General features: G+C 43.0%; 3 protein-coding genes and 1 long non-coding RNA gene across 6 annotated transcripts in view; 3 read left to right on the top strand and 1 right to left on the bottom strand.

The window, feature by feature from the left end:
• The first annotated feature begins 3,000 nt into the window (after nt 1–3,000).
• NUP133 (nucleoporin 133) lies at nt 3,001–30,269 on the top strand. 2 transcript variants are annotated; one of them, XM_083433888.1, is made up of 26 exons: nt 3,001–3,354; nt 4,419–4,537; nt 5,939–6,042; nt 6,782–6,889; nt 7,593–7,724; nt 7,983–8,153; nt 8,538–8,693; nt 8,772–8,842; nt 9,317–9,464; nt 9,873–10,017; nt 10,541–10,698; nt 10,877–10,968; nt 13,179–13,342; nt 13,461–13,549; nt 13,634–13,858; nt 14,406–14,528; nt 15,025–15,124; nt 16,434–16,676; nt 17,728–17,861; nt 18,747–18,905; nt 20,367–20,502; nt 21,514–21,632; nt 24,105–24,185; nt 25,683–25,747; nt 29,629–29,717; nt 30,044–30,269. In XM_083433888.1, exons 1-26 carry the CDS (start codon nt 3,182–3,184, stop codon nt 30,178–30,180), a joined length of 3,441 nt encoding a protein of 1,146 aa, XP_083290014.1. In that variant the 5' UTR covers nt 3,001–3,181; the 3' UTR covers nt 30,181–30,269. The 2 variants fall into 2 exon arrangements, with proteins under 2 accessions (XP_083290014.1, XP_083290013.1); XM_083433887.1 differs by having other exon boundaries at nt 3,043–3,354; nt 13,458–13,549.
• Nucleotides 29,544–31,759, bottom strand: LOC310674587. The gene is made up of 2 exons (XR_014509658.1): nt 30,600–31,759; nt 29,544–30,471 (listed from the first exon to the last, which is right to left on the bottom strand). It is a non-coding gene; the product is annotated as an uncharacterized lncRNA (long non-coding RNA).
• Nucleotides 31,760–38,276: 6,517 nt separating this feature from the next.
• Nucleotides 38,277–44,421, top strand: ACTA1 (actin alpha 1, skeletal muscle). Its single transcript, XM_083433927.1, has 7 exons — nt 38,277–38,621; nt 40,494–40,634; nt 41,351–41,675; nt 42,326–42,487; nt 42,953–43,144; nt 43,268–43,449; nt 43,973–44,421. The coding sequence occupies exons 2-7, from the start codon at nt 40,506–40,508 to the stop codon at nt 44,114–44,116; spliced, it is 1,134 nt and encodes a 377-aa protein (XP_083290053.1). The 5' UTR covers nt 38,277–38,621; nt 40,494–40,505; the 3' UTR covers nt 44,117–44,421.
• Nucleotides 44,422–57,282: 12,861 nt separating this feature from the next.
• Nucleotides 57,283–63,654, top strand: part of CCSAP (centriole, cilia and spindle associated protein) — a 14,309-nt gene continuing 7,937 nt past the window's right edge. The window contains exons 1-2 of one of the 2 annotated variants that reach the window (XR_014509653.1): nt 57,283–58,594; nt 63,377–63,654. The exon at nt 63,377–63,654 is cut by the window's right edge and continues 9 nt beyond it. Coding sequence is in view for 1 of the 2 variants with exons in the window: in XM_083433935.1 (XP_083290061.1) it covers nt 58,252–58,594; nt 63,377–63,654 (621 nt within the window). In the remaining variant the exon portion in view is untranslated. The remainder of the gene's footprint in view (nt 58,595–63,376) is intronic. The other variant, XM_083433935.1, reaches the window with a different exon arrangement.

Below are 63,654 nucleotides of genomic sequence, written 5' to 3'. Positions count from 1 at the left end.
AAAGGAGCATTTTTAACAAACCTTTAGTCTAATGTAAGAGCCTTTGACAAAGTTCAACGTAATACTGAAAGTGAATTCCACTGCAGCTTTGTAGAATAGCTTGTAAGTAAATGTATTTGGAACTGCTGCCTTTCTGATCAGCTACACAATATTTTCAAGCTTCTTCAAGATGAGAGATTTATTTATTCTTGTTAGAGCATTTCGTAACATACATCTGTAACGTGACAACAGGGAAGTTTTTCAATAATTTCTCATGGATTTAATGCTACAGGTTACCATGTTGCAATGCTTCTCTTTTAACTGCTGATAAGTGAGCTGTGTCCAGCTTTCATGCCAAATATTGTCCCCATTCTTACTGATACTACAGTAATGGTTTGCTTCTTTCATAGGAATTGTCTTGTTTGTTTCAAAAAATCTTATGGGAACCAAATTGTTGGTCTCACCTGAAAGGTGATTTAGATCATGGGTAGGCAAACTAAGGCCCAGGGGCTGGATCTGGCCCAATCGCCTTCTAAATCCGGAATCAGCGTGTTTTTATATGAGTAGAATGTGTCCTTTTATTTAAAATGCATCTCTGGGTTATGTGTGGGGCCTGCCTGGTGTTTTTACATGAGTAGAATGTGTGCTTTTATTTAAAATGCATCTCATTTGTGGGGCATAGGAATTCATTAATCCCCCCCAAAAAAAAATATAGTTCAGCCCCCCACAAGTTCTAAGGGACAGTGGATTGGCCCCCTGCTGGAAAAGTTTGCTGACCACTGATTTAGATGGATGTCAAGTCATCACATGAGTTCATTGTCACCTAGTGTCCAAGGCAGGAAATGTTCAGAGTTGAGAACTATGCAGCTACTTCATGTCCTCACTCAGTCCATTTTCTTCCTTGATCCGAAGTGGACCTCTCAGAACTGTACATATGAACAAAGCAAATTTAAAATCGAAAAGTCCTCTTTCTATATTAAACAGATGCCATTTCATTTCCATGTTGGGAACAGACATGGTAGGGGAGATAATGAAGGGCACCCAGGACTAGCTCAGCACCTATAAAAGTTTCCATCTCCATATATTTTTGCACCTTATTCAGCTTTATTGGAAACATTATTCCCTCAGAACAGCACTTGTGGTGCCTTCTCCAGGGCCTGTGCCACACACTTGCTGTGGGTTAATTTTGTTATAACCCATTAGTTGGGATTGTCATCTACAGCAGTGTGTGCCTGTCTAATAGTTTTTCACATGTATCTACTGTACAAACGTACAGTGCCTTCTACTGTCTGTAATAGGAAAATGAGATGATCTAGAAGCATTTTGGCCTATGTGAAAGGAATGCGGAAATCAAACCATATTTAGAAGCCATGGTTATCTGCTTTTGAACATGGATACATATTGATCAAAGTACTTCACATAACATGCATTTGCACAGGTATCTCTGAGACAAGCCCTGACCTTTTTCTGTATTTGAGTTCTTGAGATGATTTTATATTGCAGTTTGCAAATAACACTATAAAATCCAACAGTGCTTATTAGGACAATATAGAAGTCTCACAATGTCTTTATTACATTGGCACATAAATAGCAATTAATTCTCACAAACTGAAATACTGCAAGGAGCGAATAATGATGTCAATTTCAAATCAGCAAACTACAAATTATTTAATTTTTTATGGGTGCAAATCTTACTATTATTACTATATTCAAAATCAGGGGGATCTAAATGACAAGCTATTGTACATAGGCTGCTGCAATGTTTCATAATGACTATACCAACTTCTAAATGGTTTACCTTCAAATGTCCTTAACCTAGGAGTAGTGTGCATTGTATGATGTTGCTTACTAGTTTTGTAACTTCAAAGTTCCTTTCATGCAGGTTTTAACAATGGAGTACAAGAGCACAGACTCCTACAATTGCAAACAACTATATAGCTATTACTATCTGTAATTCAGGGGTCTCTGGATGTAACAGTTTTATAATTAAGTAAAGCATTTGACAGTTTAGAGTCTAAAACATGTTTGTCTATCTTCTGTATACCTGACTTCAAGTAAAAAAAAGTTTTTTTCTACATTGATATTTATTTTTCAACACTATCTGCTTGTCAGTAATATTTTCTATTATGGATTAAAATTCATTGATAAACCATGAGCTGTGGTTTTATGTAACTTACCTTGCTTTTTAATGATACCATGCATTTTTGGATCATTATTTTTATTGCTTATTTATATCCTCCTCTCAGAGCAGAACTACACATTTCCAAGGGGCTGCCAAAGATTTGTGTGGCTCCACCCCAGCTCCACATCACTTAACTTTCTTCCATTAAGCAAACCCAGTTTATGACATTACAGGGTACAGGATGTGATATAACATGCCACGGGAGTGAACCCAATAGAGAAATGCCATTTTTTTTTGTAACATCACAATGTCTTCCATAATTTGTAGTTTTATCCAGAATGTCAAATTAGGAGTGCTTTTATTTTAAAAAGAAAACACAGAGGCACTAGCACAGGCCCTTACAATGCTATTCTAGAGTGAATCTGCTACCTCTAAGTCACCAACTTTTCTTCACCCCTTCTTCCTTGATTCTTTGTCTTCCCTCTTCTGCAATCTTTTAACTTTTCCTTATTATTTATTTATTTAATAAATTCTGTACAAGGCTTGATTGTAAAATAAATACAGTAAAATCAAGGGGGGGGGAATCATAACTATAAAACATACACAAGTAAAAATGCTAAAATAGTTTAAAATTACCCGTTTCAACCCCCACCCGCTAAATGCACCCACATTCCTCTGATTTGCCTTGCTACTTGCCATGCAAACTTAAGTCTTAGAATGAAGATGTGGGGCATAAAACTTTTAAATAAAGTGATAAGCACAGCACTGAGAGAACGGGCGTTTAAAAATATTCTCGAGTCCCCGCCCGCGAATAAACGCTTTTCATACTACCCACGTGATTCCTCCCTCCGCTCTCTCCCATACGTGAATAACGGAACTTCCCGCCTTTCTGACGCGACAGAAAAAAAGGGCTCTTCAGCCAATCCCCTTCGTGGTGGGGCATGGGTGACGCAAATCCGACGCGCCAGCAAGCCGGCACGTCAAACGGGGGCGCCCGCAGCGCGCGAGTTTCCTGAGTGCCGCTGCCGCCGCCGCTGCTGTGTTTTGCGAAGCCTTCGGGCTCTTCTTGCTGAGCTCGCGATGTTCCCTTCAACCCCCGGCTCGCCTCACACGGCGGCGGGCGGCGGGTCGGGCCGGAGAGGCCTCCGGAGTGGAAGCCGGAAGGGCCAACAGGCCTTCGCGACCTCGTCCCTCAGTTCCCCGGCTTTATTCTCGCCGGTGGCCAGGAGGAGCGTCAGTTCTCTGTCTGCGCGGTGAGTGAGGAGGCCGGGCCCGCCCTGCTCAGCCCGGCCGCGGTAGGGAGCCTTCCCTTCCCTGGTCAGGACATCGGCTGCCCGTCTCGCGCGTTGGTTTTCCTCTTGAAGGGCGCCTCGCTCGTTTTGTGGGAGGGATTTAAGCGCACCCCGGGACTATGTTTGCTGAGCTGGAGGTGGAATAAAAGGCTGTGTCGCCCTAGGGCAGCAAATCCACTGTTAAAAAAGAACTTGACTTTGTACCAGTGAAGAGGAAATTCACTGCAAATTATGGGATGAACAAATGACTTGATGGGAAGAGATATAAACAAATTGGGATGGAAGCAAGACGAATGCTTAAGTGTCATATAACTGCCGTCTATTAAATTGCATTGCATAAACTGCAGTACACCCTACCGTAACTGCCAAAGGGCTGAAAAGCCCTCTCCCAATCATATTCATGGTCCAGAAAGTAGGAGAAGAACTGCTGTGGCATAGTGCCCCTGGTTCCCATGCCACGGAGCCAGTTCAGGAGGCTGCCATGGTCAGTGGTATCAGATGCCACAGAGAGGGCAGGAAGTAGGTTGCACTCTTGCTGTTCCGCTCTCTGTGAAAGTTATCTATCGGTGGGGGGTGTAACCAAGGCCAGCTCTTGTGTCATGACCATGCCTGGAAACAGACTGGACTGGATCTAAATAATCTGTCATCCAAGAATGCCTGCAGGTGCGCCACCACAGCTTTCTACATCACCTGCCCCAAGGAGCCGGCTTTTGTGATTGTTTAGTAGTTATTCCAATCCACGGGGTCCAAGGCCAGTTTCTTTAGGAGTGGTTGTGCCACCATCTTTTTTAAGGCAGCAGGCACCACTCCCTTGCACAACAGAAACAATGCAGAAGTGAAGTAAAATGTGGAAGCTTCTATAAACTGAAGAAACATTTGGTTGAATAGCTTAAAAAAGGTACACATTTGTTCAAACAATTACAAGAAAATTAAAAACATAACATGGTATTGGATTAATGCAATTTACTCAATTGAAACTGAAATATTGAGAATGTTTATGGCATTACATACATCTTTTTGCTTAGAGGTACACCCACAAAAGTTGTACATCATCCATCAGGAAGTGAAACCATCAACTATGACGTGAAAAGCTTTGGTTCACCTCTGCCAGTAAAGGTTATGGAGGCATTGAGAATGGCTGATGGTAAGTAGTTTAATTCCGTCTAATGTTCCTAGACTAGATAAATGTTTCAGTCAGCATGCAGTTAAGTTTGAAATATAAATATGCAAATTAGCCCTTGTACTCATACATGAGATATTGCTTATTCCAGACAAGGAATTGATGGTATGGGGTAATGGCTTAACAAACCAAAGATGTGAAATTTAGCCTGCCTTAAATGGGTTTACACTCCCACTTAATGGGAGGGGAATCAAAGTTTGAGGTTGTTCTTAGATCCATCATTGTGCAGATGGCTTCAGAAATATGTCATGCCTTTTCTAACTTCAGTCAGTGTGCAAGCTTCATTCTGCCTGGAGAGAAATAGTCTGCCCAAAGTTGTCCATGTTCTGATAACATCTATGTCAGGTTAATGTAATGCACTGAACATGGGGCTGCCTTTTAAAAACATCCAGAAGCAATGGGTTCAGAATACAGTTGCCAGAGTGGTAACTGACTGATTACCATGACCATAATAGACCAATGTTGGAAGATCTTCACTGATTGCCAGTGTGATTCCAGGCTAAATTCAGTTCCTGGTTTTGACCATCGAACCCCTAAATGGTCTGGATAGTCAGAATAATAACTTCTCCCACACAGTTAAGATCTTTCACATAAGTCTATATTCAGATGCCCCTACTTTAGAGTTTAGGCCACCAAAGAGAGGGTCCTCGCCACACCCTGGTGTGGTGATGTCCAGGTCATGGAACTCCCTTCCCAGGCATATTTATCTGGTGCACAGTCATCATCAAACCCCCCCCCCCCAATTCTGATTTTCAGGCTGTGAAAGCTGTTGCTTCTGTTGCCAAAATGGCATCACCCACACATAAGGGAAGAACAGACTCAGGGAAACCCCGAGGTTTGTAGATATTAAAAATTTAGAAAGAAAGGGGGGAACCCCAAAAAGAGAACTTCTCAATGGCCATGAAATGCAAGTTCTGTGGGGATGGAACAGAAACCAGGTGATGTGTGAGAGGAAGCATTCATTGAGTTGGAAAACTGAAAATCAGCTGTTTTATTTTTATTTCAGCTGCTGATTTAATTAGCCTTGTTTATTGTTTTATATGCTGATGTTTTTATTTATTATTAGTTTTTATTGTAAAGTTCTTTGGAACTGCTTTGCAAAAGGTGGGGTAAAAATCACCTAAATGCATGTAGGTCATCTGCTAGCATTGTTGCTTTTTATTTAACGTTACCCACAAACTGTAAAGGGCCTATTCTAGCAAGTCATCATAATGGTAATGGTTTTAAGTAGGCTATGTCCCCAAACAACACTGGGTAAAGTAGGTGCCATTCAATAAAATGTATAGGGCTTCAAATGTACACTTGGGTATCTTATTCTGCTATGCGTCAGGTATGATAAATTTAAAACTTTGTTCATTCTTGTAGCTGAGGACCATTTGAATGTGCATCTAGATGAAAGTGGATGGGCTTGGCTAGTCTACAGAGACAGACTGATTATTTGGAAGATTGGCCAGTCTCCGGTTGCTAAGGTAAGATAATAGTACATCAAATATAGAATTGTAGATTTTTGTTGTAATGTACATCTTCAAAATAAAGTGTCGTAGCAAATGAGCAACCTCAAAACAGTGACATTGCTATGAGCCTCATCAACTTAGGGTACTTCTGTGTTGCCACATTCAAAGTCCTCTCTGCAAAAAGTTAAGACCTTACATGAGTTGGTATCTCTGCTAAAGTAAAAACTAGTGTTCACCTTAATAAGTTTCTTATTTTCTGTTGTCTCATTGAGTCTTTAAGTAGCCTCAAAAGACTGTTTTGAGTTCAGTGGAGCTTCCAGGTAAGTGTGGTTAGGATTGGAGCCCTAATGTTTTGTCAGAAACTAGCGATATACTCTAATGGTGGTATTTCCTGCTTTCAACCATTTACCCATGAGTACAGTCAAATCTACATTTCATATGCCATCTCATATGCTGTATACGAGAACTAGGCCTTAGTGCAACTTTAATGTGTTGGTGATGCAGAAGGAAGTACAAAGCACGTGGCTTCTTTTTCGCATGCTTTTCCATTGCATCCAAAACAGAACATTTGTGCTAGCTCATAAATGCAAAAACTGCATTTCAGCTGTGGCAGAAATTTCCACTTCCTGTTACTTCTGCACCATTGCTGTTTCCAAAGTGCCTTTAGTAGACACTGAACTGTTAATATAGACCATTATTCATTTTGTTCAAGAAACTCATAAAAGAAGCATCATAAAATGTGTGTTTTTTGCAGTTGTCTGCGTGTAAGGAACTTCAGTTACCACCTAGCGACTATCTGTGGAATTCAAGCTTAGTGGCAATATCGTCTCTTAATGCCTCTGGTGAAGCACCTTCTTTACAGGTGAGAAACTTAACATTTATTTTGGGAATATCATTTAGGAAAGTAATGAATCCCATCTTTTGTTACAGGATCACAAGTGATGTGGAGCATATTTTAAGTTCATTTGTAACAATCAATGGATGCCAATTTCAAGTACAATATTAGGCAAACTTTGCAGTTTCAAGCTTTTTAAAAAAGCTTTAAAAAATGAAATACAAGTAAAATGAACATGGTAAATTAAATTATTGTCTTCGGCATGCAATGCAAACTGAAAAATTTCCTATGCAAATTAGACTAATTTACAGAAGAAAGTTTTTCAATTCAGTATTTCCAGAAAACCGACATAGCTGGAGATCATGTAGAAATTACACTCATGATGTAATCCAATGTTCAGTTTGCTAGAGCTGATAGTATTACTTTTACAAATGGATCTTGTTTACAATTTACTTATGAATGAATAAATAGAAAATTAGCCTGTAGCTTGTACTGCATAAATTGTATCAGCCTGTTTATCTTACTACACTGCACTACAGATTTTAAAAAAGCTTGAAATAACTTTACATTCTTCAACAGCCTCACAAATGAGTTTTTGTTCCTTCACACAATTAGTTTCTAGAGCTGCTTGTCTAGAAACCATGACACGAGAAGCTTGAAACTGGTGTAAATTTGTTGCTCAGATTCTGAATAAATACTTAACCATTTTTTTATTTGCTGTGTTTGCAAGTCTCTGTCAATCATGGTTGCCACCTGTGAAGGATTAATACGCTATTGGCCCAGCTTTGTTCATGAAAGCTCTTTTACTGAGACCCATACGGACTTTGGAGGTGCTCTCTGCAGTTTTCTAACAGCTGTAAAGGTAAAATAGAAACTTAAGTATGAGCATGCATTTTATGGGGCATTGTTAACAACTCTGGGAAATCTGGATTGTGTCCTGTCACTGACCATTGTCCATAAGTGATGAAATGCCTTTTTTTCTCACAGTGTATATGTAAAACAGAATAAAATGTTGCTGTGAGTTGGATTAGCAAGTCTGTATTCTCTTTTTAAAAACTGAATAATAATGCAGTAGCAACAAAAAGCTGGCAGGATTAAATTGGGGTTTCTTTTCTTTTAGGGTGGAAGCTTTATTTTATCATCTTCAAGGAGCCATTTTATTCGACTGACACCAGACAGTAGTGGCAAGATTTATCAGCATGGCCTACCACAAGGACAAGGCATGTTTTCTGGAATAGGCCGAAGAGTTTCTTCTCTGCTGGGAATCTTGTCTCCCAGCAATGATATAGCAGTAAGTCTTTAAAATAGTTTAAACTTAATTATGATGCTGTATTTGGATTTTTTAGTTTCTTTCGTATGAGGGAAGCATCTTACAACATCAGCTTTAAAAAGTAGTAGAATTACAAAAAGTATCGAATATCTGACCATGATACTGATGGACTTTAGTCTTATCAGTTAGTGCTTGTGTCTTCCAGAACTGGTTCTTGATCTAGCTTGAAATTCTCACATTTGTGAAACACTAAAGCCAATCTGACCAATCTCAGCAAAGTGCAGAGAAACTTGTTTTTAGTTTTTGAGATGTGGCGTTAAACAGTTCTGTTTTATTCTTTAAAACTTTAAATAGAGAACTTTATTGTATCAAACACTAATCCCCTATAATTTATGTTTAATGCAGCTTTCTAGTGTTCTTTGGGACAAAAACGGTTCACGTTTTTATGCTTTGACCAGCTTAAATCTTTACAAATGGGAAATAGATGATACTACAGAGCGTCAAGTTGTCAGCTGGGATGTAAACAGAATACTTAAAGAAAACATCATGGAATCAATATGGGTAAGAGGCAGTACATTTGGAATGTAAAACAAGTGTTTGCTTTCTTGCTAGCATATTTAATAACTATTATTTACACAGGGTTCTGAAAGCAACTATGAAGAAATTAAAGGAGATGTCAATGTGCAGTATTTGGATTTGCAGCAAAATCGGTGAGTTTCTATGAGAAAGTGAGGAACCTATTATGAACTAGCGTATACATTGTCCTTTTGTGTCAGGGTCAGTTATTTCAAGCTGCAGAACTGTTACGAGAATTGACATTTTAGAAAATACTTAATTTCTTCTTGGTTTTTAAGTCTAGCATGAGTTTTCCTTGTTTTAGAAGTTCTCCACCCAGAATAAGATGCCAATTTCTGTAATTTAATCACGGATCTTCTGTGAAATGCTGTGGTTTCTCCTCCCTTCAAAAGCCAAGGAATATGCAAAGGCTTAGCATATAAATGTAATGAATTTGCTTACATGCAGCATGTAAAAAGATGCATGTGTACATATTCTTAAGATACTATTTTCTAAGAAGAGCAAAGTGAATGCTGTCAGATAATTAGTAAACTTTGTTTTGCTTCTTGGTATTTCTGATCACAGTTTTGCAAGGCAAATGCTTATCTCTTTTGTCTTCCAATAAATAGTGATGGATTGGTGATTTTAGCTGCAGCCTGGCATCTTGGTGACAGTCCATGCCTCATCTACTATACTTTAATAACAGTAGAGGATAATGGTTACCCCACATGTGATAATGTTATTGTGGAAGTCACCCAGTATAATCCACCATTTCAGGTAACTGACCTTATGCATTACAGGGGTTTTTTGTGCCTTATTAGCTATTAGGGCTTGATCCTAAACACACTGTTGGAAATACATCATGCTGACTGTGTTCACCTGTTGCATTAAGGGGGGAAAGGTGGGTATAAAATAAGAGCAACAACAACAACCATTTATTTTATACATGAACACTTATGTTAGCAGCCTAGAGGCGGATATCAGCCTAAACATATTATACTATTATGGAAAACTATGTGGAGTTGGCAACACCAACCACAAATGTGTCACTTTCAGCCTGTTTTCCCTGCCCCTTTGGGATCAAGCCGTTAGGCTTCATACAAACGCATAGGTGTCATGCTAACAGGTTGAGGGTAATATGCTTTTATAAATGTCGGTGTTAACCCTTAATGAAACACATTTCAGCCTGAAGAACTGATGTGTCGTTTAGTAGTCCCAAATTTCTCCAGCCATGCTGCCTGTCTTTACACAGAAGAGGAGGTATTTGCTTGCTCAACAGGAACAGGAAGAATTTCTTTGCCCCAGGAGAAAATGATATTCAGTATTCAAGGTCAGAACCTAAAGAAGCCGGAGCTCTTAATAAGCCAATGAGGGTGTTTATAGTGTCTCTCCAGAACGATTATGCTTTTAAAATTTACTGTATTTACTTTTTATGGAAATGGTCATAGGTATAGCAGTGGTACAGATATAGCAGTGATTATTCATCTTGCCATTGACTCACAGTACAATCCTATACATGTCTACTCGGAAATAAGTCCCATTGAGATCAATTGGCCTTACTTCCAGGTAAGTGTGTATAGAATTGAAGTCTCAATGACTTAAGCAGTTACAGGCCTAACAGTGAAATCTCAGATTTAAGAACAATCCCAATTATGTTATGTAGAGTTATTATTGTAGGCATAGGAAATAAACTCTGTCTTGTTACTTTTTCACTTGATAACTCTGAAAACCAGGCCTTACAGCCTTTTAACTTGTGCTTATAACATAGCTTAGCAAATCAAACTTAAGCCCACAGTTTGACATTCATTAATGGTGTTGAAGTTGTATTGTGTTGTGTTTATTTCCTACCTTAGGTGATAGAATTTTAGGAGCAGGTTCCTGTGCTGGACTTCCAATTTTTTTCACTAGAAAAAGTGGGCTCGTGGCCATACATTCCAGGGAAAACATTACTGTGCTTCCTGAAGATATTGAGGAATCTTTAGCCTCATCTGTAGCTGAGACAAATGATGAGGTAAGGAGGGAAAGCATTGTCTTAATTGTCTTAACAGTAAAGGCGTATATTCCTGCACGGGATTTTCTTAGATAATTTAGTTATTTCAAAGTTAGCATTTTTACTATTTCAAACTACTTTTTTGTGGAAGCATTATTCCTCCCTTTACATTTTTCTCTCTTTTTCAATTTTATTTTAGAGCATTGCATTTGATGCTGCTTCCAGGATGGATATTATAGCGCAAGAGGATAAGACCAAAATGTTAAAATCTGCTTTCTTACAGTTTTGCAGGTATAAAATTATGTCATGTTTAATATACAGTATATTTCATTCTGGGAGCATTGTGGGTTTGTAAAACTGAAGAGAAATATTAAAATTTTAGCATTACCTTTTATAGAGGATGAAAGCCAACATAATACAAATAGGTATGCCCTGGGTTTTCTTCCTCTCTTCCCTGCAGCCATTTGTGCACTTCCAAAATCTGTAAAAATAGATGGCTTTATGTTCTATCAGTTAACAAACAATTGGGTTCTGCAGACTATCAAAAGATCTTGTTCTCCTTTCTATCCAAGTAGTCTATAATCCCTCCTGTTGCTTGTAAGCCCTCTCCCTTTGCTGGGACCTTCAGTCTGTTTCTTATCTTCCTTCATTTGGAGCAGAATCCATTTGTTCCTCCTTCAGTGTGCTAATCTCCTTTTAAACCACCTCCCAGCATTAAGCATATCACGGTGGTTAGATGATTACTGCCCACCCCTGCTTCAACCACAAGACAAATTACACCACTGTCCTCCTCTTCCATCACGGCACAAGTTCACAGGAAGCAGATAGAGCACTACCAGGTGAAGCTGTGACTGGGGTTAATCTCCTTTCATGCACCCCTCCAGTAAAGACAGTCACAGCTCCTCTCCTTACAGCACCTATGGCAGCTTCTGCCTGTTCCCCATCTGATGTCAACATCATTCTCCCACAGTAGTTCTGCAGTACCAGATGTGGTCCCCCAGAGGGCAGAAGATAACCATGAAATACTTAGAGAACTTGAAGAAAGAGGCAATATTTTGAATACAGCATCAGCATCTACAACCTGCTGCTGTGGATCCAGTTGATTGGTCTTAGGTACCTCTCATCTAGTGCTCTGCCCAGCAGTTTTTCCTGTTTTGTATTGAGGACCCAATTTGTCCTCAAGATTGAAGAGGCTGTTGTGGCAGATACAGCTAAAAAGCTAGTTCCCAATAAGCAGTTTTAAGAGTCTCTAGCACCCTCTCTTGCTCTTGAGGGCCATCCTTTAAGTGAAACCCAGAAGTGTTTGGTTTTTTAAAAAAACAAGTCAGTCCACCCTAGATTCTGTGATTTCTCAGCACCATTTGCAGAGGAATCTCCTGACCCTGTTAGCTCACTAGTAAGCACTTTCATAGAAGAACACTATTGCATGTACCTACCCTCAGCCTGTGCAAAGTTGACAGCGTGATAGATTACCCCTTTGCCTTAGAGACCAGCCACCAGACCAAGAGAACGTCAAAAGGTTCCTGATACAGAGGGCAAAAGCTGTGAATGCCCTCATAGCATCATGGCCTCCAGGCCTCCTGTACACATGCCCTCCAACTCCCCTACTGTCACACGTCCTTCATAAAATTCAGTTGGACAGGGTTTAGGTAGTCCTAGTGGCTCTCTGCTGGCGCAGCCAGCCTTGGTTTTCCAAAATTCTCTAGCTGGTAGAGTATCCACCGTAGTTCCTGCCACTCAAGCCAGACCTACTCTCACAGAGACCCCTATTGCAGCCAGGCCTGACCCGCCTCTAGCTGACTGTTTGAAAACTGAACAGAGCGTTCTCCTGAGGGCAGGTTTCCCACCAGAAGTGGCTGCATGGTCCTCAGCAAGCACTTTTGTACACCGTTTCGTACAACTTAGACCTGCTTGCATCAATAGTAGCTGCTTTAGGGAAGATGAGTGCTGCGGCACATGCTCCCATTTCACCATGCAGCCACCTGATCGCACCCACAAGACAGCAGTTTTGATGCATTCCTCTTGACTCACACCCCATGCCCAAGGTAGCCCAGAACCATGGTCTTTATTATGAATGTGGCTTCCAGTTGAGCATTGGCAGGTGCCAATGCCACCCACTTAGCTGTCTGCCACGTATGCACATACCAATCACCTGAAGGTTTTTTTGGTCTTGAGCATCCAGTTTCAGTGCACACACAGCTAGCCTTGGCTATGTTCCTTTTGCCCCTCCCCAGCCCCAGTCCTTTTATGGATTTTCTTCCTGATTCCTGATGTCGTCGTACAGTAGCCTAGCCACAGAACAGAACTGAAGGGCAAGCAGAAGGGGCTTTCTTGAATATGGGCAGGAGGGATGCAATCACAAGCTTCTTGTCTTCCAAGCAGTTGGAGGGATTATGACCCACTTGGACACCCTCAGATGTGCAGTTAAAAGCAACATTCCCAGTGAGGACCAGTGTTCCATTCTAAGAGTCGACTCACCAAGTGTTTCCCCTTCATTTCAGTAACAACATGAAAGGTGCACAAATCATCGTTGCTGAGCTCTTTCCACAGCATGGAGATGCATACCCTGATGCAGACCTAGACAGAGCTGTTTTTCAAATTAGTGAGAATTTGGTGGATGATTATCCTACATCTGACCCACGATGGGCTGAATCAGTACCTGAAGGTGAGAAGTCTCATGTGTAAAATGGACATTCTGGCTGTACAGCCTTAAGAAAGTAAGACTGTAAGTTATACAAACTTTTAAACCCCTTTCCTTGTCACTTTTTTTTGTACCAAAGCAGCTAGTTTTCCAAATTCTTCCATCATTCTTCTTCATCAGCTGGAAAATAAGACAAAGGCCCATTCTCTATTCATTGACTTTCTTCGTCAGGTAGGTTCCTAATGTTCTTGTGTAAATGTGGCAATATAGGATGTGGCACAAGAGTGTTTTTATGTACGATTATCTCTATCCAAGGTGGGTCTGTTTGGTCGCCTGGGCAATTTCCCAGTACGAGGCATACCAATGGCAACTCGGTGGTTACTCTGTGAACATGCAGAAAAGTTAGCGGCAGCCATTGCTCTCAAGAACCATCACTACAGATTGCCAGATGTGGTCAATGCTGCAATAGAGACTGCTTTGATGAAAAGAGAAGACGACGTTCCGTCAAGTCTAACTCCTGCAGATGTTTTCTTCAGAGAGGTGATATAAAGAAATAATTTATCTACAACCACATCTATCGTTTTCTGTGTGAATAGCATTTCCTAGTAAAATGCATGAGAATCCATGTAACATTCTAGATTTCTTCTTTTAGATCCATACTTTGGGACGGGGGTGGGAACATGAATAGTTTTCCTTTAGGAAAGTGCCTGATGAAAATCTCCCATGCTTATGGGTCCATTTTAAGAATGAAAATTAAATGGCAGATAAGCCATTTATGAGATTTGCAGAGCAATCTAAGCTCCCAGCTGAGAGCAGATGCTCTACCACCACACCTGAAGCCTTGCTGCTCACACATGGCAGGAGGAGAGGTTTTGCTTTTCCAGCTCCAGGCTAGTGCTTCTAGTGGCTGTGGTAGCTAGTAGATCATCATATCCCCAGCCTTCAGCTGGGTGTACGATTGCGCTCTTAATGTGCTAAGTGAAACACTTAAACTGCTCAGTGCATAAAATATCAGGCTGAATCATTGCTTTTATACCTGATCAGCAGTGTTAACTGTCAGTGTTCCGTCGTCTTTTCTGTTTTTCAGGTGTCACAGATAGATACTATTTTTGAATGCTTACTGGAAAAGGAAAAGCAAGTCTTGAGGGATATGTCAGTTCAATCTGAGGAATGGTCTGAAATAGTCGTCAATGTAAACAATATCATAAAGGTATTACATTTCAAAAATTAAGTAACAGTAAAAAGTCCCCGACCTAGGAAACTGGACGTAATGCACCCAGCTAAATGTTTTAAAGCCCCATTTGATTTCATAGCTTAAATCCTCCCAGTTCCAATAAATGAAATTTGAAAAGGGGATCATACACTAATTTAGGGTTTTAATAAGTGGGAGGTTGGACAGTTTTAGATTACATGTTGCAGTAAAACGAAAAAGAATGACAATATTGTTGATTTCCCAAAATATCTTCCCATTAGATGAAAACAGAAAATTTCAGTAGCAGTAAAATAACTGGTTATTCTCACTACCTGTTGGAAACTACCCAGAATAAAGGAGGGGAAGATACAGTGTGACTTGGAATCATAATACGGGATACAGAAATGTAAAATGTAATAATACTAAAAAATGATGAGTGCTAATATATAGATGACACTCCCCCAAAATCCTATGTTTGGTAACGTCCTATGTTTTCTGTGTCAATATTCTCTAGGATATGCTGCAAGCTGCTATCCAAGACCGCCAGTCCAAAGCTGTCTTATATAAAATAAGAGAGCCTCCCGAAATGGAACCAGAATATGTTCCATGGACAGGTGAGAATAGAGAAAATCTTATATAAATGGTTTTGTAACACAGTATTTCTCTTTCTACATAAAATCCACTGAAGAGTACTTTATTAGCCTTTCAAATTGTTGCCCTTGCTCTTAAATTTCTAACTCAATAGTGCCATGTTTCATAAATACCTCACTGGCTTTCTTGAACATAAATGTTACATTTTTAGTGTTTAAATATTTCTGTTTATTATATCCTCATCCTGAAGGTCTGGGCTAACATGCTTGCCTGCTTATCATCATTATGGCTTATGTAAGGCCATTACTGCTGTCTGTGCATTCAAACATAAGCATTTATTTACTGGTGCAGATAACATTAGGAGGCTAGTAGTGCTGTTAACTTTTAAGATGGTTACCCTGGAAACTGATGTCAAAACTTACTTGAATTAAATTGTGATTTTTTTTTAATGGCATTTCGAAATAAATGTGATTTCTCAGCCACAATTTAAATTTGCACCTTGTTTTCTTCCTGGAGAGATCAGACAGGAAAGGACAGATGAGAGCTGAGTTAACCTGAGGCACAGTCTCTCTCCTACTGGGTACAACACTTGTTCCTGTGAACAAGCCCTAAGCTTATTATAGACTTACATTCCTGCCTGCAATAACTTGAAATCTACACTTTCGTAAAAATTGCAAGCAACATCACAGTACAGGTGGCTTTGCAGGGGAAATATCTGATACATTCCCTTGTGCTTTTAAGTTGTTTTGCGCATCATAGAATTAAGAGCCTACATGGAAGTTATAACAAATGCTTTCCAATGCATGTGCACATGTATCTTCAAGTAAATCTATGTACCGGATGGCTGTAACATTTTGCTTGGAAATCCCTTCCATGTAGAATTTTGTAATGCAGGCAGTGACCCTGAGAGACTTTTAGAAACCATGGTTTTAAAGCTGTAAAGGAAAGAAGCCTGTGTATTAGGTTTTGGTGTAAAGAACAGGATTTTATCCTATTGTTTCAAAAGTTTTCAGATTATTTCATGAGGGGAAAGGTAGGCATGAGGGCATACTTGACACTGAGCTCAAGCAGTTGTCTTTTCTTCTCAGCCATAGCCTTGGCTCTGCTAGGATTGTTAATATGGACGGTTTTCTTTTTCTGCTGTGCAGTGCTGCTGTTCCACTAAAAGACTTAGGCTGGGGGTTGCTGCTTTGCTATGGAAAGTAGATAGGGTTACTTTTTAACGGCCTCTTGTGTCTAACTTCCCCTTGGTATACTATCATATGTCATTTTTCAAATTCCATATGCCAAATATAATAATGCCTTCATATTTCATTTTCCGGTCTTCTCAAGCATCCGTTGGTGTGCGAACGACTATAATACAGCAACATGAAATCATTCTGAAGAAGGTCTATCCTCAGGTTAATAGTAAGCTTCGTAGCATAGTGACAGAACAGCTGGTGGCACTTCTAGATTGCTTTCTGGATGGTTACGTTTCTCAGCTTAAATCTGTGGACCGGCCAGAGTACCAAGAACGCTATAACAGTCTGGAAATGGAATACATGCAGAAAAGATCTGAACTGTTGTCACCACTACGTAAGTGCTGCGGTTATTATACAGGGTGCCTTTTTAGTCTCTGCCATGGGTATAGGAAAGCAGGGGAAGAAGGAATTGCTCTTCTCGTTTCTTTTCTTCTTTTCAATAATGTTTGCCTATTTTTAGCTTTCAGAGCAGAGTTTTCTTTTTAGACTTGTAATGTCAAATCAAAAATGGATGAGAATATTTCAACAACATTTCACATTGTGCAGTTTGGTTCTTCGTTTTTCGATTCTAGGCAATGTTGAGTTGCTTTTTCTCAAGGGGAAGATAATTTGCAAGGAATTATTAATGAACGAACGAATGAACGAACGTGTGCTTGTATTATTGTCAGAACCTAATCCTTTGCTTAGGAGTTCCTCCCTGGCACCTTCTCCATGCTAGAGTTTGGCTTGATAGGAATTACAGTCAGGCCCCCTCTGCCCTAACATTAACTTTTCCCTTACTCCTCAGTTATAAGGAACTTTGAAGCCCCCCTGCCAACAGCTGTGTCTCCCCAGGTTGTTCCTTGTCTGTCTTATCAGGCTCCACTGCAGGCAGGAGAAATGGTGTGTTTTCTCTAACTGCAGGCTTGCTTCCCAGCCATTCTCCAGCAGCAAGCTCTGCTTACTGAGGACTTGATCCTGCATCCATGCAGGTGGGAAACACAGCGGGCAACACGGTGGTCCCTGGTGGTTCACAGCTCTTCTGTAGGAGAAAAATTGTATTGTCCTACTACTCCATTATTTGTTGCTGGGGAGAATGCAGTACCCACCTTCACTCACGGGAACCAAATCCTATTGGTTGAATCAAATTGTCCCCCCACTGACTCATTGATGTAGCATAGTCTTTCAACTTAATAATATAGAGCCTATGATCTTTCTAATGGCATGTGGAGTATACCCCTTGCAAATTGCTCTAACTTCTTTATAGTTTTTGAAAATAATTATCTAGAGGCAAAATGCCCTTGAAAGCCACACTCATTGATCTTTTTTTTTAAAAAAAAAAAAAAGTCTTCACAAAATGGGCATGTTTTTATTGTGGGCGTTTTTCCTTGTTTGTTTTTGTTCAGTTTCTCTTGGACAGTACCAGCTGGCTGCCGCTCTAGCAGAAAAGTACTGTGACTTTGACATATTGGTACAGTTGTGTGAGCAGACTGATAACCAGACCAGATTGCAACGTTACATGACACAGTTTGCTGATCAGGTAATGTTCTTTATTTACTCCAAACAACAGGCTGTTAAGTAAATGTATATTGTAGGAGAAACCTCAGACTTGCTGTCGGCTTATTTTTCAGAATTATGTCAGTACAGATTTCTTTTTCTGTTAAGCAGCTATCTTATTACACATACAGATAGTGACTATCCAAGAGCCTCATAAGTTACAGAGAAAATAACCAAGCTTAGCCATTAGGTGGCTGCATCATGTAACAGATGCTAGGGGAGAATTGAGTTGTTGGAGAACAGAACTCTGGGTGCTCCATGACATGTGTTGCAGTGAGTTTCATCTGTCAATCTGCTCAACTTTGGTACAGTGGTGCCCCGCAAGACGAATGCCTTGCAAGACGGAAAACCCGCAAGACGAAAGGGTTTTCCGTTTTCAGAGGTGCTTCGCAGGACGAATTTCTCTATGGGCTTGCTTCGCAAGACGAAAATGTCTTGCGATTTTTGAGGGTTTTTTTCGCTCCCCAACCCCTTTTTCTAAAGCGCTAAGCTGCTAATAGCCTTTTAGCAGCTAATCCGCTAATCCCTTAAGCCTTTAATAGCCGTTAATAGCCCTTAAACTGCTAATAGCGCTAATCCACTAATGGGCTTGCTTCGCAAGACGAAAAACCGCTAGACGAAGAGACTCGCGGAACGGATTCTTTTCGTCTTGCGAGGCACCACTGTATATGGAATGGTGAAGGGGACCCCATTGTAAACAGCTATTTCTTCACTGATGTGCGAAACAAGTGATAGAACTTTTATAAACCTTTCCTATGCTGGAATGTTAAAACTTGTCCCATTTGGTAAAAATGTTTACATTTTTAGATTATTATTTTTAACACAAGTTGCAGTCTTGCAAGCTTGACCACATTCTTGCTACTTTTAGAATTTTTCAGATTTCCTCTTCCGTTGGTATTTGGAAAAAGGAAAACGGGGAAAGCTGTTATCACAGCCCATTGCTCAGCATGGCCAGTTGGCCAGCTTCTTACAAGCTCATGAGCAACTCAGCTGGCTACACGACATCAACAGCAATGATTTTGAAAAGGTAAGGCTTCATAAAAAAAGCAAAGTATTTGTAATGGGTAGTTGCTCTGTCTTCGGTAGAGACCCCTTGCAGAGCTAGAGAATGTGACTGACTGTACACAGGTACCCCACTTTGTTAATCTAAGGAACAAGTGGAGACCTCTGTGTATTTGCACCGACCATTTTAGTGGGATTCTGCAAGCAGAACAGCTTTTCCTGACTTGGCGCAAGTTACATGCACAACAAAAGAAAACTGAAAACCAGCAGTGTGCCTCTGATAGTGCATAGCTTTGTTCAGCATCTCTTACGAAGACCTGCACCGCTTCCCACAATGTGTGCTAGCACAATGCATTGCATATCCTTTTGCCTTCTGCTGTGTTGTGCTGAGTTTTCCAATAGTTTTTCCACAACAGTTTGTAGAACAACACTGTTATCAGAGTTTTATTCTCTTCCTGTGTATCTCTGGCTCTTACCCCATGTAAAGTAAAAATAATATGCATAGGAGGCAATTCTGTTCTTTGAAATCTTGACACAGAGGTAATTTGTAATCTCATCAAATATTTCTAGAACTTAATTGACCTAGCATTCTGTAGTTTTCTTTCTTCACTGAGGTTATTCTGATAGCTTTGTAAATATTAAGCTGTTGGGTCCAAGTTAGACAAATGAATGTCTTTGTTTTGTTTTATTTGTTAAAAAGTGCAAAATATAACTTAACTTTTTTTAAAAAAAAGCTTCCCAGCCTAAATACTGGACAAGTTATAAAATCATATATTTTAGCAAGCAACTGTTTTTGTAATATCTTTCCTCTTTTCCTTTTTCTTATTCTGGTAGATCCAGTCACTATTTTAGTGAGTTTCTCTTCTTTCTTAGCATTATAATTTCAGGAGGCGACCATTTCGTACAGGGTTTCTACTCCTGGCCCCCATGAGAGCCAGTGGAATGAGCATCAACCTGCCCCATTACACCCCCATTCTGCCTTCTTCCTGGTCCAAAAGGACTCACACATTGGTGATTGCATGTCAATTGGATGTGCCTAAAATGGTCACCACCATTCACAATACTGGGGTGTGAATTCTCTTTAGAGCTTTGTTTGAAGAAACATAATAGAAATATTTACCTGAAATCAATGTATTCCTAAAATACCATTTCTTCATAATAGACTTGCTTTGATACCATTTCTATTTTCAGTGACTTTTAACGTGTGTCCTGTAGTGCAGCTGTTTAACATCTTCCCTATCTTGCCTTTTGCATGTTGTTATTCTCAGAGTTATATAAAATTGTTCACTGTAGAAGAAAATTCTCCTTGGCCATATCAGAATTTGAACATGTTTATGAAATAATAACAATATATAATCACCATGCAAATTACTAATGTCCCTGTTATGTGTGTGTGTGTGTGTGTGTGTGTGTGTGTGTGTAAATAAACTTACATGTTGAGCTTTATGTCACTTGAAATATTAAAAGTATTTTTTGTCAATGTTAGGCTAACCGAACACTGCAGAATTTAGCAAATACAGAAACTCGGTACTTTGCAAAGAAGAAAACTCTTCTTGGCCTGTGTAAACTGTCTCTACTGGCTTCTGATGTATCAGAAGTGATGCAGAATGAGAAAATTGAAGGTACTATTTTTTCCATTGTAAAGTTTAAAGTAAGTTTTCTTTATATGGAGATACCCCTTAATTTTTGAAGACAGGAGTGCCTGGCGTGCTCTGGTCCATGGGGTCACGAAGAGTCGGACACGACTGAACGACTAAACAACAACAACACCCCTTAATTTATTAGATCTACAAGGTCAGTTGTGATCCCAACAGTATGGTGGTTGAGACACCAATGACAGAGCTTTAGTTTCCAAAGCAGTTTGTCAGTTCCCCACTGAAATTCTTGGCTGCCACACGCAACAAATTAATACAGGTATCTATGAACAATTACTGTTGTGGTTGGAATGTAAAAGTTTTCCATCTTTCTGATGTTGCTCTAGTAAGGTGTGCAGCACTTGAAGTAAGGGGTTAATTCAGTGGGTGATGATTCTTAGCTAGTAGATGACACCACCTTGTAATGTAACTATAATGTGTATATTTGCTTTTTAAACAACATTGAGAATGATCACTAGGATATTAAGGAATTTTCCATAGAACTTTGGTGCAGAAATGTGGGGGGGAAGCAGGTCCGCTATCATGAAAACGTGTCATTTTTGCTGCCTGCTTTCAACATGATTATCAATAACTTGGGAGGTAGCACATGGCAAGGGCTGTCATTTACAAGTCTTTCTGAATACATGGACAGAATTGCCTCCCTTGGGATCTTGTAGGTAGACTTCCCACCACTTTTAGGGGTGGTGGTGGTGGCCTTTGTGTTCTATGCTAGAGGTCAGAAAATAAAAGCTTCTTGTCAAAATCCTCCCTCCAACCAGCCATCCAGTTGATTGCCAAGAAACGAAGGGAATTTGTAGCAAGTGGTCTGTCTGGCTACTAAACATACTGGCAGGTTACAGGTGGAGGTAGAGTTACTGGTCTTCAGGCTCACTAAAAACCTTGAGCGTGATGGAATATTCATAATTAGGTAAATAATACTTTCTTTGTACTCGGGAATTATAGTCATTTGTGCTATGCTTTTTATTTCATGTATACAAGAAATTACTGAACAAGAGCGTTTTCTGCTACACCAAGAGACTTTACCTGAGCAGCTGCTGGATGAGAAAAAATTTAATCTCAATGAAATGCCAGTGTTAAGTGCTCCACAGCTGATTGAGGTATGTACTGTTAAGTGTCCTACCGGTATTGAATTTCTGAGCTACTCTGTTGAAAGACTCTTCTCTAATGTGGTTTTGTGTTCCTGAATAATATTGGGTAAAATGACTGGATGAAAATGGGTCATGCCTTGATCCCCTGACCCCAGCAGACAACTCGGTAGCCCCATGGCATCACTGTGGCATCACAATTGACGGGTGAATTGCCACGCTCACCGGTCAAAATCACTTGTGCTTACAGTGCTCTTTGCAGCAGTCTTTCTTCATCGCTGTGTGATGGAGCAGTCTTTCAGAGCCGATGTCTCCATAAAGCAGACATCAGCTGTGGCAGGGACTGCTCCATTGTGCAGCAGTGAAGGAAAAAAACTTGTCTGGAGCTTTCACTGCCTGCTCAAGGCTGAGCTTTTTTTAGAGATTGAAGGAATCAGTGGAGGTGGGCTGTCCAAGAAGGTCCTGTCTATCACCTGACATCACCAGTGATGGCAGTTGATGGGCATGGTTTGGAGAAAATGGGCTCTTGGCTCAAATTGGACCCCCTGGCAGGCCCAGATTGGCCCATGTGCTGGAACTTCCACACCCCAGGGAAGGAGGGATGGCTAGAAAATTTGTGTGATAGATACCGAGTGCCCTGCCTTGCTTGAGTAGAAGTGCTTTCTGCTGCCACAGAGTCACTTGGATACAACCCAGTGAAGCTGCCCTGAGTCTGTCCTGACTGCTTTCTATTACAAATCTTAGTGACCTTGCCAACACAATCAAAATAAATTCAGGAAATTTTGGCAGGGAGTCTGCTGTGCAGTTTGAGTCAAAAGAGTTAATCTTCAGGGCCAACATACCTCATAGGTTTGCTGTGATGAAATGGGGAGCAAACCATGTATAATGCTCTCAGCTCCTTGGATGAATGGTGGTGTTTGCGTTAAATTATTTTGTGCCTCAAATACCAGGAACGTATCCTGTTTCAGATGAGTTGGCTATACCCTTACATAGACATTGTCCTCTGCCACTATATCCAGATGCCTTATGCAGTGGGTTTTGATTATACACACAGTTCATGGGTTATTAGAGCACTAATCTGTGCTTGCTTTGTGACAAGATCTGTGACTAGGAATGTTCATCAAATCCACTTACACTTTCTTGATGATAGTCGGAGATTGGGACGCCATTGAGCCAAGCTTATAAACAGTTTCTTGGTAAATACACTTTTTAGTCCTTTGAATGAAAGAAACCAGAAGGATAGACAGGTGTGGCAAATTGTGTGCATGTTTTTATGAATGAAAACCCCTAGTAAAAGCATTACATATATAAGGGCTTTTTTCCTTTTCTGCCTCTGCATTCTTCGAAGTCCATCCTGGGAGGCAAACAGGAGTCCAAATGTTTTGGTGTTTAGGCATTACAATGGTATTACAGAAGAAGTCTCTGTAAGCAGAAAGGGGGGAGGAGTTTCTTTAACAGCTGTGCTAAAGCCAGGCAGCTCTGATGCCCCCTAATAATCTTCCAGCCTGGAACACTGCCAGACCCTGCTTTTAATTTCTTCTATCAGCAAGGCCTTTCCTTTCTGACCCTGGTGTCATTCAAGTTTAGGAAATTTTTTTTTAAAAAAGAAACAGCTATAATCTGAACAAAGCTGCTCATTGTGCTGAACCAAAGCTTAACTTGTGTGACTGCAACCATACTTCTGGATCTTAATTCAAACAGTCCCACAACTTACAGACATTTAGCTTGTGTACATCCAAGCTAAATGTTTATGTTATTTATGTTCTTGGCAAATAATAAATAGAAAGGGGACAGGTCTGGGGGGGGGGGGAGTCTTTGGCAATCCCACCCACCATTGCACCCAATGTTTTGTGATTATAAGCAATTTTGGCTTTAGGTGTGATCCCCACAACGTAATCCCCATGTCAGTTGAGGGTTTACTCTATTAAAATAAATATGCATGTCTTCTTTGCAGGTATTTCCAGAATATTGCAGATGATTTTTTTATTTTTATTTTTTGCACATAGGAAGCTGTCTTTTCCTGAATTAGACCCTCGGTCCATCTAGCTCAGTGTTGCTTTCAGACAGAGGTCTTTCCCAGCCCTGCCTGGAAATGCTGGGACTGGACCTTGAGCCTCCTGCAGCCCAGACAGATGCTTTGCCACTGAGCTGTTCTATAACAGAGTACTTATTTGTGGAACTATGTTCCTACCACAATAGGCTAGGAATGCCGAAGCCTTAAATGGTTTGTAAATTTGAGCCTATCATATAGCAACCTTATAGGCAGTGTAATCTTTCCATTGTAATATTGGTGGAATGCCTTTCTAAAACCCCGACTCTCTTCCTTACTATAAAAATGCCTACAGCTGAATGAAGGCATATTTCAGTCAACAGTCACATGAGTTAGAATCCAGGGTGGTCTTCCCACAAGGAGTTCTTAACAAGATCAGTTACACTGTTTTGGAGTCTAAAAATAATGTTGTCCTTCCATCTTTCATACAATAGTTGTACATATCCCCTGAGAACAGAAGGGCTAATGAATATGACTTCAAGAAGGCACTCGATCTGCTGGAGTATATTGATGAGGTATGAAAATGAGTGAGTTTTGGTGATCTCTGAACCAGGATGTTTTTCAGTCTAACTGAAGTCCCCTCCCCCATCTGTAAAAAAATAAACATAACCTCTTATTTCTCAGCTACCAAAATACTCAAGTCCCATCTAATACCAACTGCGTGACTTATTGGCCATCTTTTAAAACAATAATGGAGGGCTAAACCTGTGAAAACATAAAAACTGAAACTGAAGACTATGACTCAGTTTTAGTGATGCCATCAGTCAAATATCGGGACGCGGGTGGCGCTGTGGCTTAAACCACAGAGCCTAGGACTTGCCGATCAGAAGGTCGGAGGTTCGAATCCCCACAACGGGGTGAGCTCCTGTTGCTCGGTCCCTGCTCCTGCCAACCTAGCAGTTCAAAAGCACATCAAAGTGCAAGTAGATAAATAGGTACCGCTCCGGCGGGAAGTTAAACAGTGTTTCCATGCGCTGTTCTGGTTCGCCAGAAGCAGCTTAGTCATGCTGGCCACATGACCCGGAAGCTGTACGCCGGGTCCCTTCGCCAATAAAGCGAGATGAGCGCCACAACCCCAGAGTCGGCCACGACTGGGCCCTCTACCTTTACCTTTACAGTCAAATAGCAGTTCATATCTGTATGGGAAATTGATCATTTCCCACCTGCCTTGTTTTTAGTTATTGATGTCGCTACCCCAACTGGTATCCTTGTCGGGATCTAGATTCATGATATAGCCATGTCCCAGGACCTCTTCTCAGTTCTCCGCCTGCCCCTGTGTTAGGTTTTATTTTCTTAATATTTCTATTCAAATATATCTAACCCATTCTGTATCACTTGATCCCAGGCAAATTGACACTTTCCCTCTCACAAAAACTGAACTGCAAACTGTTAAGTGCTCTGGGTCACATTCTGTGGCATCAGACCAGGTCTGCTCATTTCCCTAAGCACAATAATATACTGATCACCTTAAAGGAGCTTACATGTATGATTACATATCTGTATGGACATTGTGGGTCATGCAAAACTGAGAACCTCTCTGAAGGTCCCGTTGTTCTTTCTGATCTGTTCTTGTTTAGAAAGCACATGGCTTTGCATCTTCTTGCTTGCCCTCTTCATCCTGCTACAGTTTTCCCAGTCTGGTATTTCTGTCTGTGGCCAAGAGGAAAAACATTTTTTATTCTTGTTCTTAAGAGACTCTTGTGCAAAGTCTCTATATGCTTGGCTATGCTGGAATAAAAGGCATATTTTAATAAATAAAAGGCATAAATGAAGTCTTTTTTTATGTAGATTCCCCTCCTTTCCCCATCAAGTCATAATCCATTTTCAGACATACTTCAAAAAGCTATTTTCTGGCCCATACCCTTGAAAATTGTCCCTCTTTCTTACTTCTGGTCATGTTTTTAGCTTGTGAACTATTGAATTTGGATATAATCACAATGCATAATGTGTGTTTCTCTAAAATCTCCAATGCAATTTAATATTTCTTCTTTCTTTTTTTCCTTTCAATGAAGGATGAGGAAGTGGACATAAATGATCTTAAACTTAAAATACTTTGCAAAGCTCTTTTAAGAGATAGGTAAGCAAGCTATTTATTTGTTTGTTTAAAGCATTTTTGTCCCCACTTTTTGGCTGTAAAGAATGCAGCTCACATAAACTCAGTAACAAAGACAGGTCCTACATGTAGGCTTACAGTCTAAAAGACATAACACAAAAGGAAAATGTGATGACAGAGGAAGGGGAAAATAAGCAAACTCAGGTCTTTAATTTACAACAACTATTTTATAACAATCAAACCAGCTTGAATGGAAACAATTAGGGAGAGGAGAAAAATAGAACTCAAATAGAAGAGCTGATTAAGTGGTCCTTCTTCCTAGCTCTCCCTTTTTTCTGTAGCCATTGTATAAAAACTTGTTAGTACACTTAATATTCTGTTAAAATTTGTAGTTTTCCCAGCTGCTTGTACCAGATTGAATATTTTCTTCGAAACATATTTATGTCACACTTCATCATATCAGATTTCAGGGTGTTGTACAGCAGGGGAGGGCAGACTTGAGGCTTGCAGGATCTACTTTGTGTGTTACTGGAACCCTGAGATCCACCGACCGGAACAAGGTGTAAAAGACATGAGTTTAGAATTGAAGAACACATTGCCTCTAAGCAGCTGTTGAGGACAGGGATTTGAGTATTAGAAGTGAGGCTGAGCTCACAATCTTTCCATACAAAAATCTATTCCTAGTTACCAAGTTCCCGCCCCCAGTGGGTTATTTTGTTGTGTTATTGCTAAACAGGTTGGAGTCAAAAATCTTTGCTGATCTATTGCAGATCACCCAGAGATCTACCAGAAAATTCAGGGTCTGCCTTCTGCCTACCCCTGGTGTACAGCATAAAATATTTTTTAAAGTGCAAAAACAAGATAGCAGATAAAACTTTTAAGTGACTACAATATTATTGGTTAAATCAGTAAATCATAGCAGTGTGGGTGCCAGGCAAAATTCTTAAGGGAGAGCATTCCACAACCAGGGCATCACTGCAAAGAATGCCAAGACTGTCCCTTGATGATCTTATGTCTAATTGAGGAGGTGCATGTCAAAGGGTCTTGGCAAATGATGATAAAGAACTGGCAAGTTAATATGGGGTGCGGTGCCTCTCAAATTATACTAGCAGGTTGTATAGTTACGGGGAAGATGCACTTTAGACAGAACTGTTCTCTATTGAAAACACATCCATAATAGGTTGTCTGCGTAGGCTCATGATTTGTGTCTCTCCAAACAAATTTTGTCCTTACGTTTTACTACTCCTGGTTGGTTGGGGTGAACAAACCATCAGCCTGGGTTTGGACAAGGTGACAAGCCAGGCCATAGTTTGTTTCCCAGCAGGAAGCAGAAAGACTGCAACTTCAGTAGTATGCAAGTGCACACTACACATTCACAGTAAACCATAGTTTAATATGATGTGTGAACCTGGTCATCCTCAGTAGCCCTCAGAGAAGCTAATAATTCCCCTCCTGTTACAGATGGGGGGCTAAATTAAGATTACCTAAGGATACCCAACAGGTTTTGGCAGGGATGAGACTTGAACTGTGGGCAACTAGAATCTCTTAACTATTATGCCAAGCCAGCTTTTTTTGGTTCTCTGGCCAACGGCACAGCAGTGGTACATTTCGTTTACACTTCAGATGATTGATGATTGCATTTTCTTCATGGTAATATGCTACATCACGGGTAGTAAACCTTTCCCAGCCCTAGAGCCACTTTCCATCATGGGGGAATCTGGAGGAACCACAAGCCAGTAGTGGGCGGGGTCAAATATCTTTCTCCATTGACAGCTTGCTTGTGTTCCATACTACATGCTTCGAAATAGGCTTCTTTCTCTAAGGGCACAACATGGAAACACAGCAGGCTTCCGATAGAGAGAGAGATTTATTTCTCCCTCAGCAGCAGGCCTCTGCAGCAGTTCGCCCCCTTTCCTGCAACTCAGCCGTCACTGATCACTTGGGCACCAGGGGTGAGAACTTGGGTTTCATGACCTGCCACACCTCACTACTTAGCTGGTTGGCAGAAACAACCAAGTAGTGGGGAAATGGCACTGCAGTATGGGCAGGGCATGGAAGGAGAGGCCAGTGGGCCAAAGAGAGTGCCCCAGGAGGCTGTGTGTGGCCTATTCTACATGTTCCATTTAAGGAATTGCCTGCAGTTACAATAGCATTTGAACTAAATGTTATTGGCTCTAAATCAAGAGATAGTTGAAGGTGTGTTTTTTTGTATTTGTGTCAGGTGGTGTTTAGAACATGCCTGTTTGCAGGTTGTTCCAGACAGCCCCTATGACAAATGAAAACCCCCATATCCCACCTTTTAATTTTCAAAAACCTAGTCAGCTTCTAAAACAATACTCAGTCTTTAAAGCATAATGATGGAATAAATCAACACTGTGTTTCAAACTTGCTTAGGGCTAAATCCCTAAGTCCTTGCAAGACTGAGCTGCTGTTTCTACCTTCAGACATTTGAGTTAATATCTGAGGTACACTTATTCTGAACACTAAAGAAATCTGTGAACCCCTTTGAAGCCCAGTCTGTGCAGGTTTACTCAGAAGTCAGCTCTTTCTAGCTTCATGGAATGTTTAGGATTTTGGAGTTAATTATTTCTCCTACTATACTAAGAACAATTTAAGGATTCACTGAACAGGGATCACTATGCACAAATAGTATATAAACTCTGAGCGAACAAAGTTAAATATAAATCTGTCAAGGTTTGATATCCAAGTTGGCAGCCGAAACATTTGTTGGAAACTGATCTTCATTTGAATAGCATGTTTAGCATTTCAATAGATATGCCCAATTGATTGAGCTTTAGATAAAATAGCTATGCAAGAATAATCCTTATTCATGAGAATATGTCATCTTGAGTTTTGATGCATCTTCAAATCATTGCATTGGACACTTTGAACTACCTGTTCTTCAGGAATGTGCATAATTGTGCATAATCCTTTATGCATCCCTGCTTCATAGCTATATATGGCAACTGAATTCTTGGGTAGTACCCTGAGGCTTGTGGGGAACACTTGGTGACTTCCTTATATGGTAGTGGACTGTGTTTCTCTCTTACATTTTGTGCCCTCCTCATGAAGGTGAAGTAGCGAATAGAAATGCAAAGGAAGTTGTAGGGAAATAGATCCTTTTCCCAGCATGCATAGTTGTTTAACGCATCCATTTTCACCTGCCTAGGAAATTCTTAAAGTAAATGGTAGTGGCAAGGGAAATTAAGGAAGGTCTTCTTTATGCAAAGGTTTTGACAATGCTTTAAAAAATGCATTACTAAAAGACATGCTAAATGGATTTATTGATTGTATTGAAATGGAACTCTAAACATGATTTCAGAGTTCTCTTGGTCCAGCATCCTGCAAATGAGACACTTCTGAAAACCTGCTTATAGGGCAAATTAAGGCTGATAGTTGAGTTAATGTGCTAATAGGACATTTCCTCCGTTGACAATGTTTTGGAGCATGGATGCTGTTTGCATAATGCAACAACACTGAATCGGAAGGTATACTGAAATAAAAAGCTGGTTGCACACCATTTCTAATATTTGATAAGTCTCTTTCTGTGGCATAGGTCACTCTGAAAAATTGTTTGCTAATCCCACTACAGGGGACAGCCCAGTACTAACACCTCTATGTATATATCCTGCAGTGTTTGGAAGTGTAGCTTATTAGTTGTAAAAAAAAAATTATCCATAGTGAGGCACATATAATTATTATTTTTTACTTTAATCTTTGTCAAGTAGAATATACATTTTAGCATTCTTAATACTGTATGGCCTTGAAAGATGTGAAATTGAGTAAAGGATACACAAATAATCAAAATACACACAAAGTGACACTGGGGATTCTGATTTAATACTGTATATATTTGTTTTTTAAAATATATTCTATTTCTACTAACTTTTATTTTTTGGTTACAGTTGGTGTAGTTCAGAAGGCAAAGATGATCCAATTGAAGCATCTAAAGACAGCATATTTGTGAAAATTCTACAAAAGCTGTTCAAAGAAGGTAGATATTATTGTGTGAAATATGCTCAGAAATAGGTTTTTGTGAGTTCTTTGCTTTACATATATTTACATCAAATGGCGTTAATATCATTAGTAGTCAAGATATAAACACAGCAGGCAAAATTGAAAATAAGGCATGGTTTGCTAAGGGCAGAAGGGATTTGCCAAATGTGGTTTGAAAATAAAACTTACCCATTGATGATAGTGCTTTGAAAAATTATCCCTGTATCCCGGGCCTAGACAAGTTATTCTGAAATGTAGGTACGCATTTCAATGATCACTCAACGTTTGCAGTTTACAGTAGCTAATAACTTCTTTCTGTTTTAGGAATTCAGCTCAGCGAATATCTACCTGGGGTAAAAGACTTAATGCAAGCAGATGAACTTGAACACTTAACATGCAAACCGTACTTAGAATTTGTACTTAAAGCAAATTACGAACTTTATGTCTATAGGCAGACCTGAGAGAATTCTGAATTTTAGAAAGACCATTTCTAAAGAATGAACTTTTTGTACACTTTTTAAATTTTTTTGCAATAAAATCTTTATGTTAACTAAGAACATGTCCGTCTTTAAAATGGTAAAGAATTCATTGAGTATCTAGAAGGTTTGGTAGCCTTTCCATCTGACAAAGACAAAAACTTACAAAGCTTAAGAAAACTGTTCTGTGCACTCTCAAGATAAGCTTTAAAACATGGTTTGGAACAGACATCTCCTCTTGCTTCAGTAATCCAACTTCCAGCTTGTGCTCTGCTTCTGTAAGTAAATGAATATAATCCACCCCATTTTCAATCTTATCCTGAAGAATGCTTTTTATTCAGTTACAAACACACTGCAGGTCCACAGATATTTTATACATAAATAATGAAAGTTTTGGTGCTCACCACATTGCGGTATCACGTTCTACTACCATCTAGGTAATGGCATGAAGACTAGAAAGCTGTTCTCTGCCTGCCTCTCTTGGAAGAGTCTCTTCTCTGTTTTATACCAGGCTGTTTTGAGTTGCTGGGTTGCTGTACAATCCACAGAATTTATACATTCTAATGCTTAAAAGAGTAGATAGCTAACTTAGTGGCTTTAATCTGACAAATGTCACAGAGAATCTTTCTTACAGACTGCTAAGCATGCACAGATTGACTGCAAAGCAACTTGCCTCCCCACACATTTTACTTTATGCCTTGGCTAAATGCCTATTAGAAGAACTTGATCCAACAGCTGAGAAGGTCATAAGTTAAATCAGTTGAAGAGAGTCCAATTTCTAGTTTTAAAAGCCCTGCTATCATTCCATGGCTTCCCTTCTTGCTGTGCTAATACGGCGCTAAGAGTGGAGGAGCTGGATGTGTTCGGAAAAATAGACTTATCTGGACATGTTCAAACCAATGTAGAAAAGAAATGCATTAGCACCACTGGAAATAGATCCAAAGTTCTGCATAGCAGAGAGGGGCTCACTGTACTTGATAGCAAGAATTAAGCAGCGTATCTTGGTTATTATCTAGAGAATAACGGAGTTAAAAATATGACTTAAAATGGATAGTGATAAAATGAAGCCATTTCTCTGCCTAGACTTTACTGCTTGGCTTTGCGTCTAGTAATAGGGACTGAAGGTTCTGCTAGAATTTCCCTCCCATTGTCTCTAAAACCCACTTAGCTTGCTTTGTTGTATTTAACACTGACGAGTGCTACTTAACCCTCATCTGCTGGAAATTCTGTTACTGCTGTCTGAAGACCTCGGAGTCAATTGGAGGTTCCCCCATCCCATGTCACTGTTTATTGACCAAAATACATTTGGTGAGAGTATGTTGCTCATAGGTTTCGTAAGAGATATACAGCCCCATCCTCTGCAAGTTTACTTAAAAGCAAGTCTCACATGAGCTTACTCCCATGAAGGTGTGCATAGGGTTACAGTCTTCACAAGAGTGATTCCATTATGTTTTAGTGCATCACTCTACAATGACCTGTTGATGTTGATACCTAGTGGGGGGTCACCTTGCTTAAAGACCGCAGGGCTAGGGAGTGGATTTTGTTTTAGGGTTTGGCTTCTGTAAGCATGAATCTAGTGAATGGCAATTGCAAGAAGTCACTATGTGATGATAAAATGGGTCATCTGAATATACCCACAGAATACCTTTGGAAGATTTATCAATAATATGAATTCTTCTTACTGGAGATTATATGTATTCCTTCAATATCAATCCACTGATACTACAAAAAAGGGCAACATTTGCAGCACATTATACTGATCAGCTCTACTGAATTGGGGAAATTCATTTCTACAGGATGTTTCAATCGATAAATTCTTTAGCGGAGTGGAAAAGTTGGATTAGTATGTGAGATAACTATCAAACGTGGCAGTTTGTTTTAATGTTGCACCTTACAAATGACTCTTCTGAAAACATCCTATGATTTAAAGCAAGAGGCAAGGGTGTAAAGTTGTTACTTTCATCTAGATAGACTTGAGAACATACAGCAATTTCTCCTATGGAGATCGGCTTTACTCTTACACCAGCTCTCGTTGCTGGAATTTGACCTGCCTTGTCTCTGTTATAGCTGAGTACTAACAAAATATTAGTTTAATCCTTCATGCCTATCTTCCTACATCCTAATCCCTAAGAATGTTTACAACGGAAATGACCACTTGCTTGGAGAGAGCAGAAAAACTGATGTTTAGTCATTTTTTGCATTTAGTTTATATACTGTTGACATGGATATTTGTAAAAGGACATGCATCATAAGGCAACATTGTGTCAGAAGTTTGCATAACTCTGAAGATCACAAAGTCTGCTTTTATGTTCTGCAGCTTGGTTGGTATGATCAACGTTAACAATCTGAGTGCAGGTAACAAACTATAATACAGGCAACTCCCCATTTATGCAAGGGTTATGTTCCAAGGCACCGCACGTTTAAGTGAAATAGTGTATATTTGAAATGCCATCGGAAAAGCCTGCAAACACCCCATTCCGCCCCATCCCTTTTTGTGATGTTTTTTGGTCACTTCCAGGTTCAGTCCAATACACATATGCACAGCTGTGCACATATTGAAGGTGTGTAAATGGGAGGTTGCCTGTAATCCTGTATGTTAATAGCAACCTCATTTTCTGAGTGTGGATCCCTGTCCAGTAAAATGTCATCACCCATGCTGAAGAAAGGCATTATCAGCCAGCTTGGGGAAATCCCATGGCTTGCCAAAATATAAAAATGGGACTCAATAAAGCTCTGAGCATGGACAGTAGCCACAGGATGCTGGCTGACTTGTGGGAAATGAATGGGACAGGGAATGGGGTGTCTGAGAAGGCGGCACAGCTGGAACCCTAGACAGCAACACTTTCCACTGCAACAGATTCCACTTGTTGCAGGCTCCACATGTTCATTCATTCTTAAGTGCTTGGGGGGGGGGGGCGTAATAAGAGGCTGTATAGAATATAGAACTGAGAACCTCCCTGCAAGTTTACAATCTTATGATTAGAATTCAATACACAACAGGGGATTTATGCCTCATGATAAACTTGGGCCATCCCACATCATAAATCCAAAACTCCAGGGGAGTTGCATCTGTAAGACACCACAGCAGTGTATCAGGCCCAGCTCCGGGTGCAAGACACTTGCAGGTGTTGCCAAGAACACCCAAAACATGCATAAATGAACAAAATTGGGATTGTGCACCCCAGACTTAGCTTTCGGTCACCCCTGCACCATACATCCACATGTCCAGCAGAGTAGACAGCATATGAACCAATGCTTCATTTCAGCACAAGCCACTCAAGCAGTGTCTGTAGAAATTACGGTAACAATGCACTGGTTTCAGCTACCCAAATGTGTCTGCTTGAAGTCTGCAACTGAAATTTAGAGGTTTCTTGTGAGATTCGCATACATGCTGATAATATAAAGTAAGTCTGCACAGAATGCTGGTTGGGATGTTTAAAATAACTATATCAAAACATACAGTAAAGAGTTCCACCAGGCTGCAGTTTTATACCCACTCTCTAGAAAATAAATCCCATTTAATTCAGTGGGTATAAAAATATTCTGATATATATTGGATGGCACTGTTAGTAACTTAACAATTTTTTGACACACAGACTATGTGATTGTTGCAGGTCTTATCACCTATTCCCTACTCTCGAGATATAGATGCTTCCAAAAATCATGTTCTGGAATGATATGTAATAAACCGCATGGGAAGGATTTACTGCTTTTAGTGGTATGGCTCAAGAACTGTGGATTGTATCCAAGTCATCCTGTTCCCACCAGGACTTGTTCCCACCATGAGATTTCCCCTCCCTCTTCTCTCACTGCGCACTCTAATATGCTCCATAGGATCAAGGGGACTCCCCAAAACAGATTTGGGAAGCACACGGGGATTGGAGGGAGGATGTTCTGTTACACAAGTGGAAGTTCCAGCACCAGCAAAAAGACTTTGTAGGATACAACCCTATTTAAACGTTTGCAGATGTGAACATTTAGAAATAAGTGTCTATTTTACACACAGATTAACACAACTGAAGTGCAGTGGATCATAGCATCACAGTGGAATGCAATTCAGATACATAATCCAACCTAATTAGTGTATATTGTTGTTTAAAGCAGTTTGGGGTATTATATGGAACACAGATGGCCTCACTTTCTAACCAGAACTACAAATAAAGTGTTGGGTTTTTTTATAGAGAATGAATGTCTTCAGTAAGGTTGAATGGGATGAAGGTCCAAAGTCCCATACTTCCTTCACTTTGAAAATGCAAAAGTATATATATGTGCATTTCCATTCTAAAAGACACATGGGAAATCCTGAATTACTATTATTTTGCCTAACACAAGCACAACTAACCATGCAATGTGCACATATCAAATTAGGCCATGGCATAATTTCAATGTGAGATTATGGTGTCTTTAAATCTTTCGTACTGGGGTGGGGGACTGCAGGGACAGGGTCCCAATGCAGCCTTCCAAGTTTCTCTATCTGGTCTCCCCCCCCCCTCCATGCCCTCCCCGCTAAAACCCTGTCCCTCACATGTCCTGCTTGGCACCCTCAAGTGTTTTTGCCTTGAACTCCAATAGCACCTTTGCTTGCCCAAATGGAGAACAGAGAGTTATGTGTGTGTGTAGAGACTAGCCTACTGTATAAAAGTAAAATTTGCATTGGTTGCTCCACCCTCATTTGCCCCTAGCCCCACCCACCACTGCCATGTGGCATTTGGAAGATGCCCAGGAGGGAATGCAGTCCTTGAGCTGAAAAACATTCCTCACCCCTAAATATATGCATTTTTTCACATGTATGAGTCCAAATGTACAAAACTGGGTGTGTGCCGTCAGAGTGGGTCTTTGCCCTTTTGCTGTTGTGAATGCCTATAGTTTAGCCAGTAATGAAAACATGCTACCAGTGCCACCAAATTGCACCAAGGGACATAATGGTGTGTCATCTGAAATCATGCTGCTCAAAGATAACAGTACTGGATATAGAATTCAGCATCCTGATAATAGTAGGACTATAAGATCTCCAAGGTGCTTTACAACTCTAAAAGGCTATGATTCCGTAACCAATTTCCTAGTGAGTCTTTATGATTGTGAAAACAGGTTTAAACAGGCATGTGCACAACGGCTGGTGAAATCTCCAACTAGATGTGCTGCAGGGGGAGCTTAGTAGTTGCAATGGAGGAATGGGACTAGGCTTCAGAGTTCCATATTGCATCTTGCCCTCCTTTGTTGCCTACAACCCGCCAACCTCTGCTATAAAGATGCTGTTACCCTCTCAGCAAACCTCTGATTGCTGCAACACGTTACACTTGGGGCTTCCTTTGAAAAGCGTTCAGAAACTACAGCTAGTGCAGAATTCAGCAGCCAATTGTTGACTGGAACCAGGTGGTCAAAGCATACAACACAGTTCTAGTCCAACTGCATTGGCTGTCAGTTTGGGACCCCAATATCTTAAGGACTGCATCTCTCCATCAGAACCTACCCAGATCCTGCTAATACCATCAGAGGTCCTTCTCCCCTACCACAAGAGGTGTGGTAGGTGGCAAGGCAAGAATTTTTCTGTGTATGTATGTAAAGCAAAACTCAATAAAAATCATTTAAAAATGGGCTTGTCCAGTGTTGTCGCCATTTGTAGAATGCTTTTTCCAGGGAAACATGTCTGGCACTGTCATTGTCAACTTTCAGAAGCTAGGCAAAGCATTGTTGTTCACCTAGGCTTTTGTTAAATAGGATCATACTAGAGTCTGATTTAGGGGTTTTATTTGGCAGGGTAGGCTTTGTCCCAGCAGTATTGTTGGATGAATACTTTTTACATAAAATGTGCACTTTTGTTGCATTTTCTTGATGTATTTGCTTTTTTTAATGTTAGTTAATTTTGTTACTTTGAGTCACTCTGTGTGTAGAAAGTGACAAATAAATGCTGATGATGATTGTAATATTCCCATGATTAGCAAGAGCTGGATAAATTAGGCAAATACATGAGTTTTTACATAATTTAAAGTTACAGTATTGACTTGGTTCAATCCTGCCTGCAAAGTTCTTGAAAATAATCAGCGTCTATTCGAAGGGCTGCAAGTATAGCTGTTACTTCCTCTTACTTTTGGCAGGGTGTTTGTACTGTCCTCCTAAGGTATCTGTTCAGTCCAGTCCTCTCCATAAGTGGCTGGTGCCCTGGCTTATCCTAAAGGGGACTGGACTTCCACCCTTTCTCCAATCCCAAAACTGCCATTAACCACCTCCATGACCATAACTAGATATGAATCTCTTTAGATTTTTTTTTTTTAAGTCAGTGTACCCAAGCGGTATAAATAGCCTAAAGTGCGGCAGGGCCCATGGTGTATGGTAACTGTTCAGTGTAGTCTGGCAGCTAGCCAGACCCTTAGATATTTATCATCCTCTATATATAAAACTGATTTTGCACAGCATTTTGAATTGTAGAGAAAAAGGTTAGGAGCTCCCCTACCCCAATAACAAATTCCTTTGACGTCTCTCCTGATTTGTTTCAGAGCTGATCTTGTACAAGGCTTTCAATAAGCCTTTCTCATACAATCTTGCATGGAAATAGACTTCACTGTGCTCCAGTCTACCCGACAGCCCCATTTAACTGACATCTATCTTGAGAACTGGTGTTGCCAGCCAGAAAGGAGAGGCCTAGGTTATCAGCCCAGTTCAGCCATGATTGTCTAGGGCACATCCTAATTCCTCACGTAAAACTGTTCTTCACATGTAAACGTTGGTAAATATTGATTTAGTTCACACAGCTGGAGCTTAATAAATTGTTAATTAGTACAGATTAGAGATGACAATCTATACAAAAGATCACATTTCAATATCCACACAGTCCAGTGAGGAGAGTTGTAAAATGGTTTTAAACTTGTTCCCTTCAATGTATACTGTATATTGTATTTTGTGAACTACGCTGAGCTTTAGCAGCCGATTAACACCTTGAACCAGCCTAATATGTTTTTCCTGTGATAACTCCCTGATCCTAATACTTAGAAGCAAATCATTGATTTCAGTAAAAGAAAAAAATCTGATGTCTTTGTTAGTAAAGTGGCATTGTTTGCCACTGCAAACACAAGAGGTACAGTAATTCTGGGGTAGACAAAGCAGATCAAGAGATTTTCTGTATGTGCCCTAATCCAATTTTAAACACTTTCCTGTACAATAAACCCATTTGCTTCCATTCCTGCTCCCAATGTGATCTTAGCATCCTATACTGGAAGAATGCGAGTTCATGAAATGTGCCCTACATCGGATTAAAATTAACCCACAACAAAAGCATGTGATCTTATGAATGAGCCCTAGACCACAATAATTGATCCTGAATGAAGGGATATGATACAAGAGCTCTAAAAAGTAACATTAGTTTGAGATAAAAGGGTGTGCTTGTTTATGTGGTTTCGGACAGGAGAGTTAGTGGCCGGATTTAAGAAAACGAAAAAACCAAAGTTACACTCCTTAAGGCTGTAATCCTACCACACTAACCAGGGAATGAGTTCCTTCCCAGTAAGCATGCACAGGTTGACCCCAGCCTTATTCACACCTTGCACCGAGCACAGGTACAAGCGTATGTGAAAGAGTGTACACGTGAACAAGTCGGTACAACTGTTTGTGTATGCAGGTTACACACTCACTGAATGCAACCGTGAACACCCTTACAGTAAAAAGTACTTGAGTTTAGCACGGGTCCAAATCTTGTTTTTATCTTGGGCGCCCCGAGCAGCTAAGGCGGCCCTGCTCCGAGTCCTGGCCCGCCCTGACTTACCTGGGAGTAAAGCCTATTGAACAAAGGAGACCTGTTTGCTGGCCAATTCCCCTTCCCGCTCCGCAGGCGGGACGAGGCTGAGCGAGGGGGGTCCCAGAGCCGCTGCTAGCCAGCTCCTTCCCGGCGCGGCCGAGAGGGAAACGCGGCGGGCTGGACAGGCGCGTAGGCCGCAGCCTCGCCTCCCCTCCCGCCCTCAGCCCCGGGCCGTTTCCTTCCTCCCCATTTTCCTTCCTTCCTCCCCTCCTTCCCGGGGCCTGCCTGCCCGGGCACCCCCCTCCCCGAGCCGGGGGCTTCTTTCTCCTTTCAGGGCATGGCGGCTCGGGGGACTATTTGGGACAGGAACCCTCCTGGCCCGGGGGGCGGAGGAGGTCCCGGCCGGCAGACACTCCTTATACGGCCCGGCCCGTGTTACCTGGGCGCGGGCCAGGCGCTCCTTCTTTGGGCAGCCCCGCGGCAGCGCAAGGGGCCTGGGGGGCTCCGGCCAGGCCGCCCGGGCTCGCTCGGTGCCCGACACCCAAATATGGAGACATTCCTGTGGGTCGGCGGCAAGGGAGGGAAGAGCCCGGCCGGGAGCCTATATAAAACCCACCGGGCTTCCTCGCAAGCCCACCGAGCTGTAAGAGCTGGGAGAAGCAGCAACCGGAGCTAAGAGCCAGGAACCAACCCGAAGGTGAGGAGCGGGCGGGCAAGGGGGATGGATCCGGGCAGGACCACATGATGTGGGGGGGACTCCCAGCCACGCGGCCCTGGGGATACCCGGGAGAGGGAAGGTGGAGACATGGCAAAGCCAGCCCCGAAAGGAGGGAGCCTTCCAACTCCTCTCCGGTGCAAAGCAGGAATGGGCAACAGGGAGCAGAAAGCAGCTGCATCCAGCCTTCTCCGCCTGGCGTTCTTTAATTGTCACTGCTATTTAAAAAAAAAAAGTTTTTTACATTAAATTATAAAAGATCCTGCCTGCATCCAGCCTTTAAACCAACCCGGGAGCAAGCTTTCGACTTATGCAGAATCTCTCACTTGGCTTAGGCTGCTGCTAAGACTTGTGAAGATTCTGACACACACGCTCATATTGTAAGATGGAATCATCCGTAGTCTGCGGAAGTCCCACGGCAAGGATCTCTGAGATGCGGGCTCAGGGTCTGACTCTGCCATCGACGGAACTCTTGTGACTTTCAACAAGTCGCTGCTGGCCACTTGGAGGGGACTCTGAAGGAGAGGGGAGGCTAGAACTGACAGCTGAGCTGCCAAGTTATAAATTGCCTGGGATGAACAAATCCACTTCTCACTTGGAACATAACTGGTTCCATTGGTATTTATCATTAAATTAGAAGGGCTTTGAAGGAACCAGCCCTTTTGTTACCGTGTTTTATATTACTGAATGAATGGTAATTTTACTGTGTGTTAGGCACAGGGTGTTGAGCTACAAAGGATAGGAACCGTTTTATTTGAAGGATGAGATTTGATTCTGGGTTATTCATCCTTATGCTTCACTAGTCCCGAAGGTTTCATGCACAGACAAAGGGCTCACCCAGTTGGAAGCCTCTGTTACATCAAGCCGGAATCTGTAGGGTGTAGCTAGTCCTGAAGAAAGTCAGGGGTCCCCTTGTCCCCAGGACAATCCATCATTTGCAGCACTACAGCTCAGAGTGGTTAGTGCTGCCTGGAAGTACAGGTATGCCCAGAAGGTTTCTCAAGGAAGCAAGCCTTCAAGCTGTTCCTTGCAAACCATATATTCCACAAGGAAAAACATCCCGTGTTTTGTGAGCTGTTGCACGCTGTGTTGTGCTGTTCAGATTGTGTGACAAGGTTTGGGTTATCTCCATTGAGATGTAAAATGGACCAACCTCATTCAACTTTGTCACTCTCTAAAAGTGCTAGTCACTTTAGCCATGTGTCAAAAGTTTGGTGGGGGTGGTGTGATGCCTTTGCTAAAGCTCTTCAGCATACTTCTAATTCCAGGTACAAGAGCGTAATAACTTGTATATTAGCATCTTAATATGGGGATCTAGAAGTGGGTGGCCTGCACATCTTTTAAGAGGGAGTTTAATTTAAATTCGATTTTTCAAAGTGTACAGCTCCAACCCTAACCACATTTACTATAGATCAAGTACCACTGAATTCAGTAGAGCTTCCTTCTTATTCAAAATGTGTTGGGTTGCATTGTAAAGCCTAACCTATTACTCTGGAACTCACTGGAGACAAATGGGACTTCATCCTAAGTAAATGTGATTCAGTTTCTCGACCCCAATAAGTTCATCTAACTATGCTGAAGATTCAGCTGTTACTTGGTGTTTTAGTTTGCAGATCTTTATTAACAATGAAGTAAGCAGGTAGAAGGGGAACAGAAAATAATCTATTTCGTGGCCAGCGTAAGAACTGCTTTCTTCAGATTAATGGCCTATACTGCCCCACCATGGGGGAGACCCGCCCCCCTGTCAGACTTCCATAGGTCAGAATTCTGCCCGCAGCCTCTAAGCTTTTGTGAGTGGATGCCTGCTGCCCAGTTGCCTCTTGTGAACTCTTCTTGCTTCTGCTTCGTCTCCAGAAAGCCGACACCATGTGTGATGAGGATGAGACCACCGCGCTCGTATGCGACAACGGCTCCGGCCTGGTGAAGGCTGGCTTCGCCGGGGATGATGCCCCCAGGGCTGTGTTCCCCTCCATTGTTGGCCGCCCACGTCATCAGGTATTTTAGCCTCTTTTGCCAGCCATGCCCCTCTCCAGCTATAGGCAGGTTGAGACATGGTGACATCTGTTAGAAAAATTCCCGTTCTACTGGACCCTGAGTGGGACTGAGGAAATAATATATATGTGAGATGGGCCACAGCATTTCTCTTTTCTTTCCCCCACTCCCATTTGGACTTCCTAGGATTAGAAAGTTAAGTCTACAATTCTGTTAATTCTTACTTGGGTTATGTACCACAGAATTGTACAGAATACAAACGTCAATAGAGCTGTGGCATTGAGTTTATGGACTTCCCAGGGGCATAAGTCTTTTGAAATAGGGATATCAACAAAATGATTGCCCTAGTAAGCATTTTTTATTTGAAATGTGGGGTGTGTCCATCATAGCCTATGAGCTTATACTATCTCTGAAACAGAATAGGAATACATTAAGGGGAAATCAGCTGTTCTTAGCAGTCTGTTCCAATGTTCCGTATTTTCCTAAGAAAAGGACAGAGTTTTGTTTGTTGGTCCCCTAAATATATTCTATACAGCTGCTGCTGGGTGTTTCCTTCCTGCACCTTGTACTTTATTCTCTGTTGTGAAGGAAAGGTCTTAGGGCCTTGGAAGGAGTAGCTTATAGCTCTTTGCTTAGTGTAGAGGACAGCAATTAGGTTGTTATGATCCACTTCCTCAGCCCCAAGAAGATGCTGAGCGCTTTTCCCACTTCCTTCCTAGGGTGTCATGGTGGGTATGGGTCAAAAAGACTCCTACGTAGGGGATGAAGCTCAGAGCAAGAGAGGTATCCTGACCCTGAAGTACCCCATTGAGCATGGCATCATCACCAACTGGGATGACATGGAGAAGATCTGGCATCACACCTTCTACAATGAGCTCCGTGTGGCCCCTGAGGAGCACCCCACCCTGCTCACTGAGGCCCCCCTCAACCCCAAGGCCAACCGTGAAAAGATGACCCAAATCATGTTTGAGACCTTCAACGTCCCTGCCATGTATGTGGCTATCCAGGCTGTGCTGTCCCTCTACGCTTCTGGCCGTACCACTGGTGAGTGACAGGACCAGAAATGGAGAAGAGAAAAGGAAGGATGTCCAGGGAACACTGCGAGTCCAAGCAGAGGGGGAGAGAGAGAGACAGATACTTGTAGTCCAACTACAATAGGGGGTGCCCAGTCACTGATGTGGGTTTAGGTACATAGGAAACTGCCTTGTGCTGAATCAGGCCACTGGCTCTTCTCGGTTAGTATCATCTGTGAGAACAAGATGCTGGACCAGATGGGCCTTTGGCCTGATCCAGCAGAGCTCTCTTGATGTTCTTACATAGACTGGCATCAGGAGCTTTTCCCAACCCACTTCTTTAAAGAAAGGATAACAGTCATTGTACACTTCTAAAGATAGTCTGCTGCTGAGTCTCCTACATGCCTTTACTAAGACTGTCAAGAAAAGGAAGAACCTAGCCACTGGCATGAACTGTTCAGTGATGGAGGCCCCCTACACACCTAGCCATTAGCTAGGATACCCACTAAGGAGGGAGAACACTTGTCTGCTAGCACTGCCTATGATGCCTGGCAATTTCTCATCTAGATGTCAGCAAGGTCCCATTCCTCCCTTGCCTGTGTGTCCCGTATCAACCTGACACAGCAGGCAGGTGTTGCAGCCTCCTTTGCTAACTTTCGCACCCATTTCTTGTTTCTGTAGGTATTGTGCTGGACTCCGGCGATGGTGTCACCCACAACGTGCCCATCTATGAGGGTTATGCTCTGCCCCATGCCATCATGCGTTTGGACCTGGCTGGCCGGGACCTCACTGACTACCTGATGAAGATCCTGACTGAGAGAGGCTACTCTTTCGTCACCACCGGTAAGGAGCGCAGCCTCTCCAGCCCTCAGCCTTTGCGCTAGCGTTGACTTACACCTCCTCACCCTGATTTAGAACCATCAGTGCCCTTTGCTCCGACAGGCCCTTGGCTCCTTAATACACTAGCAGAGGCCTTTGAGTAATTTCTAGGAAGCTGAGCTTTGCGTCTGGTCATCAAGTAAAGGATGAGCTTGGAGGCTGATGCCAGGTTCGGTGGAACCATAACTTTAAAACCCACAGTCAGCCTATCTTATGTTATTGGCCTCATTCATAAAAAGTGTAGGCTAGACTTTCTAGCCCACGTTCTCCCTCTAGTGGCGGATTTTTAAACATTTAAAAACTGAGCTTCAGTTTGATGTACAAGGTGCCGTGCCCATAATTTTATTGTGTGCCTATTGGCTGTTCTCCCCTCCTGGGTGGGATTCTCCTTTGGCAGGCTTCTAAATTCTTCCTCTTCTCTCTTGCTAGCTGAGCGTGAGATTGTCCGTGACATCAAGGAAAAGCTGTGCTACGTGGCTCTGGACTTTGAGAATGAGATGGCTACCGCTGCCTCCTCCTCCTCCCTGGAAAAGAGCTATGAATTGCCTGATGGGCAGGTCATCACCATTGGCAATGAACGTTTCCGTTGCCCAGAAACCCTTTTCCAGCCATCTTTCATTGGTATGTATCTCTCTGTTGAGTGTCCTCCTCACTGACCTCTCTTCTACGAAGAATTCTTTGTGTGCCTGTGGTGCGAGTGGCTTCCTTCACTTTTCTGTTCCTTCACCTTCCCTATGCCACCAGGTATGGAATCTGCTGGTATTCATGAGACAACCTACAACAGCATCATGAAGTGCGATATTGACATCAGAAAGGACCTGTACGCCAACAATGTCATGTCTGGTGGTACCACCATGTATCCCGGTATTGCTGACCGCATGCAGAAGGAAATCACCGCTCTGGCTCCCAGCACAATGAAGATCAAGGTGGGCTTAATTCCATGCATTGCTGAATCACAACTCGTATGCATTAGGCATGCAGGAGAGGGAGACCTAATGCTTAGGGCAATTGCATGCTTCTAATCATAGTGCTTTCGAAGGCATCTCCATGCAAGAACATGAGAAATAGGAGAACAGAATTTAATCACCTTGAGAGGGCCACTCTTGCATGGCTCACCCTGTTCTCTGCTTGTACAATCATTACAATACAAACGATGCCACCTGATTAACTGGATTTTTAATACAGTATTAGAGGTGTTGCTAGGAGCTACATCTGGGAATGTGGAAGGCCATGCCTTATTGTATGAGGACTGGATTAGTATTCCTGTATAACTTCAGTTGTAGACCTCTTCCCAGTACCCAAATGGTGGGAGGTGGTGCCACTGCTTATAAAGGATGCTGCTGTCTAGGACACCTTTTGCAGAGTTCTTCTGTCATTATCTAGGGACTCCTGTATCTCCCCCACCCCCTGCCCCGCTTGCCAACTGAATCATTCCTTTTCTTCTTGCAGATCATTGCCCCACCTGAGCGTAAGTACTCCGTCTGGATCGGTGGCTCCATCCTGGCTTCCCTGTCCACCTTCCAACAGATGTGGATCACAAAACAGGAATACGATGAAGCCGGCCCATCCATTGTCCACCGTAAATGCTTCTAAACATGTTTACAAAAAAAAAGAAAGGATCATTATTATTACTTGGTTACTACTCTCAGGATGACGACATTGTGAGTTGCAGGCTGTTGAACACCTGCAACAGCCACCTCAACGTTCTATTTTGTAACAATGTCTTTGTTGCTGTTGCTGCAGACGCCATGTGACACTGAGTGTATGTAAAGTGTACATAAAATTAATTTATTTTACCTCATTTTGTTATTTTTCAAACCAAGCCCTGTGGAAGGAAACCAAAAACAAAAAAATACTTCAAGAAGCATTAAATCATCAGTCATTCTGTCATGCCCCAATGCAGCTGGCTTTGTGTGATTTATTGCTCTCAACAGTCGTGGGTTGTGCTATTTCAAGCCTTCTGGCTTTTTTTTCTTTCAAGTAGTTGCAATACATAAATGGGATGGGGAGGTGCTTTAAAAAGGGAACCCATATGATAATGATTTGGGATTCTATAAAGAGACTTTGATTTCCAGAAATCCACACACACAGTTTCGGTGAAGAGGGTATGCTTAAAATATACACAGAGCTGCTATTACAGATGGCTTGGTCAGACTGAGTGATTAACCCCAGGTCACCCAGTGATAGCTAAGCAGGGATTTTAATTCATATTCAAATCTCATGCTCTCAGTCTGTACCACACTGGCTCTCGGGAGTGTTGATGGAAAGAGCAAATTCTTTCTAAATAAGAAAAATAATTTCAGTTGCATTCTTGTGTTTCTAAAGAAACCTAGTTTCTGTCCTCACAATCAAGTTTTACAAAGATGCATAACGTTCATAACAGACCCAGTTGTTTCCTTGCATTGTACAAACTCCATAACAAGATAAAAGTTGTTTTCCTGCAGAATTCAGAGGCACTGTTTAAGGATATCCACAACTGCCTTATTACTAATTCAGACTAATGGCCCATATTCTTGCCTATCTGTATTGCTGGAGAGTTTCCACCAAAGATCTGTCCAAGAGTCCTGCTATGCGAGATCCTTTAGCTAGAGATGCCTGGAATTAAACCTGAGATATTACATATGCAAAACATGTGCTGTGCCACTCAGCTATGGCTCCTTCAATTACTGGGTGTCAAACCTAACTGAGCCAAGGACCTAAAATACCCCAGAGGGCAGGACAGATTAGCACAGCACACTTGGTGTGCAAAGGGACTTGCAGCTCCCAGCTGTTCTTTTCTTTACCATTCCCTCTAAAGGAATTGCATTAGATTCTCGCTAATGTTTTCTTGGCTACCACTCAGTTGGAAAGAGTCTGAAGGTCATCTGGTCCATTTTACTTCAGCCAAAAGCCTGCCACATCCCAAGGGCTCAGAGCAGGTTACAGTGTGGTATCATAAAACCATTTCCTGTTTGGAAGACCTGCAGTCTAAAGGAGTTTAAAACGGAAATCACTTGCACTTTTGGCTTTACTAAAGGGAAACTCCTTCCTGACCTGACAGCCCAGCCCTCCATTTCCATCATTCCCATTCTCTGGATTCTTAGAAGCATTTCCATCCTCCCCGAGGCAGCACAAACTTGCCTGTCCTTTGTACCTTTTCATCTCACCCATCTACCTACCTCGCTCTTGCACACACACCCCTCTTGGCAAAGCCTGGTATAATCTAAACCTGTCTTGGCTTCCCAAATCACATCCCACACATGGATCTGTGACTGACCATCCATAGATGGCTGGGGCCCACCACTACCTTTAGCATCTCCCAAGCAGGTAAAACAGGCTTTGAAGCATCCACAAGGAAGCACAAAGATGAGCCCAGGTGGGAGCAACCAGACTTGCAGAGCCTTTGCAGAAATCCTGCTCCCATCTTCCTTCCAGGGCAAGTGGGCAGTCCTTGCATGGTGATGGGATCCCTGGCAGCTTAGCCCCACTGTATGTCAAAAGCAGAGAGCAGGTGCAGACCAGAGGCCCCTTGCCAGAGGAGACTAACACAAGGACACATTCAGTAAAACAAGCTCAGATCATCAGGCTTGGTAATGAATCAAGCCAGCTTTCTCAGATGCCTTGCTGGAAATGCTGCAAACGACAGATGTCTCGATGACACAGGGTGGGAAAGGTGATACTTTCGCAAGGCTGCGCGCCTTTTGCTCTCTTTTCAGCAACAGTGGGAGCAGTTGCAGAAGCTGGATGGGATTCCTCCTGTACAAGCCCCACACAGAACTTCGGGAGCAAGAAACAAGAACAAAAGCCGACCTCTTCTGCAGTTCATAGAATTGTAGAGAGTTGGAAGGGACCCAAAGTGTCATCTGTTCCAAACCCCTGCAAAGCCCCTCCATTGAAACCCATGCAGGAGATGTTCCCTGTGACTTGCGTCCTTTATTCTTGGGGTGGGTGTGAAATAAGTAGATCTAGCCCATGGGTCCTCCTCATCTGACCTACTTTCCCCAACCCGTGGCAATTTAGCTTAAACAACAGCTTCCCATTGGAGCCAGCAGGAATTTTAATGGGGGAGTGGAGCTCAAGAGGAACCCTCCAGTGCTGAAAATAGAATGAAAAAAGAAAAACTCCTGGTGGCTTCAACGGGAGGCTGTTTTCAAGCCCAGTTGCGTCAGAGGGGAACATTTGGGAGGGGGAGGGTCACAGCTGGGGAAAAAGTTTGTGCATTCTTGGGAAGCAACATACAGTGTAAACCGATGCCGGTGACAGATAATGGAATGTGATTCTATTAACTGGGCAACACGTACGTCAGACAAGCTGACCTTGGCAAACTGGAAGAGAGCAGAACTGAGGAATTTGGTGCTTCACAATAATACAGGGCAATTGTAAGGATTGCAAGAAGAAAAAGCATGGGAAGTGCTTTGAACACTTGAAAGCTCTATACAAATATAACGATAATGACTGCTGTTACTATTCCTACTATTCCTGAGTTTTACTAGGGTGTCCCATTCTCCTATATCACAGGGCTGATATGAGCGCCAAATGTCTCTTCCTAGGCTTCAGAGAATTTACAGGCTGAACTTGGTGAAGACCTATTTATCCAGCTTGGAACAAAAAACAGAAATGTTTTCAATTGTTTCTGGGGCTGTGCAGAGAGTGGGCACCTGCTGTATGTTGACAGGCCTGCTATTCCACAGAACAGGGGCAGCCCTGCTTCTGGGATCTTTGGAACACGCAGGAGAAACCCTCCTGCAGACCGCAGGGCTCTTCTCTAAAGTATTCCAAGAGTGCTTTGCAAATATATGCCACCGGCTTCCCGTCAACATGCGGAATGCTTATTTCACAAGTCAGATATAGCAAGGCGGCAGAGCTTTAAAAATAGAGAGGCCTGGCTTGCAGACCATAAAATGCAGCTCCCAAGGAAAGCTGCCCGGGAGGTTCTTGCTTGCCTGCCGCCTGCTTTCAGTATTTCATTGTGCAAATCTTCACATTATCCGGATAGTTGCCGTACATCCAGCGCACGTGTAAATCCATCCTATTTCAGGGAGCAACGTCTTCAGAATCAGACCCTGCTTGCCCCTCTCGGTTTGGCTTGCCCCCTTCTTGTGGCCCCAGACTTCCTTGAAGTCAACCTGTGCTTATTGGTGGACCATAGAACTGCATAATCTTCCTGCTATTCCTATCGCCCTTCCTGAGTCTGGAGGGCATTGCTGGTTGAAGGGATATATATGGAAAGGAAGGAAGGTGCCTTCAGCCCAGTGCTTTTCTCCTTGAAAAAAACAACGGTGCTGGTACTCACCATGAAGTTGTTACAGTGAGTTCCACACTTTTAACCAGCACTTTGCTTCTGGGGGGGGGGGGGAGGTGCCAGTACTGCATCCCACAGAAAAAAAGCACTGTTGTTTTATTGGGATGGTAGCACGGAATGCTAACAGTGGCTGGAGCCAGAGCAAAAGACAGGCAAGTGAAGTAGTTCTTGGTGGGGGTTTTTTATCCCGATGCTCCTCCCTGCTGTGTTCTACAAGGAAAATCTGGAGACCAAGAAGGAGCCACCCCCTTGGACTGGTTGTGTGTAAGAAGGCAGGCAGGTTGGGGGTGCTTGAGGTTGAACGGATCAGCTTCCACTGTGTGCAACATCTATGGAAGGTCCACAGGTCAGTGGCAGAATGGCCTACTTGCATTCAGAAGGCCCTGAGTTCAGATTCTGACACCTCCAATTGAAATGATCAGAGTTGGCTTCATCAGGACCAGGAGGAGCAAATTGCATCGCCTGTCACAAGTTCCATTTAGAAACAAACCAGAGCCCACGCTGAGCCAGTGCACACACTACGGATGAATTCAGCGTAGCACTAAGGAGAACATTCTGTCAACATAAGAATTCCACTTGACTGGCAAAACGATCTCCCCTTTCCTCTCTCCTGCACGCTGTTCTGGGGGTTCCCACAACCTTCCAGAGCAGATCGGGGTGCGGGTGGGGCGCGTGCGGCTGCACCGGGAGAGGAGAGTGCTAGGAACAGTCCTTAGGCTAACATTCACTAATGGAACTGAGTAGCTGAATCTGGCCCTATACCTTTAAAGTCTAGTCGAAAGACACTGCCCACCTCAGAGAATTCTGGGTCCTGGGCACACTCCTCTCTTGTTTGCCGAGGCAGTTTGTTAAGGGTTGCTGGGAATTGTAGCTCTATGGGGGATAAGCTACAGTGCCCAGAATTCTTTGCAGGGGAGGAATGTTTCTTGAATGTGCTTTAACGTTATAGTGCGTATATGCAGCCTGAGTCTCCAGGATAGGGAAACAGCCTCTATGGAAACCAATAGGTCGTAAATTGAAATCTAAGGCTCTTCTGGGATATTAGCTTGAATAAAAAGGAATTTACCACATACAAAGGCTCTAAGCTCCTGAACTTTCTGCTGGGCCACTGTTTAGCTGGAGGTCTCAAGTCTTCTTTGCACAAGGGAATTCTATATGAAAATCACTTCCCCCTCCTGGGGCGACCACCAAGCTGTTACTGTGTTGATGAGAATCTGAGTGTTGAGAACGTTTCTGTGGCTTGAAACCTTTCAACAACAAAAAAAGATACCTGAGGATTACCAGAAGTTCTCTGTTACATGAAGACCTTTGGCAACATTGCAGTTCATACTGGATTACCATAAGGCTCTGTAGGTTTATAGAGGCAGCCTCAAAACTTTTATTTCAGAGTAGTTTAAATATAGTAGCCAAGATATTTGCCTTAAACTAGGACATTAGCCTTCATAGTAGATTGCTCTTTCAGGGCCAAACTAGATGATAATTTTGTACACCACCCCCGTTTCCAACTGGGGCACTATTTCAAGGGCTCCAGGCGCTTACCAAGAATTTGTGTTTCTTTTGGAATGAGAGGCAGCAGAGACTGTGGTGTCTTTATGATATATGGTTTATTTACACATACAGTGGTGCCCCGCAAGACGAATGCCTCGCAAGACGGAAAACCCGCTAGACGAAAGGGTTTTCCGTTTTGGAGGTGCTTCGCAAAACGAATTTCCTATTGGCTTGCTTCGCAAGATGAAAATGTATTGCGAGTTCCTGCGATTTTTTTTCGCTCCCCACCCCCTTTTTCTAAGGCACTAAGCTGCTAATAGCCTTTTAGCAGCTAATCCGCTAATCCCTTAAACCTCTAATAGCCGCTAAACCGCTAATAGCACTAATCCGCTAATCCACTAATAGGGTTGCTTCGCAAGACGAAAAAACCGCTAGACGAAGAGACTCGCGGAACGGATTCTTTTCGTCTTGCGAGGCACCACTGTATATACAACTTGAGCCTACAATGGAGGGGCTCACGGCATTAACACCCCAAGATGGCCTTGCTTCTCCCATAGCTACAACGTTGGATTCAAGCAGAAATCAGGCATGGCTCTGTCTCTCGCTCTGGCTTCCCAGCCTGCACCTTTGCTTCTAGCTTCTAGCTCACACACCTTAACTCTGCCCTTTGTCTTTCTAAGTACCAGCAAGTTTTGGGGGAGGAGGGGAGCATTTGTCTTCTGGCTACATCCTTTGTTTCTTAGGTACCTTTGTTAATCATACTAAGGCCATTAACTCATCAGGAAGCTAACCGGGCTATTCCAAGAATTGAATCTGTGCTGGATCCAGGAATTTGTAGGGGGTTCAGGCATACAGCCCACCCACCCCCATTTATAACAATATGTTAGTTCATCTGATGCAGCTACTTGGGGCAGAAAAATGTATTGGCCGAACCAAAGAGTCTGTGTACATGTTCATGCAAGGCAAGGAAGAAAGCAGGTATGTGCCATTGCTAATGCCTGATGATGTATACTTGTTTGATTCAGTTGCCAGATTTAGCCCTGGCAGAGTTATATCAGAAAAGTGTACATTGCTGTTTGAGGTGCCTAACCCATGAAGCTGAAAGGTTTGCACTCTTCCCAGTAACAAAACAACATTTCAGCCACTCCACTTGGATTAACAACAGCAAAGGTTGTTTTTATCATCATCAAGCCCCACCTCCAAGATAAATTGGGGTGGTGGCCATAGCTAGAAGGGGGCTGGACACCAGGTGAAGGAATACAATGGGAACATTTACTGGGAATCTGTCTTCACTGTGAGCTACCATTAGCGCTTTTCTATTTTGGGAATACAGAGTGAGCTTCATAGGGGGGTGTCCCATACGTGACAGCTGATCAGACAGAGACGCTGAGTGGGGGATGCCATTTAGCATTACAGAGCACTGAGGCTGCAAGCCCAGAAGGGAACAGATGTGCCACATTTGTGGTCATCGCTGATGAATGGCTGGATGTTATACAGACCAAAAAGAACCAGACTGCAAGGTTGCCTGTGCTGGAAAAGGGCAGAGATGACTTAACTTCAAAGAGTGATCCATGTTCCTTTTAACTGCGGCAGCGCCTGCTTTTTCTGACTCTACACTTCCGAGGGTTTGAGGTTTTGGCTTATGGCAGAAGACCTTACAGGCCATAGTCACATTAATAAGAAGAGCTTGCTGCATCAGGCCAATGGCCCATCTGGTCCAGCCTTCTTAAATAAATAAGAACCTCTGCTTTCAAGTTGTACCGGAATGGAGAGGAAAGCAGGTGCTGGTGGTAGGATCCTTGGGTTCAACTGACATCACGGTCACCAGAAAGGAAATGGGCATGGTGATTAGAATGTTGGAGGACAAGTGGAGTGAAGCCATGAAGCTGGGATTGGGACTGCCCATAAAGGTACCGTAAGGCCCTTTTGCTAGGCCACAACTATGCAATCCCAGAATTATGCTCCAGCGTTCTTTGCGACCATTTGAGTGATCCTCAGTTGCATCTGCTGGACTGCATGCTTCTTCACTGGCACACCTACAAACATGGCCACTTGGGGAATGCTTGTATTGTCCAGCCAGGGCTTGGATGTGATGCTAATTGGGTGTAGTCATTGGATTAGGTTGGGAGACTCGGATTCAGGTCTGCACTTGGCCCTGGAGCTTGCTGGGTGATTTTGGGGTAGTCACTGTCTTTCAGCCTAAGCTACCTCAAACAGTTGTTGTGAGGATAAAAAAATGGATAGTGAGAGAATTAAGTATGCCTCCCTGGAGGAAATATGGGATATAAATGGTTTTTTTTTTAAAGGAGGCCCCTGTTACAAGTTGAAGGGCAATCAAGTTCCCTAAATTCCAGATAACTTGAGGAAATTACAAACAATTACCTTATGGAATGTTGTTATGGAACTCAGGACAAGGGTGAACAAAACAAAGTATGTAAATCCATTTATTCCATTTATAAACCCTGCTATGATTGAGTATCACCTTCTGAGCTGGACAGAGGTCTTTGTTACTCATTAAATGTTGCTCTAGGAGGGGAATGAAATGTTTACTTCTGGTATTTCTATCTCAAGCATCCGTAAGCGCAGATCTCCACCAGAGGCAGGGAAAATCTCAACTGGCAGGCTGCATGCTATTGTTATACCAAGGTATTCTATGCCTTTTTATAATCCATTCCAGGAATTTACTTGGCGAGATGAAAGAGGAGATTACTCTTTCCTTCGGAGCAAAGAATACACACAAATGGTTGCTATATTTAGAAACCATACTCTGTTTTTATTGAGTTCATTCACGTTAGACAGGGTGCTTTCAGACTGATGCCTAAGACTGCCAACATGTCATTCAGATATCATACTCAGGTCATTGGCAACAGCCTTTAAAAACAAAAAACAAAAACTTACCAGCTTTTCCACAGACTGGGCAAATCCTGATTAACTGGTGAAAAAATATATATACTGGCATTTTGATGCAAATAAAGTCCCATAGATGCTGGAGAAAACAGAAGCAGTACTGAACCCACAATACATATTCATTTGGAAGGATTCCTAGTAAATAAGCTGTTCTTGATACTGACCAAAAGAGCAATATGATGAAACAACAATAGACTGGGAGAAAATGTTCCATATTGTTTGAACTCCATTTCAGTGGGGAAATTCAGAGACAAGAGTCAATTCAGGGAACAACAGTAATGCAGAGTGGACTGCTACAGAAACTATGAATCCCACTAACACTTTTATTCCTAGCTGTCATAGTACAAGTGGGAGCTGCAACAATGTTTTGCAGTGTCGAACTCTTCTGTTCAAGGTTCCACCCCCTTCCATTCCATCTGCTCCCTCCCAGTTTTTAATCCTTCGCATACCCTGCAACAGACCATCAGCATTCTATGCCCATTGAGCATTCTGTCCCAATCATCTCCTTGTGGAAAAGATATCCAAAGTAGATAGAGTAAAAATACAAGGGGAGGGGGCTCCAATTTTCACCAGAGGGGTTGGACACAATTTCAGAGCCTAACAGTTGGTCATCTGCAGATGATCCAGACAGAACTCAAGGATGTGCGTAGGACTATTCTTAGAACAGCACCGGTTTAGACAGGTGGCACATTATATTTTATTGAAATCAATTGAACATTCAAGTTTAATAGTACAGTGGATGTGGGTGGCACTGTGGGTTAAACCACAGAGCCTAGGGCTTGCCGATCAGAAGGTCAGTGGTTTGAATCCCCACGATGGGGTGCGCTCCTGTTGCTCGGTCCCAGCTCCTGCCAACCTAGCAGTTTGAAAGCAGGAAGTGCAAGTAGATAAATAGGTACCGCTCCGGCAGGAAGGTAAACGGCATTTCTGTGCGCTACTCTGGTTCGCCAGAAGCGGCTTTATCATGCTGGCCACTTGACCCGGAAGCTGTACGACGGCTCCCATTGCCAGTAAAGCGAGATGAGTGTCGCAACCCCAGAGTTGTCCGTGACTGGACCTAATGGTCTGGGGTCCCTTTACCTTTACCTTGGTTTACAAACAGTCCTGTTTACGAACTATTCGATTTACAAATTCCGCAAAACTGGAAGTAGTGTTCTGGTTAGCAAACTTTACCTCAGTCTATGCATGGAAGCTGGATGGTGGAAGGGCACTGGCAGCAGCAGACCTCATTAGGGAAAGCACACCTCAGTTTAAGAACAGATTTGGTTTAAGAACAGACTTCAGGAACAGATTAAGTTTGTAAACCAAGGTTCCACTGTATTTAAACTGAACTTGGGTGTACCAAACATCCTTTGAATGCCACCACCCCCATTGCCCTAATAAAGCCAATTTGTTGTCCCTCTTGGGACATATTTCAAATGGGTCATTCAGGAGTCCCTATTTTAGGCCAACCATCCTTCCCTTTCTGACGCTGGCAGAGACGCAGCCTACGGCTGACAAAATCACACTGACACATAAATATGCACGCCTCCCTCCCACGCGACGCAGCACACAGCCCAGCTGTTGTCATCTCTTATCCCGGAGGATTGCAAACAGGCAGTGTGGGTAATGACTGCAAGGTTGCACAGGCAAATATATAATCTTAACATGGCTAACTGAGCCTTCCAAGAAATGCGTGACTCTGAGAAATATGATCTCTGTGCTTATTTTCTCCTGCAGAATGATTTCACCTAGGAGGTGGGGTGTTTGGCTCTACGGGTCTAACAAACTGCCATAGTTGGGGAGGGAAAGGAATGGACCTTAACTGTTGTCTCTAAGAGTTCTTTGCCTTCCACTTTTTGCTGTTGCTTCTTTGTGAGGATTCTTCCAATTACTTTGCACATGATTCAAAACAGAGTGGACTGTGGGGGGTGCTGTAAAACAGAAACAAAAGCAGCCTAGCAGGGGAAAGGCCTGATCTGAACTTTGCAAGTCTTCCATTTGTAGGGAACAATTTTTAAGAACAAACAAGCAAACAGATAAAGGAGCCTTCAGAAATGTGGGACTCACCTCCAGGCTGAAGTGGTAACATCCATTGCATCACCTCAGGAGTGCATTATTTCATTCTGTTATTGGTGTTGACCAGGAATTCCACTGGGCCTTCCTGCATAGAAAGAGCTATAAAAGGCTTTCTAATTGGTCCGGAACTTTGCTTGAGCAACCAAGTCTTCCAGGTACTGGGCAATTCCTAGGTCCACCTCTAACAGCTATCTAAGGCTCATCCTTGACACATACTCAAGCATATTATTCTAATACGAGCTATAATATTACCCTGATGTTATTTTGCCCCAACAAGTCTACTTATGGATGCTGTTCAGCTTTAGGAGTATTTAAATAAGTTGTAAAAACCTCATATAATTCAACATTTATTCATAACTGGGTTTCTAGTGGAGAAGGGGGGGGGGAGTGAAGATTTTAGGGAAAGTGCCGAAACATTAGTTGTTATTCAGCTAAAGCTAATCAGAACTATATCCCATTTGAGTTAATGACATAGCTTTGCTGCCACTAACTTAAATCCCACTGCACCTTAAAACAGGATGAGGCAAATTCATGAAGGATGATGATATTAATGGCTACTGACCATGATGGTTGTGTTCTGTCTCCACTGTCAGAAACAGTATCCTGCAAATCACAAGTGGGGAGAGTGCTGTTGGGCTCAGGTCCTGCTTGAAGCTTTCCCACCAGCATCTCGTTGGCTGCTGTTACAGCAGAGTGCTGGCCTAGATGGGCCTCTGGCCTCATCCAGCAGGGCTCCTAAGTCACCACACACACACACACACACACACACACACAGTGGTACTTTGGTTCTTGAACTTAATCCATTCGGTGAGTCCGTTCGACTCCCAAAACCCGTTCAAAAACCAAGGTGTGGCTTCTGATTGGCTGCAGGAGCTTCCTGCACTCAATCGGAAGCTGTGGAAGCCATGTCAGACGTTCGGCTTCCAAAAAACTTTCGCAAACTGGAACACTCACTTCCAGTTTTGCGGCGTTCGAGATCCAATTTGTTTGAGAACTAAGCCGTTCAAGAACCGAGGTACCACTGTACCAGATTTAACAATATCACTGATGCTGCACAATTTCCTGGGGAAACAAAACATATTTTCCTGGTATTGAAACACTGACAAGGTTTTATTCTGGAGGGCCGCAGGTTCCCCAGGAACAGTCTCCATTTGACTGTCTAAAGTACAGCAAGAATCAGAGACCTCACCCATTCCAATTTCAGCTGCATAGCTCTCAAGGCCAGTAGAGTTATTCTTGACAGGGAGGGGCCACAGCTCAGTGGCAGAGCATCTGTCTTGCATGCAGAAGGTCCCAGGTTCAATCCCAGACATCTCCAGGTAGCACTGGGAGAGACTCCTGCCTCCAACCCTGGAGAGTCACTGCCAGTCAGTGTAAACAATACTGAACAAGATGGACCAACGGTCTGATTCAGTAGAAGACACCTTCCTCTGTTCCTATGTATTCTGGCACCTGAGACAGAAAAGCTCTTCTCCCTCCACACATACACACTGCCCCTGGCCATCAAAATACAACAGCAGTAAATTAAATAGCAAATAGTTTTCTGCCCTTTCAAGACAGCTGAAGTGGCTGCATCACTCTGCGTAACAGTTGAGCCAGCCCTGCTTAAAATGAGTTGAGTGGCACAGTGCACCCCTTGGTAAATGAACAACTGCTGCTTCAGCAAACACAGTTTTTTATTATATTCTAATTGCTTCATAATGCCATTCACACAGAAGTATCTTGGCACAGTTAATGTTTTGAGTAACTGATGAACTGTTGACTTTGGCTAAGTGAGTCAGTTCATAAACTGCGGAGAGAAAAAACAGATACCTCCAGCTCACGGTTGTTTTGTAATGCTAACCACCAACTATACTGTCTTTAATGGAGAAGTCATTATGGGAAGGAAATAAATACTAAAGTCTCAAGGAGACCTCAAGTGGGCAGATTTGGAAATGAACTTGACTACAGCTACTCTATTCGCCCTGGGAGATGGAGATGATGCGAAAACACTTCTGTCTGGGAAACCTGTCCTTGAACGCCACACAAAAATTCCTGGGGTCTTTTTGCCTACTGAAAGCCAGAGAGCCTATAATAATACATGACAAGATTTCATCACCTCCCATCGGTAAAGAAGTCACGTTTCATCAAAACATGATTTTCCATTCATCTCTTTTGCAGTATCCCCGGAGGAAAAAATGGTTGTGTCCAGATCTTTTCAAATGTCTGTCCTTATACTGATGGTGGTTAATGATACAATTATTTTGGTTGTTATTTTTATTTATTCTCCGTGTTTATTTTTTTTAAAAAAAACCTGAACATAACCCCCCTTCAATTGAGCTAAATGAAATGCTCAAATTTAAGTTATGTTTATGTTCATTTGTTGTCGATGAAGTTCACCTCGAATGCTAGTATTTTAGTGTATTTCAGTCATTTTAGTTGCTAGTCGTAGGTCCCTATTTTCATCTTCAATTGCAACCAGATCGAAGTAGGAGGAACTGCATTTGCCTCTATTTGTCCTTTATTGCCTTTCGTTTGCTCTTTTGTTTATTTGTGTGTTTTTTAATTTTTAATTTGTTATTGATTTATTTAGGGTTGAGCTTTTTTTTAATTGTGCCCAAAGCTGTTCAGCTTATTGGTCCAAACTGAAGGGGGGAAATGCCTTTTTTTTGATTGCCATACATCCAGATTTTCCAGGACATTTTCCTGATTTCCACCTGGACACTGCTGCCAACTGTGGTATTCCGTATATGTCCAGAAAAATCTGGAAGTATGCCAATCCTGATTTGGTAACAAAAAATGTGCAAACAGAATAAAAAGAAAGAAAACAAAGAGACAAAAATCTAGTGAGATCTCGTTGGAAGCGGCTGCCACTTCTTACTCTCTGGCTGCATTGGCAGGGGTTGCCTACCAAATGCCCATGAAAATCCTAAATTCGGCACCTGAGCACAAGAGTGCTCTCCCCCGTTAAAAATATACAATCTTTTCATGTTACCCTTGAGAACACTGAGGAGCACAATCCCGCCAAAATTAAGTATTTTTAAATCTTAGCTGGATATGTGCTTAATTGCTTTCATGCACACTGCTAAGATATGACTGTGATTAAGTGGTATACAAATTGTTAACTAAAATGTGAAAAATCGACTGTAGACTTGCTCAGTTCTGGCTGATGGCTCGGGATGTTGCTTTGTTTTAAGAAATCTAGGAAGACAGATTCGAAGGGCACAAGATTTAATTACCGTAATTAATTAGCTCCCCAAGGGGCGCAGCATTGGGGGGTCACCACAGAAAAGGCTCGTCTCCTCTCCACCGATCGGACTTCCTTAAATGAACCTACATTGAGTGCCCCCTTTAACTCCTCAAAGCGACGCTTTCTCGGGCCGTGTAACTCTCAAGAAGCTAGATTTCAAAGGTCTGCGCAACGTTAACTCTGAATTTGGTTAAATTGACCGGTTCAACGACAGCTAGTCTCCAGCAAAGCGTCAGGCACAGGCGAGCAAGCCTTAGGTGGCCCGCACCGTCTGCGATCACGTGCGATGCCCATCTGGGGTACTTTTTTTATAGCAGCAGCTGCGTTGGTGGGTGACTAAAACCTGGTGACTAACACCACTGCAGAGACGAAAACCAACAACCGGGCAGGTTCAGAGAAAATCACGAGTCCACTCCCGCCTCCAGGGACAAGGACAGCCGCAGCCCGAGGCTTCCTGGCGCTTCTCCGCAGCCTCCCCACCCGCTAAGCTCCAAACGTCCCCTCGGGCTCGCCGGCGGGGGACCTCCTTCGAATGTTTCCCCGGAGCCTCGAAGGCTCTTTCGTGACGTAGCCGAAGGGCGCCCTCCTCCTCGCGCGCCGATTGGCTGAAGCGCGCGGAGGCGGTTGCCGAACGTCGCTGTTTGTGTTTGAACGTTCCAGCGGGAGGGTGGGGCGAGGAGGGCTCCGTCGGGCAGGCGGCCGATTCGCTGCTTGAGCAGGGCGACCCTCCGCCCCCTCCCCGGCTGGACGGCGCGGCGCGACGCGATGGTGCCGTCTCGGTGCGTGAAGAGCGAGTACATGAAGCGCTTCAAGGAGCCCAAGTGGGAGGCGTGCGGCCCCTGCTACCAGGAGCTGCTGCGCTACCGCCTGAGCCGGCGCCTTTTGGAGCAGGCGCACCGGCCCTGGTTTTGGGACGGCTGGGAGCAGGACAGCAGCCAGAGCGGCGGTGGTAGCGGAGGCTCCCCGTCGCCCCCGGGCACGTCCAGCCCGCCGGGTGGCCCGCAAGGAGAAGAAGGAGCGGCGCCTGGCGAATCTGGCCTGGGCGGGGCGGCGGCAGCTGCGGGGGACGCCGACAGATCCTGCCCCGAGGAGCCCTTGCGCGGGTCGGGTATGTTCCTCCGCCGCTGAGGGGAAAGGAAGAGGACGGCCTGCCGGAATGACCTTGAGCCATTCTCCGGGAAGGCGGGCGGAGGGGGGCGCTGGGAGCCGCGGCTGCAGAGATGAGTCGCTGGGGAAGGAGGGAGGGAGCTGCAGTGGCCGGATGTCCCTGCCATGCAATGGAGCTGCCGCTGGATGTAAATGCGGAGAGGGGGCGCGCGGAGGAGAAAGCGGCTTTCCTGGGTTTTAAATAAATCTTAACAGCTGGGGCTCCGTTGGGGCTTGGCTCTTGAAGCTGCCCTCCCCTCCGCACGCATCGGGAAATGGAGGGTGCCAGGACCGTGCAGGCGCTTCGGCCTCTTGCAGCCGAGTGGCTTCGCGGCTCCTCCTTACGCGTCTGTTGGGGAACGGGCGGAGGCGGCGCTGCCCTGCCGCCATCGAGGTGCACGGACGTGGTTGCTGCTCAATACTCGGCCCCTCCGGCGCCCACCCGGGTCCTTCCGGGGGCGAGAGATCTCCGGCTGGATCGTCCCCGCCGAGAAGCGCTTTCGCCCTCGGGAGGCACTTTCCTAGCTTACGAACGAATAGATTGCTACCGGAACCTCCGCTGACGTAACAGCGGCATTTTGGAAACCCATCTTTGACCAAATGGAAAGGGACGATTATTTCTCTCCAGCAGGAAAATAGGCCATGCCCAATTGCATTAAGGCATTCTTTTGAAATTTATTCGTGTAGGGCCAGAGATAGGCCTGGGGCTTTTTGGCCAACGGAGGACCAGCCCGAACAGGGATGATGTGAGTTGTAGGACAGCGGCATCAGGATGGGGCTACAGGTTCCCCATCTCGGACTTACTAAGGATGTTGCGACTCCTGCTTTGTGACTTAAATTCACATCCTTATGATAAATAATATCTATCTAGAGAGCAGATGGATGCCAACAACAACAGTATCTAGAGAGCAGTGCAGCAATTATGCTACCCCATAAGGCAGGTGTGGGGAACCTTTGGCCCTCCAGGTGTTCCTGAACTACAGCTCCTTCATCTCCTGGCATTGACTCTGCTTGCTGGGGTTGGTGGGAGTTGTAGTTCAGCAACACCTGGAGGACCAAAGGTTCTCCACACTTGCCGTAAGGATGATGCCATTCTTCCAGCCACTCTTTGGTGGTAATAGCATGATGCCCTGTTCTGCGCAGAATTAGGATTGCTTTAAGACCATGGAAATCTTAGGCACGCAGATAAAAATGAGCCTGTTTCCTCTGGGTTTACTTGCAGACTCTAGAATCTATTTTCCGAAAAAGTGAGACAAAGCTTAATGATCTTACTACGAGTGAAGGGTTAGATCTGCATCCCTGACAACACTTCTTCCAGACTAGTACATTATTATTATTATTATTATTATTGCTCTTGAGTATTGCTGTTGGCACCAGTGGAGCCAGCCTCAGAGAATGCAGCTTTGATTTCATCCCTAAAGTGTCTTGATCTCTTATAAGCTTTTTGGAATGACCTCACCAATAGCATTTCAATGGCCCAAACTGAAATACCAGCACAGTACTGAGAATACACCCAACTGAGTAGTATTCTGAATAGAATAACCCTAAAAAACACTCTGAAATTCCTTTGGTTTTTTTCTGATTTAACAGAAAGTAAAAGTAGCTTCTTTATTTAGTTACAGTATTTATAGCCTACTCATCACTGAATATTTTCAACCCCAGAATAAGGATCAAAGTAATAAAACCATTACCATCTAATATAAACAGGTCCAACAAACAACAAATCAAGAGTTCTTTCATAAGGGAAGCAACAATGCTATAATGATAAACATTAAACTTTCCAGTTTAACCAAATGCCTAGGTAAAAAAAAAGAGAAGACATTCAAACAGATTAAACAACCAACAATTCCCACCCCATTTTTCATTTCTGGTGGAGATGCTGAGGTAATCCACTTGCTTCCCACCATCTCTCATACAAAGAAGGCTCCACTCTGAGCCAACAGACTCACTTCGTAGATTTTGAACAGCTTCCATCTCATCCAGGCTCTTGCCCTGAGCATGGGTGTAGCCGGGGGGGGGGGCATTTGCCCCCCCAAATAAAGTAAATCAATAAGAATAGTTAGCTAATTGAGGTTCTGCCCCCGCCCAACATAAATCCTGGCTACACCCATGGGCCTGAGTGGTATGAATTGTTGCCCAGAAGGAGCTACAGCGAGACACTCCTCCTACTTGACTATGGAAGCAACAGTGGTTGAAAAAAAAAAAGCACAAAAGGAAAAGAGGGTGGCAATAAGGCCCTGCTAGTGTTTCTCTCCCAATCCTGACAAAACTCCTGGGCCTCCAAGCCGGTAAGGCTACTAGGGAGGAATATGCAGGTGAATTTGCTGGCCTCTCCCAACTCTGTCCTCCTTACCAGCTGCCACAAACCACATTCAGGGTCCTCCGGGAAATTAATGTGCTTCTCTATATATATATAGACTGTGCCCTAGTTCTCAGAATACACTTAATTGGCAGATGTTTTGCACAGTACACAGCAGCAAACTCAGATGGGTCAGTAAGTGCGTTCACAACAGGGGAGCAGCAACTCATGCAGTCTGCTTGATTGTACCTGCACAATTTATGTATACACAAATGGAAGTTTGGTATGTCACACATAGTCTTTTTTCCCTTTCCAGTGAACCTTTGAAAATGTAAATTTGTGAAGTGTTGCGTCAAATGACATTGGTTGCGTCTAGGAATGTTACCTTGCTGACAGCTGGGATCAAATTTTTAAAATGGATTTTCAAATGCTCAGGATATCAAATGTGGGCAGATACCACCTGCAAATTGAAACAAATGTGCATGACCTATATATGGAATATACTATCGGCAGATACAGCGATGGTTGGCAGGATAACTCCATGCAAGTACCCCTGTACAAATTTGCAATACCACTTCAGGTTTGCTAAGATAATCAAACCTTAATCCAAATGACAGCATGGAGTTTTCTCTGTGCTGTGCTTCCTGGACAGTATTTATTTGGAACTTAAAAGCATTGTCACAAATGTGACACTAGCGTAGATAACCTAGTCTTCTGATGACACACTGGTACCTTGGGGGCAAAGACATTTTCCTCCGTTACTACCCATTGTATGACGAAAATCGGTATCATGCCTTGACAAGCAAGAGTAATGATGAGCAAGAACACTGTGTGCGTATGCACGCACGGTGTGTTCAGCATTTGCAAAGAGTTCTTTAGTTGTCAGTGATTCTCATACGGATTCATAGCTGCTTATGTAAGTTGTTGCCATGGCATCTTGCATCTTTAAAATTGCATAAGCTTTCGTTCTCCAGCCAAAAATAAGGCACTAACAAGAGCAGGGACTATTACATGCTAGGTGCAAGAATTGTAATGTAGCCACAAACGGCATCACTGTGCCAGCCAAGCTGGTGCGTGATGGGAGTTGTGCTTTTTTAACAACACAGGCTCCATAGCTGCCTTTGATCCGGCCTCTTATATAGGAGAAGGCATTGCACCTTTCGGTAATCCTATGCAGCTCTGATCACTGACACCTGTCCACTGTTGCTGTATCTACTGTCTGATTGGAAACCTTAGTAATGGAGGGCTCTTTTTCCTACTTTACATTGCTGACTTTTGTGTGCACCCAGCAAGAGTTGATTTTTAAAATTTTTATTTATTTTTTAATTGAATTTATATACCACCCTGTACCTGGGGGTCTCATGGCGGTTCACAGAATAAAATCAAGATATAAAACCACAAAATACATAATAAAAATAAAAACAACCCCATGTTGTTGTTGTTGTTTAGTCGTTCAGTCGTGTCCGACTCTTCGTGACCCCATGGACCAGAGCATGCCAGGCACTTCTGTCTTCCACTGCCACCCGCAGTTTGGTCAGATTCATGTTTGTAGCTTCGAGAACACTGTCTAGCCATCTCGTCCTCTGTCGTCCCCTTCTCCTTGTGCCCTCCATCTTTCCCAACATCAGGGTCTTTTCCAGTGAGTCTTCTCTTCTCGTGAGGTGGCCAAAGTATTGGAGCCTCAGCTTCACGATCTGTCCTTCCAGTGAGCACTCAGGGCTGATTTCCTTAAGAATGGAGAGGTTTGATCTTCTTGCAGTCCATGGGCCTCTCAAGAGTCTCCTCCAGCACCATAATTCAAAAGCATCAATTCTTCGGCAATCAGCCTTCTTTATGGTCCAGCTCTCACTTCCATACATCACTACTGGGAAAACCATAGCTTTTACTATACGGACCTTTGTTGGCAAGGTGATGTCTCTACTTTTTAAAATGCTGTCCCCTAGCCCCTCCGCAAAAGAACACATTTTAAAGGGGCATAGAATGTAAATCAGATCAACCAAAGGCCTGGTTAAAAAGGAATGTTTTTGCCTGGCGCCTAAAGGTGTATAATGAAGGTGCCAGGCGAACTTCCTTGTAGGGAAGTTTTACCTACAGCGTGGACAAATCAAAGGAGTTATGGTACACTACCAGTCTGCATTGGTTTGCATAAGATGAGCCCCGCTAGATTAGGCCAGTGGCTCATCTAGTCCAGCATCTTCCTCTCACAGTGTCCAATCAGTGCAACAATGGTCTCCCAGCTTGTATTCCCCAGCAACTAGCATGCATAGGCGTTCTGCCTCCCAACAGTGGAGGTAGAACTTAGCTGTCATGACTGGTAGACACGAAGAGCCTTTGCCTCCATTAATTTGTCTTGTCCAGTGGCAGTGGGTGGGGTGCTCATGGCAGCTGCTTTAGCATGCCTCTCGGGTGGGCCGGCTAAACCTAACCCTCTTTCTTTTCTCCCAGAGGATGAAGACCAAGAGAAAGCCGAGGAGAAAACTGAAGTTGAGAGTGGAGGCAAAAAGTCTGCCCCCAAAGGAGCTGGCGGGTCAGCAAGTTGCCCCCAAGGGCAGCCTTCGAGTCGTGGTGCTTTGGTCAGCCGGGGTGACAGAAGACGGGTGAAAAGTCCTCAAAGGATACATGCAGCAAAGGGGTTGAAACACCCATTTGCCTTGTATGGCTGGGGAGAAAAACAGACTGATACTGGGAGCCAGAAAACACACAATGTCTGTGCATCTGCTTCT

The sequence above is a fragment of the Podarcis tiliguerta genome (assembly GCF_965153285.1).
Source record: "Podarcis tiliguerta genome assembly, chromosome: 3".
Taxonomy (NCBI): Eukaryota; Metazoa; Chordata; class Lepidosauria; order Squamata; family Lacertidae; genus Podarcis; species Podarcis tiliguerta.
This window is presented reverse-complemented; position numbering and strand designations above follow the sequence as displayed.

What these genes read in the sequence shown, in the direction of transcription:
- NUP133 (XM_083433887.1), top strand. Translation starts at nt 3,182, where the DNA reads ATGTTCCCTTCAACCCCCGGCTCGCCTCACACGGCGGCGGGCGGCGGG. An exon ending in GGCATTGAGAATGGCTGATG is followed by an intron (nt 4,538 to 5,938) that starts GTAAGTAGTTTA and finishes TCATTCTTGTAG; the next exon opens with CTGAGGACCATTTGAATGTG. An exon ending in AGAATATGTTCCATGGACAG is followed by an intron (nt 15,125 to 16,433) that starts GTGAGAATAGAG and finishes GGTCTTCTCAAG; the next exon opens with CATCCGTTGGTGTGCGAACG.
- ACTA1 (XM_083433927.1), top strand. Translation starts at nt 40,506, where the DNA reads ATGTGTGATGAGGATGAGACCACCGCGCTCGTATGCGACAACGGCTCC. An exon ending in CGCTTCTGGCCGTACCACTG is followed by an intron (nt 41,676 to 42,325) that starts GTGAGTGACAGG and finishes TTGTTTCTGTAG; the next exon opens with GTATTGTGCTGGACTCCGGC. An exon ending in TTTCCAGCCATCTTTCATTG is followed by an intron (nt 43,145 to 43,267) that starts GTATGTATCTCT and finishes CTATGCCACCAG; the next exon opens with GTATGGAATCTGCTGGTATT.